The sequence below is a fragment of the Rhinoraja longicauda genome, chromosome 12 (genome assembly GCF_053455715.1).
Source record: "Rhinoraja longicauda isolate Sanriku21f chromosome 12, sRhiLon1.1, whole genome shotgun sequence".
Taxonomy (NCBI): Eukaryota; Metazoa; Chordata; class Chondrichthyes; order Rajiformes; family Arhynchobatidae; genus Rhinoraja; species Rhinoraja longicauda.
Genome location: NC_135964.1, coordinates 26,250,216 through 26,322,304, shown reverse-complemented (window position 1 = coordinate 26,322,304; position 72,089 = coordinate 26,250,216). Strand labels below are relative to the sequence as shown.

General features: G+C 43.6%; 1 protein-coding gene across 5 annotated transcripts; it reads right to left on the bottom strand.

Annotated features, from left to right (window-relative positions):
- Positions 1–31,489: 31,489 nt before the first annotated feature.
- Positions 31,490–68,387, bottom strand: mab21l3 (mab-21-like 3). Of its 5 annotated transcripts, XM_078408701.1 has the most exons (8): positions 68,294–68,387; positions 66,429–66,574; positions 60,592–60,732; positions 54,974–55,045; positions 52,084–52,375; positions 37,193–37,374; positions 35,142–35,336; positions 31,490–32,274 (listed from the first exon to the last, which is right to left on the bottom strand). In XM_078408701.1, the coding sequence occupies exons 2-8, from the start codon at positions 66,474–66,476 to the stop codon at positions 32,041–32,043; spliced, it is 1,164 nt and encodes a 387-aa protein (XP_078264827.1). In that variant the 5' UTR covers positions 66,477–66,574; positions 68,294–68,387; the 3' UTR covers positions 31,490–32,040. The 5 variants fall into 5 exon arrangements, with proteins under 5 accessions (XP_078264827.1, XP_078264829.1, XP_078264828.1 ...); XM_078408703.1 differs by lacking the exon at positions 54,974–55,045; XM_078408702.1 differs by lacking the exons at positions 66,429–66,574; positions 68,294–68,387 and adding an exon at positions 61,634–61,728.
- Between the last annotated feature and the right edge of the window lie 3,702 nt (positions 68,388–72,089).

Here is a 72,089-nt window from a genome sequence, read left to right as displayed (position 1 = left end):
CGAAGCAGTTAAATTGTACTACAATTGTCTCAAAAATATAAAACCATTTTTTAAAAGTTCACAGGACTGTGCATTGCATTGATTTGCAGTTCAGGTTATTGGTTAAATGCTCCTGGCATGCCTAATGAACTGCTGGTTGAATTAGACTTCGCCTTGGGTTAAGTTTAATATTCCTCTGCAGGAGTTAATGACTCTGTGATGAAAGCTCCACAAATGATAATCAGGGAGATCTCAAACTATAAAGTCTCTATGTCGGCCGGTGTTGTTTGATGCCTGTGACATTGGATCTTGGCAAATAGGAACACAGGGTTCAAGTAAGTCACCAGGATCTTATCAGTGTGATACATTATCAAAGTATTGCAAGATGTGCAATATATATATTTTCTCTACATGTTTATCTGGTAAGGTTGAGTGGGGTTTTGTTTTTGTTCCTCTTTGCAGCCACCGGTAAATTTGGCTCCCATAAAGCTCGACTGAGCCCTTTGTGGCCTTGCCGAACGTAGATAAGTTCAAGTGCCAGTTTGGTCCAGCCACTGAGCTTCTAAGAGCTGATCAAACATGATTTTAGAGTCATAGAGTCATATGGCACAGAAACAACTTGTCCACGCCGACCATGACTTCCCAACTAAGCTAATCCCAGTTGCCCACATTTAGCCCATATCCCTCCAAACCATTCCTATCCATGTACTTGTCCCAATGTAATGCAAGCAGGAAATTTCATTGTTCCGTTTCGGGACATATGACAATAAAATACTCTTGACTCTTGAAATGTCTTTTGAGTGTTGTTATCGTATCTGCCTCAATGACCTCCTCTGGCAACTCGTTCCATACACCCACCACTGGATGAAGAAATTACCCCTCAGTTTCCGAGTAAATCTTTCCCCTCTCACTTTAAACCTGTGGCCCATGGTTCTCAATTCCCCTACTCTGGGCAAAAGACTGTGCATTCAGTAAAAGATTATGCATTTTTCAAGGATTGCATCTTTCAATAAATTGTTTCTCTAACAAAGGGCATTCTTGGCCAAGTAATAAACCTGATGAAAATACATAAAATCTGACCATTCATTGAAATTTAAAGCAATGAGCACATTTCAAGAGTTAATAGCTATAAGACGATGAGTATTGTTTCAGCATTAATAAGGCTTCCAAATATATTTGAATATATTCAATCCTTTTCTGAAGAAATAGTTAAGCATCAGAAAGACAAAAGTGGAATCTAATACAGAAAAATGTGAGGTGTTGCATGGGCAGGATCTACACAGTGAATGAAAAGGCTCTGGAGAGTATTGTAGAGCAGAGGGATCTAGGAATGCAGGTATATAGTTTGTTGAAAGTGGCACCACAGTTAGATAGGGTGGTCAAGAAGGCTTTTGGCACATTGGCCTTCATCAGTCAGAGTATTGAGTATAGAAGTTGGGAGGTCATGTTACAGTTATATAAGACGTTGGTGAGGCTGCATTTAGAGTATTGTGTTCATTTCTGAGCACCATGTCATAGGAAAGATGTTGTCAAGCTGGAAACGATGCAAAGAAGATTTATGAGGATGTTGCCAGGGCTCGAGGGCCTGAGCAATAGGGAGAGTTTCAGCAGGCTGGGACTATTCCTTGGAGCACAGGAAGCCGAAAGGTAATCTTATAGAGGTGTACAAAATCAAGAGAGGAATAGATCGGGTAGATGCATAGAGTCTCTTGGCCAGTGTAGGGGAATCGAGAACCAGAGGACATGGGTTTAAGGTAAGGGCGGAAAGATTTAATAGGAACCTGAGAAGTAACTTTTTCACACAAAGGGTGGTGGGTGTATGGAATGAGCTGCCGAAGGAGATAGATGTGGCAGGTACTATCACAACGTTTAATAAACTGAGACAGGTACATGGATTGAACAGATTTAGAGGGATAAGGGCCAAACGCAATCAGGTAGGACTAGTGTAGATGGGACATATTGGTTGGTGTGGGCAAGTTAGACTGAAGGGCATGTTTTCACACTGTATGACTATTTGACTCCAAAAACCTGCTCACAAACAGAGGCCTGCTGGTAACATGCACGAGGCATTGCCTCCAGTATAACAACTGTCAATATGGACCTGTTGCTACTAGAGGTAGGGTAAGAGAGTGGTGAGTCTGTGGAATTCTCTGCCACAGAAGGTAGTTGAAGCCAGTTCATTGGCTATATTTAAGAGGAAGTTAGATGTGGCCCTTTTTGCTAAAGGGATCAGGGGGTATGGAGAGAAGGCAGGTACAGGCTACTGAGCTGGATGATCAGCCATGATCATCTTGAATGGCGGTGCAGGCTCGAAGGGCCGAATGGCCTACTCCTGCACCTATTTTCTATGTTTCTATGTTTCTAAGAGGAAGACACAGGAAACTGTAGAGGCTAGAATATTGAGCAAAGCACGAAGTTCCTTCTATGTTAAACCAAGATGAAGCAAAACAATATTGTCCCCCGACGTCACTTCTCCCCCGTATACAATCGGGCGATGTCGCAGCTCATTAGACCTTCTTCATACTCACAGCAAGGTCCTTCAGTAGAAGTCAAGTTTCATAAGTGCAAGTCCTGTAGTAAGTTGGATATGGACTTATTCAATGTTTTTACACAGAGATTAGTAAGTGGCTGGAACGTGCTGCCAGGGGTGGTGGTGGACGCAGATATGATAGTGTTCTGGCAGAGGAGATTACTTTAACTTGGTATCATGTTCAGCAAGGACATTTAACTCTAGTACAGCAGGCAGAAATTCAGTGCTATGGTATAATTAATATTGGTTGTAAACAGTAATGGCTGGTTCTTCGAAGATTGTGTCACGTGACTAAATACTATTTGGACAGCAGCAATGTTGATAGAAGTTTCCACAGGAGCAATGTATGGTTCTGGTTGTGTACTCATTGGAGTTTAGAAGGATAAGGGGGGATCTCAGTGAAACCTACCAAATAATGAAAGGCCTGTATAGAGTGGATGTGGAGAGGATGTTTCCACTAGTAGGAGAGTCTCGGACTAGGGAGCACAGCCTTAGAATAAAATAACGTTCCTTTAGAATGAGGAGGAATTCCTTTAGCCAGAGGGTGTGAGTGTGGAATTCATTGCCACAGACGATTGTGGGGGCCATGGTATTGGGTATTTTTAAAGCGGAGATTGATAGGTCCTTGATTAGTAAGGGTGTCAAAGGAGAAGGCAGGAGAAAGGGGTTGTGAGGGGAAAATAGATTAGCCAGAATCGAATAGCAGTGCAGGCTCGATGGGCCAAATTGCTTAATTCTGCTCCGACTAAAGAAATTCTGCCTCATCTTCTTTCTAAAGGTGCGTCCTTTTATTCTGAGGCTATGCCCTCTGGTCCTAGACTCGCCCACTAGTGGAAACATCTTCTCCACATCCATAACATGAAGAGTTCCTCCAGCACTTTGTGTTTTACTTAGGATTCAGGAGTCAGGATTGGGATTAAGGATATTGAATTTAAAGATACAGCATGGAAACAGGCCCACTGGACTGCCAAGTCCACATTGACCACCGATCACCAGTTCACACTAGTTCTATGTTATCCCACTTTCTCATCCACTCTCTACACACTGGGGGCAATTTTCACAGAGGCCAATTAACCTCCAAGATGGCACATCTTTGGGATGTTGGAGAAAACCGGGACACCCGGAGGAAACGAACAAGTTCACAGGGAGAACGTGCAAACTCCATACAGACAGGATCGAACCTGGGTCTCTGGCGTTGTGAGGCTGGAGTGCAGCTGAAAGCCAGGTGTGTAATTGATAGGAGTACTGGGTTGTACATTGAAGATCATTTTCTTCTGCCTGTCTGGAAATAAGGTACATAGGTGAGCAGAAGGTCACATAATCCATTACACTGGACCTCCCCAACCTGAATATTATCTTAGTATTGCTGAGGATAAACTGCCTAATCATCAGTAAGTAGGGAAGGAAAGTTCCTAGCTCTTTCATATCACTGTTCTTATACCCGCCCGCCCTCTCACCGCACCCAGATGTATTTCACTTCCTCCTTCCTTGCCTCCCTCACCCTCCTCCCAATCTAAAGTGAATCTATGTTTCTATCTATGCCCCAGCAGGATGAGTCAGGGCATGTGGCTAAATGTGTCTGAAGAAGGGTCTCGACCTGAAAAGTCACCTATTTCCTTTCTCCAGAGATGCTGCCTGACCCGCTGAGTTACTCCAGCATTTTGTGTCCATCATCTGTGTGGCTGCTCAAATGGACACATTAACTCAGCAGGTCTGGCAGCAGGTCTGGAGAACATGGATAGGTAATGTTTTGGGTCAGGACCCTCCTTCAGACTGATCAACCTTGTCATGCTGATGCCTGGTAACATTGGGACAACCCTCTCAAACTTGAAATCAGTCCATAATTGTTAGACAACAGGGTCTTTCATGTTTAACTGGACCGAGATTGTGTGTACCTACTTCTGTTTTTTTGCTGATCAGTCTGCATAACTCACTTTGGATGAACAGTGACATCTGCTGAAAGGAAATACTGACGGCAGCTTTATTAAACAAGGAAACAGTTCTTTAAAATAAAGAGGCCTTATTTTCAGCTATTACTTGAGTTAGTGACTGTATGACATGTACAACCCATTGGAAAAATAACCAGAGATCTAACATACACTCATTTGTTTGTCTAATAGCATTACATTTTCACTCGGGTTTGATATAGATGCCAACGGACTCCGGCAATTCCATATTAATATTTGGAATGGAAACTTCAGTTGGATATCTTTGCAATGTCCCACCATTTCCTTCCTGTTTGCTTTTTAAAACATATGCCTCACTATTCACACTGATCACAAACCTATTTGGAGTAACCTATTTAAAGAACATAACATAATACGGCTATTCCCTAGCCTATGATTTGTTTATGGTATTTTTATTTAGATGGTCAGGACAAGTTGCAGGAATATTTTTGGCACTACCCGTTTCCTGCTCCACCCTTCATACTTGGAAGTTGAGGTGGTGACGAGGCAGAATTTCCACACAAACCTGCCAGTTGAAGAGCGAAATCTAGTACTTTTTAAAAAATTATCTCAACTTTTTTTAATGCAATGTGCATACCAGTAACTATATTTAATAATCCAATGATCAAGAATTGATGGTTATTGCTTTTGGGCTTTATTGTGCAACAGAATTGGTGATGTTTCAGGTTGAGACCCTTCTTCTGGAATGTTAGGGAAGGGAAGAGAAGGGTCTCAACCCAAAGCATCACCTATTCCTTTTCTCCTGAGATGCTGCCTGACCCACTGAGTTACTCCAGCACTAAGCAAGAAGATTGATGAAGGCAGGGCAATAACCTTTTTATTTATTGAACTTTCTTTTAGCTTGTTTAATAAATGATCTATTGAGCACAGTGTTTGCAAACCTGTTGTGCTGCTGCAAGTAAGAATTCCATTGTTCTGTTTCGGTACATATGACAATAAAACACTCTTTTACTCTTGAAATGGTGCCCACACTTCCATCAGTATTTCCTGACAGTTTACAGAGGGTGGAATATTGACAGCTTCCTAGAGGGGCCTTAAGCAAAAATTTTGGGGTCAAGGTTTTCTTCATTAAGGTAGCTAATCTGGGCATGGTGTTCAAACTCATTGTCTGAACACAGTCAGATGCCTGTTAGACTCAACCTCATATTCTGAAATCACAATCTCGAATTTATATTCAGGCCTCAGCGTAATTCGCTTTTCTCTTTCTTGAACCAACCCTTTTATTTGCTCCACCTCTCCCTAAAGAATCAAAATATCATAGGACATAGGAGCAGAATTAAGCCATTCGGCCCATTGAGTCTGCTCCACCACATCCCTAAAGACCCAAAGAAACCATGGACTTTAAACAATAGACTTTATGTAGACACAAGGAATTGCAGATGCTTGTTTACATTTTATATCGTTTATGTAGATTTGGTGCAGTTTCTCTTGCCTGTGGACCATTGGAAGTAATTAATACACAGCTCACAAAGCAATTGTTCTCATGTTAAGGGCACAAAGTTGAAAATTCATTGTTTGGTCAGACATTTGGACAGGTACTTGGATGGGAAAGGTTTATAGGGATGTGAGCCAAACATGAGCAGGTGGGACTAATGTAAATGGGGTATCTTGGTCGGCATGGGCAAGTTGGCCAAAGAGCCTATTTCTGTGCTGTGTGGCTTTATAACTCTATTATCGATCATCAGTGAGGTATCCATAGGCTGTAAAGTACTTATTTATAGGCCATATTTCTCCTCTTGTTAAGACAATGCTTCTTCAGGGTTGTGAGTTATATAGGCAGAGGTTGTCATTCTCTGAGAGCTGTTTGCCTGTGGGAACTATGCTGTGAGTCAAGAGGGTTTAATTGTCATGACAACAAAACAATGAAGCAGCGTAACGAGTGTAGAAACAAGGAACTGCAGATGCTGGTTTACAAAAAAGGACACAAAGTGCTGGAGTAACTCAGCAGGTCAGGCAGCATCTCTGCGGATCATGGATAGGTGACTTTTCGGGTCGGGTCATATCACATCATATCATATATATACAGCCGGAAACAGGCCTTTTCGGCCCTCCAAGTCCGTGCCGCCCAGCGATCCCCGTACATTAACACTATCCTACACCCACTAGGGACAATTTTTACATTTACCCAGCCAATTAACCTACATACCTGTACGTCTTTGGAGTGTGGGAGGAAACCGAAGATCTCGGAGAAAACCCACGCAGGTCACGGGGAGAACGTACAAACTCTTTACAGTGCAGCACCCGTAGTCAGGATCGAACCTGAGTCTCCGGCGCTGCATTCGCTGTAAAGCAGCAACTCTACCGCTTCCTCAGACTCTAGCTGCCTGATTCATTGAGTTACTCCAGCACTTTGTGTCCATTTTCTAAGCAGCATAGCAGGCTTGTAACACAATACACACTGATAATATTTAATAAACAAAAATTCAATAGATTAATAACCACAATACGAGTACAAAAAACACACAAAGTCCTTAGTGTAAGCAAGAACTTTGTCCATAGAAGTTCATAGTTGAGGTTAGTGTAGTGTAAGTGTTCAAAAACATGATGGGTGTTGGGAAGAGGCTATTGTTGAATCTGGTGGGAAGGATTTTCAGACTCCTGTACCTATCCATGTACAGGAGCAAAACAAGAGGAGGTCAGGATGGTGTGAGTATTAGATGATATTGGCAGCCTTTTGAAGATTGTGCCTCCTGTGACAGGCCAAACCTGTGTTGGAGTGAGCAGGGAGCAGTTGTTGACAGCACAACGTTAATAGACCCATCCTGCACAGGCTCACATGCAAAAGTTACCAAATAATGACTCCATGATTCCCGTTTCTCTTCTAAGACTTGAGTGGAGAACATTGTAATATTGCACTCTGGTGTTGCTGTCATTTGGGTAAGTTTAGGATCCTGACCCAAACCATCGCCTGTCCATTCCTTCTGCAGATGTTGCTTGACCTGCTGAATTATTCCAGAAACGGACACAAAGTGCAGGAATAACTTATAGAAACATAGAAACATAGAAACATAGAAAAATAGGTGCAGGAGTAGGCCATTTGATCCTTCGAGCCAGCACTGCCATTCAATATGATCATGACTGATCATCTAAAATCAGTACCCCGTTCCTGCTTTTTCCCCATATCCCATGATTCCTTTAGTCCTAAGAGCTAAATCTAACTCTCTCTTGAAAACATCCAGGGAATTGGCCTCCACTGCCTTCTGTGGCAGAGAATTCCACAGATTCACAACTCTCTGGGTGAAGAGGTTTTTCCTCATCTCAGTCCTAAATGGCCTACCCCATATTCTTAAACTGTGACCCCTGGTTCTAGAGTCCCCCAACATCAGGAACATTTTTCTGCATCTAGCCGGTCCAATCTTTTAAGAATTTTGTATGTTTCTATAAGATCCCCCTCATCCTTCTAAATTCCAGTGAATACAAACCAGTCAATCCATTCTTTCATCATATGTCAGTCCTGCCATCCCGGGAATTAACCTGGTGAACCTACGCTGCACTCCCTCAATAGCAATAATGTTGTTCCTCAAATTAGGAGACCAAAATTATACACCATACTCCAGGTGCGGTCTCACCAGGGCCATGTACAACTGCAGTAGGACCTCCTTGCTCCTAAAACTAAAATCCGCTCGCAATGAAGGCCAACATGCCATTAGCTTTCTTCACTGCCTGCTGTACCTGCATGCTAACTTTCAGTGACTGATGTACAAGCACACCCAGGTCTCGTTGCACCTCCCCTTTTCCTAATCTGACACCATTCCGATAATAATCTGCCTTCCTGTTCTTGCCACCAAAGTGGATAACTTCACATTTATCCACATTATACTGCATCTGCCATGTATCTGCGTACTCACCCAACCTATCCAAGTCACCCTGCAGCCTCATAGCATCCTCCTTGCAGCTCACACTGCCACCCAGCTTTGTGTCTTCTGCAAACTTGGAGATGTCACATTTAATTCCCTTGTCTAAATCATTTAAGATATATTGTAAATAACTGGGCTCCCAGCACCGAGCCTTGTGGCACCCGACTAGTCACTGCCTGCCATTCTGAAAAGGACCCGTTAATTCCTACTCTTTGCTTCCTGTCTGCCAACCAGTTCTCTATCCATGTCAGTACCCTACCCCAAATACCATGTGCTCTAATGTGCTCGTGTGGGACCTTGTCAAAGGCTTTTTGAAAGTCTAGATACACCACATCCACTGGCTCTCCCTTATCCATTCTACTTGTTACATCCTCAAAAAATTCCAGAAGATTAGTCAAGCATGATTTCCCCTTCATACATCCATGCTGACTTTGACCGATTCTGTCTGCTTTCCAAGTGCGCTGCTATAACATGTTTAACAATTGATTCAAGCATCTTCCCCACTACCGATGTAAGGCTAACTGGTCTATAATTCCCCATTTTCACACTCTCCCTCCTTCCTTAAAAAGTGGGGTTACATTGGCTACACTCTAGTCCACAGGAACTGATCCAGAGTCGAGAGAACATTGGAAAATGATCACCAATGCATCCACAATTTCTAGGGCCACCTTGATACTCTGAGATGCAGACCATCAGGCCCTGGGGATTTATCTGCCTTCAGTCCCACCATTTTCCCTGACACCATTTCCTGACTAATGTGGATTCCCTTCAGTTCAACCCTCCCACTAGATCCTCGGTCTCTTAGTATTGCTGGGAGATTGTTTGTGTCTTCCTTAGTGAAGACAGAACCAAAGTCCTTGTTTAAACTGTTCTGCCATTTACTTGTTTCCCATTATAAATTCACCTGTCTCTGATTGTAAGTGACCTACATTTGTCCTCATTGATCTTTTTCTTTTTACATATCTAAAGAAGCTTTTCAAATCAGTCTTTATATTCCCCGCAAGCTTTCTTTCATGCTCTTTCTTCCCCCTCTTAATTAACCCCTTTGCCCTCCTCTGTTGAGTTCTAAATTTCTCCCTGTCCTCTGGTTTGCTGCTTCCTCTGGCCAATTTATACGCCTCTTGTTTGGATTTAACACTATCCTTGATTTCCCTCGTTAGCCACGGTTGAGCCACCTTCCCTGTTTTATTTTTTCGCCAGACAGGGATGAACAATTTTTGGAGTTCATCCATGCGGTCTTTAAATCTTTGCCATTGCATCTCCACCGCCAACCCTTTAAGTATAATTTGCCCATCTATCCTAGCCAATTCCCGTCTCATACCTTCAAAGTCTCCTTTCTTTAAGTTCAGGACCCGAGTCTCTGAATTAACATTGTCACTTTCCATCCTAATGCAGAATTCCATCATATTATGGTCACTGTTGCCCAAGGGGCTTAGCACAAGATCGCTAACTAATCCTTCCGCAATACACAATACCCAGTCCAGGACGGCCTGTTCTCTAGTCGGTTCTTCTCCATATTGGTTTAAAAAACCATCCCGTATACATTCCAGGAAACCCTCCTTTTCAGCGCTGCTACCAATTTGCTAGGCCCAATATAAATGTAGATTAAAGTCACCCACGATAATTGCTGTACCTTTGCTACACGCATCCCTAATTTCCTGCTTGATGCTATCCCCAATCTCCCTACTGCTGCTTGGTGGTCTGTCTACAACTCCAAAAAGTGTTTTCTGCCCTTGGCTATTTCGCAGTTCTACCTACATCGATTCTACAGCAACCAAGCTAATGTCTCTCCTTGCTATTGCATTAATCTGCTCTTTAACCAGCAATGTCACCCCACCTCCTCTTCCTTTCTGTCTATCCTTCCTGGATATCGAATACCCCTGCATGTTTAGCTCCCTGCCTTGGTCACCCTGGAGCCATGTCTCCGTAATTCCAACTATATCATATTCCTTAACTACTAACTGCACATTCAATTCATCCAGCTTATTATGAATGCTCCTCGCATTAAGGCACAAAGCTTTCAGGTTTTCTTATCTCCCTTCTACCTTTTGCTTCTGTCCTCCTTTTATGTCCCTCTGTCTCCTTGCATTGGTTCCCATCCCCCTGCCCTGTTAGTTTAAATGTGAGTTTTCCTACACTTTCTTTCCCGTTAACTGCACGCATACGCTTCCACGATGTTGACACCACCCCCCCTCCCCCCCTCCACTGTTTAGTTTAAACCCACCCGTGTAACACTAGCAAACCTGCCTGCCAGAATGTCGGTCCCCCTCCAATTAAGGTACAACCTGTCCCTTTTGTACAGGTCACCCCTGCCCCAGAAGAGATCACAGTGATCTAAAAATCTAAATCCGGGTCAGGCCGCATCTTGGGAGACGATGGGTAGGTGACGTTTCGAATTGTGCTTATTCCAGAACTTTGTGTTTTGCTCAAGATTTCAAAATCTGCAGTTCCTTCTGTTCCCTCTCTACCTTCTCCGGTGGAACTGCAAGATTCCTTGGCACAAGGTTAAAGAAAAGCAGGAAAGCCATCCCTAATTTTCTGACTGACATTTATCTCTCAATATTCATATAATTTTCGCCAGAACAGATTATCTAGTCATATAGTATGAAGAAGGGTCCTGACCCAAAACATTGTCTGTCCATTTGCCTCCACATATGCTACCTGACCCGCTGAGTTCCTGAAGCACTTCTGTTTTTTGTCTGTATGTACTTGCTGTGTCCATTGCAACAGTGAAGTTTCCTGTATTCCAACAGTGTGCATACTTCAAGAGTATTGTCATTGCCTAAGGTGGTGAAATTCTAAAGATAAACACAAAGTGTTTGCTCAAGATTTCAGCAGGTCAGACAACATTCCTGGAAGATAAGGATAGGTGGCATTTCCGGTCGGGACCCTTCCTATATATAGTTTAAAAATGATTATCATTATTATTTATTAATATTTTATTATAATATTTTATTATTAATATCTTTACTTTATTATGTTGTGAAATGCTATTTTATTTTTCCTTAAAAGGAAAGTTTGTCAAATATCCTTTTAAATCAAAATGTTCCTTTCAAAGAGAAGAGAGAACAGGATTTTATTTTAATTTAGTCCCCAGTGGATTTAGCACACAGCTCATGATCATCAAGCATTGCCCTTCAGCATACACTTCACTGCACTATTACAAATAACTCCCATGCAGGATGTGGAAACAAAGGGTGTTGGTCGGGCAAGATTACAACAGAGGCTGTTCAGACAGCTATAATTTTCTGTGACATATCTCAGCAACTTTTATACCCATTACATGAATGTAAAAAAACCAGAAAACTTTCCACTCTGAAACTGAAGGCATATTTGGCAGCCAAGGATAAAGGGGAAAAGTTCACAATGCTTCAACAATGCAACCTCAATCCTAGCTCAGAAAGTCACTCACTGTATCATTTTATTTTCCTACAACTAAAAAGGATGATTTGTAAAGGACACAAAGTGCTGGAGTAACTCAGCGGGTCAGGCAGCATCTCTGGAGAACATGGATAGTTGTCTGATCATGGACGTCAGTCTGAGGAAGGGTCCCGACCTACAACATCACATATCCATGGTCTCCAGGGACGCTGCCTGACCCACTGAATTACTCCAGAATTTTGCGTCCTTTTGTATAAACCAGTAAATGCAGTTCCTTGTTGCTACATTTGAAGGACGACTGTGTCAGCTTTCAACCTTTTGTTTCTATAGTCAGGGAATGTGTGAAAGTTATTGAGAAGGGGAAGTTTTATTGCCATCCCATGACTGCGTAAGAATGCACTGGTGACTTGCTTCTTGAAGCATTGGATTCCTCAATTTATGAATGCTTAATTTACTTTTTTTTTAACCATTATGCCATTGATTGTTTATTGTATTTGATTTATGAACCTATTTTTGCTATAAAAATAGTTCCCCAGTCTCCAACCATAGAACACATTGCCTGTCAACTAGGCTTTATTATTGCCTTAATAAATCATGTACCTCTTGATTTATCCCTTTGATAAATTATGTACACTACATGGCCACAGGCGCTGTCTGTATGGAGTTTGCATGTTCTCCCTGTGACCGCGTGGGATTCCTCAGGGTGCTCTAATTACCTCCCACATTGCAAAGACGTGTGCGTATGTAGGCTAACTGGCACCTGTAGATTGTCCCTAATGTGTAGGATGCGAAAGTGTGATAACAGAGAACTAGTGTGAACATGTGATTGATGGTTGGCCAAATGACCCGTTTCCATGCTGTATCTCGAAACTAAACTAAACTACTCTCCTATTATCCCAATTTCCTGTCCGGAAGGAGGAGCAACATTTTTTTGATGACTATTCATCATAGTGAATCCAACTAGTTGATTTTGGCACACAGTTCAACTGCAGAAAGCAGTCTAGCGAGGGGAAGATGTGTTTATATGCAGTACAAGGTTCAAGCATGTCATTAGAAAGATCGACAGTGTAGGTGCCCCAGGGATATTTCGTCTGGTTTAGAGGTCTGGAACTGGGTGATCACAGTCTCATTATAAGGGGGAAGACTATTTATGGTTGCAAAGAGGAGAAATGTTTTAAGTTTAGGTTTAATATTGTCATGTGTACCAAGGTACAGTGAAAGGTTTTGTTTTTCATGCTATCCAAACAGATCAGTTATATCGTACATAAATGCAATCAAGTCACACTCAAGTAAAGGGGAAGATATAGAGTGCAAAATGTAGTTCTCAGCATTTAGACTTTATTTTAGAGATATAGCGCGGAAACAGGCCAGAGGTTCAGGGAGACCTGATAGAAGAATATAAAATTACGAGAGGCAACGTAGGGTAGACAGGCAGAACCCCTTTTCCAGGATGGAAATGTCAAAGACTAGAGGGCATCATTTTAAGATGAGAGGGTCAAAATTTAAAGGAGATATGCGGGGTAATTTTTTTACGCAGAGTGGTTGATGTCTGGAACTCTCTGCCAGAGATGGTGGTGAAGGCAGATACATTGGTGGCGATTAAGAGGCTGCTTTTAAATAGGCATGTGGATATGCAGGGAATGGAAGGATATAGGTCTTGGCAGGCAGAGGAGATTAATTTATCTTGAAATCATGTTCGGCATAGGCATTCTGAGCCGAAGGGCCTGTTCCTGTGCTTTACTGTTCCATTCTATGTGTGTAGATGTGTAAACGATATCTGATGGGGATGTGCAGAAAATAAGAAAAAAAGCATTAGTTTAGAATTGGCATAATGCTGGATGCCTAATAATCAGCATGGTCCAAAGGGCCTGTTTCCATGCTGTGTTCCACAGCCTAGCATCATCCACGATCGCGTTGAATGCTGGACTGGGTTTGAAGGCTGAACGGTTGATTCCTTTCCTATCTCTTAAACTTTTAGCAATATTTTTATTTCAATAGGATAAACGCAATAATGGGTTAATTAACAAAATAAAATAATATGTTAACTATCCACCTTGGACATCCTGGTTTAGATCTGCAGATTCCAAGGTCAGAAAAGATTGGCAAGAGTGCTTACCTCGCTGTGCAGTTGACTTGCCTCAGCTCCACTGCCTTTTGCCATATTACATAAACATACTTTGATTTAAAACATCAGAATTGCAAATTTCTGCGTTTAAAAGAGAACTTAATAACTTAAGAGTATTTCATCCCCAGACCAATTAAAGTGCCTTGTAGTTATGCTCCACGTTGTGATTCAAGTATTAAGAGAAGTATTTTCCTGTTCAATGGTTTTATAATAGTTCTAATTTGATTTTGAAAAGATAAGCCATGCATGATTTGCTCTTGGTATTTGTGTTACTGTCATCGTTTAGCGTTAGAATTTACCCTGCAGTTTCAGCAGTGTAGTAGTACTGTTAGAAACAAAGAACTGGAGATGCTGGTTTATACCAAAGATAGACACAAAGTGCTGAAGTAACTCAGCAGGTCAGACAGCATCTCTGGAAAAAAAGGATGGGTGACGTTTTAGGGTCGGGACCCTTCTTAATACTCTGAAGAAAGATCCCCACCCGAAACATCACCCATTCTTTTTTCTCCAGAGTTGCTGCCTGACCCGCTGAGTTTCTCCAGCACTTTATGTCTATCTTTAGTAGTACTGGTATTGGATTTACAACTTTAAGGTTATTAACTCAAAGCCCATTATGGAAAAATGCATAAACCACTTCTGTAAATTTGAGAATTTAGAAGAGACTATCTGACTAGATGTTTATGAAAACTAACCCACACTTGTTGATAAAGGATTTCCAAGGAAATGATCTGGCACACCTACCTGTTCCATGACACTTAAGGTTTGCTGAAGTGACCTACCAACCACACAGTTGTGCAAACAAGTGCTATGTAGTCAACTGGGGACAAGCAATAAATATCACTAAGCAATAAATATTACTTTTCCAATGTCTTAAGAAGAATATCAAAACATTGATCAGTCCTGAGCTACTATCTACCTCATCCAAGACCCTCGTACTATCTTGGATCGGACCTTAATGTGCTAAACATTATGCCCTTCACCATGTATCTGTACACTGTGGGCGACTCAATTGTAATCATGTATTGTCTTTCCGCTGACTGGTTAGACAATAGACAATAGACAATAGGTGCAGGAGTAGGCCATTCAGCCCTTCGAGCCAGCACCGCCATTCAATGTGATCATGGCTGATCACTCTCAATCAGTACCCCGTTCCTGCCTTCTCCCCATACCCCCTCACTCCGCTATCCTTAAGAGCTCTATCCAGCTCTCTCTTGAAAGCATCCAACAAACTGGCCTCCACTGCCTTCTGAGGCAGAGAATTCCACACCTTCACCACTCTCTGACTGAAAAAGTTCTTCCTCATCTCCGTTCTAAATGGCCTACCCCTTATTCTTAAACTGTGGCCCCTTGTTCTGGACTCCCCCAACATTGGGAACATGTTTCCTGCCTCTAATGTGTCCAATCCCCTAATTATCTTATATGTTTCAATAAGATCCCCCCTCATCCTTCTAAATCCCAGTGTATACAAGCCTAATTGCTCCAGTCTTTCAACATATGACAGTCCCGCCATTCCGGGAATTAACCTAGTGAACCTACGCTGCACGCCCTCAATAGCAAGAATATCCTTCCTCAAATTTGGAGACCAAAACTGCACACAGTACTCCAGGTGCGGTCTCACCAGGGCCCGGTACAACTGTAGAAGGACCTCTTTGCTCCTATACTCAACTCCTCTTGTTATGAAGGCCAACATTCCATTGGCTTTCTTCACTGCCTGCTGAACCTGCATGCTTCCTTTCAGTGACTGATGCACTAGGACACCCAAATCTCGTTGAACATCCCCTCTTCCTAACTTGACACCATTCAGATAATAATCTGCCTTTCTATTCTTACTTCCAAAGTGAATAACCTCACACTTATCTACATTAAAGTGCATCTGCCATGTATCCGCCCACTCACACAACCTGTCCAAGTCACCCTGCAGCCTTATTGCATCTTCCTCACAATTCACACTACCCCCCAGCTTAGTATCATCTGCAAATTTGCTAATGGTACTTTTAATCCCTTCATCTAAGTCATTAATGTATTTTGTAAATAGCTGGGGTCCCAGCACCGAACCTTGCGGTACCCCACTGGTCACTGCCTGCCATTCCGAAAGGGACCCATTTATCCCCACTCTTTGCTTTCTGTCTGTCAACCAATTTTCTATCCATGTCAGTACCCTACCCCCAATACCATGTGCTCTAATTTTGCCCACTAATCTCCTATGTGGGACCTTGTCGAAGGCTTTCTGAAAGTCGAGGTACACCACATCCACTGACTCTACCCTGTCAATTTTCCTAGTTACATCCTCAAAAAATTCCAGTAGATTTGTCAAGCATGATTTCCCCTTCGTAAATCCATGCTGACTCGGAATTATCCTGTTTCTGCAATAAACTAAAGTAAGCTCAGATAACTCATTGTATTATAAAGCAGAAATAATTACATCAACGCGGCCCACTGTTATCAGCGAGTTCCAATTATTAATCCAGACAGCTCTTCCAATTATTAATCACTAGAAATTTAAGGTGCAGTCTTGTTTGATGACACTATATACACTGCATACATCTTCCTCTGCTAAGGTGCAGTCCTGACCCATGTACCTTATTGGAGACCTTTGAACCACCTTTAATCAGTCTTCAATGTCATATCTTTGTACTAAATGTTGTACCATTTTTCCTTTGTCTGTGTACTGTGGACAGCTTGATTGTATTTGTGTATAGTCTTTTCTTTGACTGGATAGCATGCAAACAGAAGATTTTCACTGTATCTTAGTACACGTGACAATAATAAACTAAATTAAACTATTTATCAAATGCAAAAGAAGTCGGCCTAAATGTCTAACATAATATATGAGGATTATGCTCTGGTGGAATTTGATTGACTGCTGTACAGAGAAAGGCAGAATAGGGTGTTGAGGGATCTCAGTCTAAAACAAACTGTGGGATATGTTTGTTCCATCAAAGATTTGAAAGTTTCTTTGCAATGTTGGGCTGTTCTGAATGGAGAAAATGAGTTTGTAAACCCAAATGCACATTCCTGGCAGTGTGTAGACAAAGACGGTTTCAATGTTGCTGCATGACTTAGCATAACTTCAATAACAATCAAAATGTCTGATACTGACTGGGACATTGCTGAATTTTTTCACTGGGAATCCTTCATCCTGACAGTTCCCACCCTCCACCACTACCAAAGTCACCATTTCATGAAGTGCAGCACCTTGCCAACAATGCCTTCCAAACGAACAATTTCTAGCATCAAGAAGGGCGTACTGAATATTCACATAAATACCACTGGCTACAGAAATCCGTGCAAAGCCCACCATGCCCTGATGTGGAAATGTATAGCAACATCACAGTTGGGTTACAACCATAGAGAAGCATTTCTACCAGCAACATCTTGTGCAATTAGAGATGGGCATTAAATGTTAACTTTGCACGCAATTATATACCACAGTGAGGGATTTGCTTTGAAATCTCTTCCTAGCCAGTCCCTTGAGATTCAGGATGACTTGTTTCTTCTTGGGTCAGGCACGGGGAAATGGGACTATTGCAGATCTTGGTTGACATGGGCAAGTTGGGCCAAAGGGCCCGTTTCCGTGCTACAAGACTCTATGACTCAACCCAAGTTCCATAGGTTCTGAAGTGGCTGCAGAGGTCACTGATAGAGCAAGTGGAGCCTGAGGGGATGAGTAAGTGGTTGGAGATTTGATGTGCAATCCCTGCTGTTTGCACTTAGCTTCTGTGTACTGCCATGATAAAAATCTGAGGTGCCCAATACCTTCTTTGGTTGTCATCCTCCATTTTGAGCAATTATGAACATGATGTAGTGAGTCCAAACAAGCGATATTATCCAAAGACTTTATTGTCGGTAAAACCCGTGACAAACGCAACGTACTTACTCTTGGACTAACACTAACTTCGCTCCCTAATCTAATCTCTAACTCTAGTTTGGCGTCAGGCACTCAAATACCTCACGCTCCCGCACCACGTGACCCGTAAACCAATCCGAGGGTTCTAGACTACCTGGCCAATCCGTATGTCCCTACATGACCCCCCCAGAACCCTCGAAACCATACCTCACGGGCGCCCGAACCTCCCGCCCGGAACGTGTACGGAGGGGGGAAACCGATACCCCCAGCGTGACAGGAGGCGGGGTGGACGCCGCCGCTGGAGGCGATGGGGGGTCCACTGGTGCGGAGGGTGCGGGTGACGGGGGGCACTTGATCGGCAACCATAGGCGGCGGAGAACCGAGAGGTGGCAAACAGGGCGCCGCTGGCGGGACCAGTGGAGCGGCCACCGGCCGGCCCCGGCGCGGAGGCTGAGCCACCGACACGGGGAGGTCCTGGTCCAAATGGGCAGGCTTGAGTCTGGATACCGAAACGAGCTCCTGGCAATTTCCCACCTGCAAGGTGAAGGTGACAGTCCCTCTTTTCAGCACCTGGAACGGGCCCTGGTAAACCGGCAGAAGAGGGGGGCGGTGGGAATCTTTCCGAAGAAACACAAAATCACAGCCCCGCAAGTCCGACGGAACGTGAACTGCTGTGCTTCCGTGACTGGAGGTCGGGACTGGAGCCAGAGAACCCACCCGTGCCCGGAGGGAGCCCAAAACTGACATGACGGATGGCGGCAAGGCGGGAGTGGAAGGGAGAATGTCACCCGGCACCCGCAGGGGCGAACCGTAGACGAGCTCGGCCGAGGATGTGCCCAGCTCAGCCTTCGGGGCCGTACGAATGCCGAGGAGGACCCAAGGCAGCTGGTCAGCCCAATCGTAGCCGGTCAGGCGAGCACAGAGGGACGCCGTCAGCTGCGGATGGAAGCGCTCAACCATCCCGTTGGCTTGGGGATGGTAGGCGGTGGTCTGCTGTAAGCGAGCACCATACAGCTGTGCCAGCGCGGCCCAGAGGGACGAGGTGAACTGGGCCCCCCGATCCGTGGTGATGATAGCCGGGACGCCGAAACGGGCCAACCAATGCAACGCCAGGGCCCGTGCACAGGAGGCCGCCGAGGTGTCCGACAACAGGAGCGCCTCCGGCCAACGCGTGAACCGATCAACCACCGTCAGGAGATGAATATAACCCCTAGAATAGGGCAATGGACCCCTAGAATAGGGCAATCTCTGGTATGGGGGCAGGACATGGCGATGAACTTTGGAGGTCTGGCACGGAATGCAGGCGCGTGCCCAGGCTGCCACCTGCTTCCGCAGGCCGTGCCAGACAAACCGGTCCTGTTGTTCGAGCCCGCTGCCAATGAACAGGTGCCGCAGCCCTCTCTTGGCGGGCCGACTGCGAAATAGCGGCCGATGTGTCGCTCTCCCGGCCGCTCCCCCGACTGCCGCTGGGCCTCGAGACCCGGTTAACCGAGCCGTCTCGGGTGTGCCGCTCCCTAACGAGCGTGTCGGCCTTCTCGGAGAACGCTACCGGATCTTCAAAAGAGACGTCCGCCAACACCAACCTGACGTCCCCAGGTAGCTTCTCCCGAAAGGCCGCTTCGAACACCATGCACGGCTGATGGTCGTCCATCAAAGTCAGCATCTCGGACATCAACTCCGACGGCAGCCGCTGCCCCAGCTCTGGCAAATGGAGGAGCTTCAGAGCCCGCTGGTTCTGGATCCAGCCGAAAGTCCTCAGCAGGAGCCTCTTGAGCCCCACGTACTGCCCCGTTTGGGGTGGACTGGTCAGGTACTGACCCACCCGCGCGGCCACCTCCGCCTGCACAGCTCACCAGGTGATGGTACTTCTCCTGGTCTTCCTCCACCCTTTTAAGATGGAACTGAGATTCCGCCTGCACAAACCACAGGTGCGGCTGATGGGCCCAGAACGGCGGTAGATGAATCTCGCCTGCGCTCGCTCCCGCCTGCGACATGCTGCTGCTTCGATTCTTACGTTCGAGGTCACCAATGTAGTGAGTCCAAACGAGCGATATTATCCGCGAGGGTTCTAGACTACCTGGCCAATTCGTATGTCCCTACAGTGATATGTTTTGTCAAGGAATTCTGATAGTGTCCTTGAAGCATTTTTTCTGTGCTCCTGGAAACCCCTTGCCTTCGTAGACCTCATTCTAAGGTGCATGTTTTGGTAGTCTAGCGTCAGGCGTGCAAATGATAGTTTGTACACTGGAGTTAGTTAAGAATGATTAGGCTTTGATGTTGGTCTGAGAGAAGATGCCGATTGGAAAGTTGCAAGCAGTTTTGCGTGCCCCATTTACAGGAAGGAGGTGGAGTCTTGTAGAAGGCGCAGGTTTACCAGAATGCTGCCTGGAGTAGAGGGTGTTGCCTATAAAGAGAGTTTAAACAAACGGATTGTTTTCTCCAGAATGCCAGTAGTTGTGGTGACACCTGATAGAAGTACAAGCATCTTGTGTTTCACATAAGCAGCGTGTCATTCAAAAACATGTAAATTAAACATATAAGTTTAAACAGGCATAAATTTGAGCACATTTAAACATTTAAGCAGGCATATACTTGAGACTGTTATTTCAAAAATACAATACGTAAATTAGGTTTTGGTATTAATTAAACAAGCTCGATTTCAAAAACGCATGCATCAAACACATGTAAATCACAAGATGTCTTTATAAAGTTATGAGGCATTGGTGTGTTGCCATTGAATAAGGATTGGGAAATATGTCATTGTAGGTATTTCCTCATTTACAAAATATGTTTCATTGTAATTGGAATAAATATGTGTTCTCAGTTAATTCGCAATTTTGGTTTTTACCAGATTTGCAATCTCGCCACCAGATCTCCCATGGGGTGAATCAGAAAATTCACATACTTTTTCAAGTTTTCTGGACAAATACCAATTTAACAATCTCATTGCACTCAATCAATTGTCCAATAATGAACCCCAAAGTCAAAACATGAGCTCAAAAAACCTTTAAACTGAAATGGATGTCTGTTGATTGATTTATATTCCATTGAGGTCATCACATGTTGCAACACTTACAAGATTAGTATTGGTCAAAACCAAGGACTGAATTTGAACTACATAGCTATTAAGCAACACTATTAACAGAAAATGTGGCATCTAAACAAGAAATTATGCAATCTTTGAAGGGTTAATTATATCAAAAGTAGTTCCTCTGCAGGTTAAATTGCATCTGTGAAGAAAGAAAGAGTTAAAACATTAGGCCATGAAGCTTTTTGATGAGAAGTCATTAACCTGGAATGAAACAAGAGATATAGACGATGATGCAGCGAGATATAGAACAATGAATGAAAGATATGCAAAAAAGTAATGATGATAAAGGAAACAACTGTTTGTCGGGTGAGAACGAGAAGCTGGTGTGACGGGTGGGGGAGGGATGGAGAGGGAGGGAATGTAGGGGTTACTTGAAGTTAGCGATATCAATATTCATATTCATATAGAGTTCCTCCAGCAGTTTGTTAATTATTCACACGAGTGCCCTATTCATCTGTAGTTCATCTGTATGGCATTTTTTCTGAGAGTCTAATTTCCTGCATATTTAATCCTAAAAACACTATATAAGGCACTGGTAAAGACTTAGAATAACATAGTGTAGGGAAGTTATGAGCTGAGAAGTATTTTCCACTTCTATTTCATTAATATGTCTCCTTGCATGTAATGGAGTAAAGATGTTTTCTTTATTGAAATAAGATTTTGTCTCTGTTAACAGAACTAAGTTGCGGCGTGTTCACTCTCATATATATAGTAATAGTATAGGAACTCTATATGAATATGAATATATATATAATTGGGAATATTCAAGAGAGAGGCAATGGGTTGACATTTTGAGTGAACGGTCTTTAATTGTGGGTAGCACAGTGGTGCAGCTGGTAGAGCTGCTGCCTCAAGGCGCTGGAGACCCAGGTTCGATCCTGACCTCGGGTGCTGTTTGTGTGGAGTTTGCATGTTCTCCCTGTGACTGTGTGGGTTTCATCCCAGTGCTCCGATTTCCTGCCACATCCCAAAGATGTGTGAGTGTGTGGGTTAATTGGACTCTGTAGATTGTCCCTCATGTATAGGGAGTGGATGAGAAGGTGGGATAACATAGAATTAGTGTGAACGCGTGATCGATAGTCGGCGTGGAGTTGGTGGGCTGAAGGGCCTGTTTCCATGCTGTTATCTCTGTCAAAAATTGGAAATAGTTCATTCGTTATTACTTCATACTCCAGGGCTAACATAATAGTATTTCAAGTGTCATCTCCTTGTGCCGGAGGCTTCACAATCTTATCATCCCTGTTCTGAATGGGGAAACCTTTCAAAATATACCTTGCCGCATAAAAACCAGAATAAGTAAAAGTTTCTCTTTGAAATGAAAGCATATCATCAGGCTCCAAATGCTCAACAAACGCAAAAGGTGAATGGGATACTTGATTAACATGGACCTATCCTTCACCTGAAAGTGTTAATTTTTTTCAAGGTAAATGTCAAGTTTGTAAATAAAACACCCGAATGTATTTACCCTTTGTATTTGTTTCTATAAACAAAATACAATTTACATTTGTGGGTGAAGAGCAATTTGCCACATCAACCAGTCCTGTCAGAATAAACCACTTAATTCAGATAACATAAATGAATGGTGAGTTCCTATCTATTGCAAAGAAACATTTAAGGTTTTGTTTTATTGTATTTTCACGGGGATTGAGGTTGTTGGACATGTCTTCCTTCTGCAGAAAATGCAAACTGACATGAATAGCAGCGAGCAACTCAACTGAAAATCTATCAGATTAACATATTTTGCAGTTCAGGTTAAGAAGGTGCCTATGATGGGAAGATTCGGTAATGCAGGGTTCTCAGTTCTTGATCAGTTGCTTACCAGAATAGGATTTTATGCCACCCACATGCGGCTTTTTGCTCTCAATAATTTTCTCCTTTCCTCGTAGCTTTAAAAAGCTGCTGATGTACTTTTCCTGTGTTATTAAAACTGCAAACTACCATGTGATGTCAGTTAATTGCGAATGATGACACTGCAATTGTGGTTCCAGTCTGCAAGAAATAAATCATGCATGTTTCTCAATGAAGTATCATTCAGTTAATATCTCTACCTGGGTCCATCAGATGTAATTTAATATTAGCATGGTCTGAACTCTAGGCAGAAGTCTAAAGAAAGGTCCTGACCCAAAACATCACCTATCCATGTTCTCCAGAGATGCTGCCTGACCCACTGAATTACTCAAGCACTTTGTGTCGTTTACGGAACTTTAGGCAGCACAGTGGTGCAACTGGGAGAGCCACTATCTCACTGTGCCAAAGACCCGGGTTCAATCCTGACCTCAGATGCTGCCTGTGTGGAGTTTGCACGTTCTCCCTGTGATCGCATGGGTTTCCTCCGAGTGCTCCGATTTCCTCCCACATCCCAAAGGCATGCGGGTTTGTAGGTTAATTGGTCCTCTGTAAATTGTCCCTAGTGCAGGCAGTGGATGAGAAAGTGAAATCACATAGAACTTGTGTGAACGGGTGATCGATGGTCGGTGTGGATTCAGTGGGCCGACGGGTCTGTTTCCACGTTGTATCTTTCAATCGAAACTCAGTTGTTGCAGGGTCATCTCTTCTGCCTTCTCCACAGCTGTACCATTTCCATTGATCTCGGATTAACGGTGCAGAAAATCTACATCCCACAATCCTGATAGATAAGTGCTATGTGCTGTCAATTACAATGGCATCTAAGCACATCCTGTTGTTGTAGTTCCTCCAGCAGTTTGTTTTTTGTTGTTACTGGAGTTGTAAATTTTTAACATCAGGCTGAAACAAAAGCAGAAAATATTGGAAACATTGCTGACCAGGCCGCATCCATGGAAACAAAAGAGTTAAAGTTTCTGGTGGATGTCCTTTTAGTCTGATGCAAGGATAACAATCTGGAATATTCACTCTGTTTCTGGGGTCAAGGAAAGGGCGTTCATGTCACGGCCCTGTTTCCACCAATCTTTCCACCACTACGCACAGGAAGCACAAGAAGCACAAGAAGCCCAAGACGCCATTAGTATAAGAAAATAACTGCAGATGCTGGTACAAATCGATTTATTCACCAAATGCTGGAGTAACTCAGCAGGTCAGGCAGCATCTCAGGAGAGAAGGAATGTTTGCTGATGCCGAGAAGTGTGTTTAGCTCTGGCTGAACAGCTGAACAGCTTCTAATCTTGTGATGTGGACTCGATAAGAAGACTCCGTTTCTCTCTGTAGAGATGCGTCCTGAGTACTTGCAGCATTTTCAGCTTTTACTTCACATTTCCATCACCCACAATATTTTGCTTTCTAATTTAAGTAAACTTTTGTGGTTTCACTTACAAGTTTGATTGATTGTAGTATGGCACTGTTTTATTGATTGTAGTATGGCATTGGTTGGACATCATTAGCAACTTGTATTGAAACTTGAAGGGAGCTTTCAATCTTAACCTAAATATCACCAAGTTGAGTCAAGTCAAGTACAGTGAAGTACAGGTGCAATGAAAACCAATCTGCTGACATGTTTTCTTTTCCATTTGCAGATCTTTTGCCCTTCTCCATTTTGTCTGCCCATATAGACATTTCTTTCTACCCATATTAGTAATTTCTTAGTTGTCTGCACCTATTTCCCTTGGCGGCTCAGTTGCACAGCTGTTGGAGCCACTGCCACACAGCACCAGAGACCAGAGTTCGATCCTAACCTCGCCTGTGTGCAGTTTGCACTTTCTCCGTGTGACCACGTCGGTTTTCTCCAGGGGCTCTGGTTTCCTCTCATGTCCCAAAGAAGTGTGGGTTTGTAGGTTAATTGGCCTCTTAAAATAATTTTCCCTCGTGTGCAGGGAGTGGATGAGAAACTGGGATAACGTGGAACTAGTGTACGGATGATCAACGGTTGGTGTGGGTTCGGACAATGGAAGGGCCTGTTTCCATGCTATATATCTAACTTAAACTAAAGTAATCTAAGCATTGTCTACCTCCCTTCCCGACCTTCCCCCTTCCCCTCCAAGTTATTGGAAGATGCAACCAATCCGTATTCTGGTTCTGAAGCAAGGCCATTGATAAAAATTAGGGGCAGTTGACAGTTGTGGCTCCACACAATGTTCTGAAGATTAAAATCAGTACCTTGCCACACTGACATAAAATATGCTATAAATAACTCATTTTGTGACTCTCTTGTCAATTTGCCATGTTTTTTACCAATGGCTTGGGGCCTTTTACGCATTCATTTATCAAAAGCATATTTAGAAGTCAAAGTAAAATATTTGATGGAGAGTTCCACAGTTCAGCTGAGTTATGGATTTCACACCAACATGTGCAAAAGCCCTGAGTAGGAAAGCCCCTTCCTAACATCCACACCACCACACCCCCAAATGACAAAACTAAAGAGCATGCAAAACACACTGCCATGGAAGAATACATGTTTTGCACACTTTCGCCATGATATTAAGTACAAGTTGTTTGCCTGTTTCAAAACTGGTCAAACTGAAATTCCCTGATGAGATCCCTGTTTTCTCCAAGTACCTAGGTCATACCAGTCTTTTTTAATCCATTTTACCTGTTGTTTTAGTTTAGTTAAGTTTAGAGACACATCATGGAAACAGGCCTTTTGGCCCACTAAGTCTGCGCCGACCAGTGATCATCCATACACTAGTTCAATCCTACACACTTGGGACAATTTACAGAAGCCAATTAACCTACATACTTGTATGTCTTTGGAATGTGGGAGTAAACCAGAGCACCTGGAGAAAACCCACGTGGTCACAGGGAGAACAAACAAACTCCATACAGACAGCACCTATAGACAGGATCGAACCTGGGTCTCTGGCGCTGCAAGGCAGCAAATCTACTGCTGCGCCACTGTGCCACCCATGTTGTAAGTTATCTATTTAAAAATCTTTCTGAAAACCATATTATCCAATACTGACATCATATCTCCTCATTCACCCCTCAAAGTGTGGAATGATTACCAGAAAACCTTTAAGCCGGTCTCAAATCTCCAACATATTCCACTGCATTTTGAAAACAAAAATGTAAATGCAGCCAGAATACTCATGTAATTCACAAACCTTCTTCCATCTAATCATTTCTTATTAAATGCTTAAAAATGGCTTGGTTTTAAGAGAGGTAGAGATTGTGGTTTGTGATTGCTATCAAAAGCATCTGTTGAGGACATTAGGTGTGCCTATTTGTGTCCAAAATATCCCTGCAGACTGCTGCCTCTGGAATGGGAATTGGTTGCACAGTGAAACAAACAGTGAAATCTGGTTCAATGGTTCTTTACTGTCACACAGGCATGGCACAGTGACATTCTTGCACCATTGCCATATTTTGATGCTATTTACAAAAGAAAAAGAAAAAGGAAAAGGAAAAAGTTCAAAGTCGCCGTCATGCCGAATGTCATGCATGTCAGTCCACATGCCGGTCATGAATATAACAACACTGGCAGAAATTTAATGTGACTCCTTTACACCTTATATATCTATGAGACATTCTCTAATCTGACAGTCTTTGCATTGTCATAAGTTTAGATAGATTCTCCAGTAAACCAGCCTCCAGTAAAGCATGCTTAAAGCACCACCTACTGGACAGATGGAGCAAAGCAGTTTGTTGTGAAGGAAAAGTGTTTCTTCCAGTTAAATAGCTCCACATTCCCTTCATCCCGCATCTGTACACTGTGGACGGCTTGATTGTAATCATGTATAGTCTTTCCGCTGACTGGATAGCACGCAACAGTACCTTCTTTGGCCAAGAAACTATGATCAGACATCTATCTCCATTGTTAAGTAAGGACATAATTGGAGTCAGGCAGACATTTTGCTACCTGCACAGATTAAATTTGAAAAAGAATAAGATTATAAATTGGGGTTTCACTTCTGTTTGGGTTTAGGTTTGGTCATAAGACATCCATTTATTTAATTTCTTTTTCATAATTATCTGACTCCCTTTTGTCTCCTTTGTTACTTACTCCATGCATTTGCCAATCCAACCCTCCTCACCTGTATCCAACCACCTATCATTTGCCAGGCTTTGGCCCGCGCCCCCCACCTCTCTTCCAGCTTTCTGCCCCCAATACAATCAATCTGAACAAGTGTCCAGACCCGAAATATCGCCTGTCCATTTCCTCCACAGATGCTGCCTGACCTGCTGAGTTCCTCCAACACTTTATTTCCTGCTCAAGGTTCCAGCATCTGCAGTTCCTTGGGTCTTTGTTTATTTAATACTGTACCTGTACCCTTAAGTGCATTTATTTCTTTTTTTTCCCTTTGGGTGTTGATACAAAAGTCATTGAAAGCTGTTCTAAATGCCAAATACTAAAAGTGTCCCTCTCCTTTGCATTAACACCTTGCACAGATACAAGCTGCTGTAAATTAAGAGTCAACTTTAGTTTCGTCATTTTCTGTATGGTCTTCACTCTGGTTCTGTGCTTTGTTCAACGAACTATAAAAGCTGCATTATTTCATTGGAAGTTATTTGGCACCTCCAGCGTTAAGCTTGTGATCTACATTGATCTTGATAGCTCATCTTCATTACTGGCAAAGGGAAAATAACCCATTAAAATGTGTCCTGCTGTGGATGTCAAACAGACCATGTCACAAGTTTAGTCATGTTTTCATGAATGACGCAGATTGCCAAAACCAATGTTACCATGCTGTTAAATTAGATTAGCTGGATTAATTTTAGATCGGGGATTGAACATGGACCTGCAGATACACAATGTCTACAATGTATACTTTATATAAAACTCTATGGATTAGGCTTGTCTTATTTTAATGGGACCACCGCAGTCACATCTTTGGATCTGTAAGTGTGGTGAGGTTTGAAAGAGTTCTGCTTTCTTGCCTTTATTACAGCTGGGAACATCTTTTGAAAGTGCATCCACTCATAATAGCACCAAGCAAAAGACAAGTTGCTTCTTGTTCCAGTGTTGTTTTCCAACTTTTGCAACTCTCACTAAATTTTCTCACGGTAACACATCAGCTGCAACAGAGAAGGAGATGGTGAAATCAAAGCTGGTTGCTTAATCAAATAACAGGTTTTATTATTATTTTTACGGGAAAATAATTTAATCTTACTAATCGTATAAAAGGAAGCTTGTTATGTTATACATAGAGGATGCTGTAATCTGAACAGGGAAGTATTTTATTTCTGCTCAACCAACAACACTCAGTAATTCAATTGTCAATTCTGGGAGAGTCATCAAATCTACTTCCAGTTAATTTTAACTGATTATTTGCCCAAAGTCCACAGGGTTAAAAATAGCCCTTTATATCATTATTTGAGATTAAATTAGAAGGTATGTTTAGATAGGGAATACAAGGAACACGGGAACAAATTGTGACAATGTGCTTATCAATACTTTGTCCTTTGGGCATTGAGCAGCGGCTCAGGCAGATCAGCTGCGCTAAAGGCACTACTGCAATAGTGTTGAAAGATTACAGAACCAATGAATGGTTATGACAGAGGAGGAGGCAGTCTTTCAGCCCATCACATCAATGCAAGCTCTCTGCCAGAGCAACTGACTAAATCCAACCGCCAGCTCCTTATATGTTGATTTGTGAACTTTTCCTTGCCATCTATTTATCCAATTCCCTCTTGAAGGAAGAGAATGGATAGAATGCAATAGAACCTGCTGCATCTTTGCAGACAATACATCCGGACGCCAATCACGGACTGCATTGAAAGATCTTTCCTTGTGTCACTCTTAATTCTCTATTTTGTACCTGTGATTCCTGGGACTTCTAGTCTGCAACCCCTCCGTCAATGGGGAAAGCATCTACTGTCCTGGCTTCTGTTCAATTTATAAACTGTTGTCAAGGTCCTTTCAGGCTCCTTTGAAGCAAAACAGCCCCAGTCTCACTATGTCACTGTAGACCCTTATACCATGAACTGTTGATATAACACTTTCACCATGCCCCTCCTGTTGTTGCATGTATCCGGGCAACTAAACTCTATGAAGAACCAGTGGAAATTTGCCTATGGTTAGCAGTATTAAACATTGGACACAATGGCACCAAAATGGAAAGGGAATAGAGCCGCTGCCTCACAGCGCCTGAGACCCGGGTTCGATCCTGGTCCTGGGTGTTGGCTTTGCACATTTCCCCTGTGACTGCATGGGATTCCTCTGGATGTTCTGGTTTCCACCCACACTCCAAAGGCATGGGGGTTTGTGGGTTAATTGGCCCTCTGTAAATTGTACCTAATGTGTAGGGAGTGGATGAGAAAGTGGGATAACGTAGAACTTTCGGTGGGGCCAAGTGCTAGTTTCCATGGTGTATCTTTAAACTCGAAGCTACAGAGATGCAGGGGAGCCATCTTATTGGCCTCCACCATCCTTGAGTCCTTTGGTGCAATCTCCATAATAGCACCCCGTCTGACTGCATCGTTAGATGGTCCTTGGCATTCCAATTAGAACCACTGGCAACACAAAGCAGCATTCAACCCAATGAGTTTCACCAGGAATTATCGTGCAGGCACAGAAACACGGTACTGCAGATGCTGGTAATATACAAAAGGACGCAGTGGGCTGGAGTAAGTCAGCAGGTCAGGCAGCATCTCTGGTGAACATGGATAGGGGATGTTTCGGGATGAGATCCTTTCTCATGCAACTGTAGTTTCCTGCTTTGGATCAGGCTATTTATTTCGATATGTTGTGGCACCAAAACTGTATTGATCGGCATAAAATAAAAATTCAAAGCTTTTATTGTCCATTAATGAGAAAGTTTATTACCATAAACAGGGCAGCAAATGTATGCATCGGCTGGTTTGGTCACATAAACCTATGGCGAGACAAGATGAATTAGATCGAACACAAAGTGTTGCTCAGCGGGTCAGGCAGCATCTCTGGAGGGCGTGGATAGGTGATGTTTCGGGACCATTCTTCGGACCAGTCGGACGGGTCATTTAATAAGTATATGTGAAGAACACTTAATGTGTTGAACATAGACACAATGTGACAATGGTTCTCACATTGCAGATGCGCTTTCTGAAGATATTAACAAGGCTGAATTACTTTGGCTTTTGTTTAATTGGGCACAGGACAAGGAAAAATTAATTGAAGCATTTAAAATTACGAAACACCAATACAGCATCAATAGGAAGTCTTTCAGTTTCCTGTAGCAGAGACAATTATTGAAAGGTGTAGATTAAACAAATTAGTTGATAGGAAGGGAGTGGAGGACTTTGTTTTACACTCAGGGTGGTGGGTGGGAATTCTGGAGGCAAGGCACAAACTTTCATCGCCATAACATGGATGACCGTTTGAGTCCCTTCGATCCTGGTTGAGTGCACATTGGGAGGTCTGGTGACAGGAGCTGGAAACCACACGGCATAAAATGGTGGCAAAGGCAAGTGACTGTGCCAGGTCATGGTTGAAAAGCAGGAATCGCGGAGGGAGGGCAGTGAGAGAGGGTCTCTCAGAACTCCCGTGACAGGGTCTGGTTGAGAGATCTCCATGATAAGTTCCTGGACAGGTTTAACTGCATTCCTTTGAATTAGTCAGCTGCCAAATTTGCCCGTAACATTCACAAACATTCAACTGTTCAAAGAACGAAAATACACCACAAATGTCAATATTTAAACATCATACTTTTTATTTTCAAGGGCGGTACGGTAGTGCCGGATGCTGTTGGTACAGTTTGTACGTTCTCCCCGTGACCGCGTGGGTTTTCTCAGAGATATTCGGTTACCTCCAACACTCCAAAGACCTACGGGTTTGTAGATTAATTGGCTTCATATAAGCGTAAACTGTCCTGAGTGTGTGTAGGATTGCGTCAATATGGGGATCGCTGGCTGGTATGGATCCAGTGGGCCGAAGGGCCTGTTTCCGCACTGTATCTCTAAACAAAACTAAACATAAAAGCATCTAAAATCTTTCGAAAAATCTAGAAACATTGAGATCTCCCCGACTCTCTTGGACCATTCTTCTCCACTGAAAAAACATTGAGTCCAACAGTGGAGCACAATAGCAGCAATACTGGACCTTCCAGAGTTGCAGTGCAGTCAACAGTTGCACAATTGGTTTATTAACTACTTTGTTAGTCAGTGGAATATACACTACCAGTTTAAGAAGCAGTGTCAATTGATTTTAGTTTTGTAAATTCAATTAATTATTTAATACTAATGCTCACTGATCTTCCAACTTACCTCATTGTGGACCTTGGACTTTTTCTTTGTAACTGTAACATACCAATGTTGTAATACTATACGCTGCACCCTGGTATTATTCTCTTTGTATTACCTGTTGTACTTGTGAATGGTTTGACTCTATGGTATGATTGGATTTGACTGGAGAGCACGCAAGCAAAACCTTTTCACTGTTTCACTGTACACGGGACAATAACAAACCAATACCAATGCCAGTGGTGACACAGAAACTGTAGTTGCTGGAATCGTGACTGTGAGGGTTTCCTCCCACGTCGCACAGACATGCAGGTTTGTAGGTTAATTGACCTCTTTAAATTAGTGGACCGAATGGCTTGTTTCCATGCTCTATCTCAAAGCTAAACTAAACCAAAGTACCAATTGCTGGAGGATCTCAGCAGGTCAGGCATCATCTGTGAGGGGAATGAAGAAGTGTAAGTCTGAAGAAGGGCCCTGTCCCAAATCGTTGTGTGTTCCTTCCCTCCACAAGAATCCGCTGACTTCCTTCAGCACTTTGTTTTTTGCCCAATACCACTGGCACAATTTTATAATCAAGGAAGAATCCAAGTCTTTGGGCTAAACGATAAGTTTTGCTGAATAGAAATATTTATTACGGAATGAATTGAATGAGTTAAATTAGAAGTGCAGAATGTGTCTTTAATTCGATTTACATTATATATTTCATGATCTCAATGGCAAATGGTGGCTCCTTGGAAAAGAACAATTCATTAAACACTAAACAATGGCTGCAAGTATACTTTTTTTTTTAAAGAGCATCACACAGTAAGAGCAAATATAAAAATCTTAATCTGAAATGACTGATTATTCTTCAAAGAACAATAGTTCAGAGCAAAGAATCATTTTAAGCAAAGACGTTTAAATCTTTTGGCACTTTACAGAACAAAGTGATGGCAATGTAAACAAATAAATGCACAGCATGAACCTTTAAGCTTCTCTCTCAAATCTTAATGCAGGTTTGGATCTTCATCAAAAATGGGAAAAGATTTTGCACAATAATTTGTGCAATAACTTTGTATTTGGCAAAAATCTACTGGTACGCTCGTCCCAGTATTCAAAATAACTCAATTATAAGATTGGTAAAACGTGGGGGTTTTAAAACATTTCAACAGTTAGTGCAGTGGAACCTGTCACTTGTTTGACAAAAACGCTATTGGATTCAATGGACGAATGCACTAGGGTTCATTAAGAAGTCATTAATTTTCTGAGATGTTATATCCAGTTCATTTGTGTTAGCGTATTTAAGTAGGTTGTAGCTCTTCACAAAGTAATGGCGGAGGTATCTTTGCAGCACACATTTCTGAAGTTTCTTCACCAAACGCAGAAAACTTTTCTGGAACCTTTTCCAATCTTTAGGGTGTGGATATTTCTCACAGGTCCAGAATAGTAATGTCTGCAAAGAGAAAAGTAGATGGTTGTCACTTCTTCATTCAGCCCAGGGAGTCTGCACCAATCAACGATCACCCGTTCACATTAGTTCTATGTTTTCCCAGTTTTGCATCCTACACACTAGGGACAATATGCAGCAGCCAATTAACCTACAAACCTGCATGTCTTTGGAAAGTGGGAGGAAACCGGAGCACTGGAGTAAACCCATATGGTCATTGGGAGAATGTACAAACTTTGTACAGATGGCACCTAAGGTCTGGATTGAAATCAGGTCTCCGGCGCTGTGAGGCAGCAGCTCTACCAGCTGTGCCACTCCTAAACAAAACTATCTATTGCACTTGCGTTTGACTTGATTGTATTATTGATTTTCACTTTACCTTGATGCACATGACAGTAATATATCTAAACCAATGGCCAAATGCTATATTCAGCCTTTCTAATCCAAATCTCTGAGCAATAATATTTGACTGAACATTGATTATCTTTGTGTAATAGACAGGCTACATTGGCAATAATTGTAGTTAATTAATACATAGGATGCACAGCGGCAATGGTCAAGTATATTTAATGCAATTTAATTAACTGGGGATCATCTCATCTCACACGAAAACAATCATGCTGGGGTAGAACAGCAGAATGCCAGAGGCAGCATCAAAGGGCAGAGAAACAATGTCAATGTTTTAGGTCAAGGAGAAATTTGTCTCTGGGCACCAATACTAAATGAGCATATGAGTATTGGGCACAGAGGCCTGACTGCCGCACATTCAATTTACTGGGTCGAATCATGCTGGCGTGCAGCTCCCGTTACAGCAACAAGCCTCAACTGAGATGAATCCATTGTAGTTCTGGACTGGGATATGCCAAGTGACAGATGCAAGTCAATCCACTCCAAATGGGGGAATGCACCTCCCCAATGCAGAGACCCCACTGGTTTCAAAGCCGATTTCTGGCCTAATAAGTGAGCTGGCGAGAGGCAAGCAGGGCAAATTCTGGTAATTACTTTTCAACATTTACCCCTGTTTTCAATTTGTATTTATTTCTCAGCTCCTCGGTGCATTTATATTTAATTTTGATTTTTGAAAAATAATTCAGAAACTTTACAACATTCTTAATTTATACAAAACTGAATCTCAAAAATACTTTAGAACTATTACAGATCCACAACAGTTTATACAGGTGATGAGGCTCCATCATTGCCCTCACAATTCACATAAATTCTCCATATCTTGCAGCCTTTTTGTCCTCTTTTCATCTTTGGCGCTTGTCCACCTATCTACTAATCAACCTGAAGATGGACACAAAATGCCGGAGTAACTCAGGCAGCATCTTTGGAGAGAAGGAATGGGTGACGATCGGGTTGAAACAATCAACCCCCTCACTTGTATCCACCTCTCACTTGAAAGGCTTTGGCCCGCCCACATCTCTCTTCCCTCCAACCTGAAGAAGAGTCCCAACCTGTTACTCCAGCACATTTTTGTTTTTTGCTCAAGAATCCAGCATCTGCAGTTCTTCCTGTCTACCCCTTGACCCAGCTTCCTATTAACTGCTTACAGCGGCAGAGCTCAAGACTACTTGAGAGTACAAGTCTTCCAGCGACTTACTTGAGAATGAGTGGGAAATGATGCTTGACTGGCAGCCAGTGTACAGGTTCGTGAGTACAGGGGTGGTGTGTAAAAGGGACTTGTTTGTCTCTTATTCGCTTGCCTCTTCTTCATGTATTACCACCACATGCTATCTCCTGCCCCTCCTCTTTTACAGCTTCCTTTCCCATTTCCCTGCAATCAGTCTGAAGAAAGGTCCAGACCCGAAACGTCACCTAGCCATGTTCTCCACAGATGCTGCCTGACTCCCTGAGTTAGTCCAGCACTTTGCGTCTTTCTTTAGTTTGTCTCTCATATTCTATTCTCCCAACGAGGTAGAACAACCTACAAGGATCTTAAAAGGCAGATTGAGGTTAAAACGTTGGTCACAAATGGATTATCAGCACAAAGGAAAGACAATGACTCAGAAACCAAATTTCACTGGCAAATACAAGCAGGTGATCCTGACCATAGACCAAAATATGAAGGAGATATTCAGTCTTCCACTTGAGGGCACCAAACGTCGTGTGGGAATATTGAATGGTAAAAGTTGAAATAATTCATGGCAGTGTTAAAACATAGAACAGTACAGCACAGGAACAGGCCCTTCAGCCTACAATGCCAGTGCTGAGCATGATGCTAAGTTAAACTAATCTCCTCTGGTTGCATGTGATCCATATCCCCCCATATGTCTATCTTAAACGCCACTATTGTGTCGGCCTCCACCACCACTCGTGATGGTGATATAAATTTACTGTCGTCAATAATTCTGATAAACATGACCCATCAATAGGGATCTACCATCTATTAGTAAAAAACAGATAAAGTGCTGGAGTAGCTAAGCAGGACCCATTGAATTACTCCAGCACTTTGTGCCTTTATTTTGTAAGCCAGCATCTGCAGCTCCTTGTGTCTCCAGTAGCTATTAGTATTATGGTTAAGCTACGTTACTAGTGTGTAGATGGGGCATCTTAGTCGGCATGGGTAGTTGGGCCAATTCAACGATACAATTATACTTTATTGTCACATCTACAGTAAAATGCTTTGTTTAGCACACAACCCGGTATAATCAGGCAGCAGACCTCACCCAGGCAGTAGACAAGTGTGTCGCCACGTTTCTGGCGCCGACCATGTTACAAAAGTTCACCAAACAGTCCTATGGACCTGTTTCCGTGCTGTGTGAAGCTATGAATCTACTGCTCCCCATTTTGCTCTAAATCCACGTGTGAGAATAAGACTGAGACGGTTGAAGACATGCACATTGAATAACTGGAATCTGCTTCCAGATTACCTGGAGATGATAGGAAGTGATGACTGGTTTATTTCCAGGACACCAGTGATCTTCCTTCAGCTTTCTTATGACTTGTAAACACTTTAGACGACAGCCACCATCTTCATCCATATCCTCCAATAGCTCCTGCTCTGCACGTGTGAACGAGAGCTGCCAATGGTAATTTGATCGTGCCAGTAAATTGAATCCAAAAGACTGCCAGAACAGAAAGTAATGGGTATTGAGTTTACACAGCTAATACAGTCCATGGAACTATATTCGGCATGCAGATATTAACAATTCCTTCCACTCTTTGGCAAATAATATGCAGTTGCATAACAAACAGAGGAGGCATGGAGGCGCAGCAGTAGAGTTGTTGCCTTACAGTGCCAGAGACCCAGGTTCGATCCTGACTAAGGGTGCTTGTCTGTACAGAGTTTGTACGTTCTCCCCGTGACCTGCGTGGGTTTTCTCCGGTGCTCTGGTTTCCTCCCACACTCCAAAGAAGTACAGGTTTGTAGATTAATTGGCTTCGTGAAAATTGTAAAAAAAAGTCCCTAGTACGTGGATGGGATAGTGTCAAAGTGTGGGGATCGCTGGTTGACGTGGACTCAGTGGCCGAACGGTCTGTTCCTATGTTGTATCTCTAAAACTAAATGTCTTATAGAGTCATACAGGACAAAAATAGGCCTTCGACTCAACTTATCCATGGTGGCCAACATGGGTCCCAGCGTGGGGAAACTGTTGGGGGGGGAGGACACAAGGGGGAGCTGGCGTACTTTGTAACTTTGTCAGCGCCGTAGGTGGCTGCTATTTGTATACGTTGTGTTTTCAAGCAAAGAATCTTGCTGCCTAGTCACATGTGACAATAAAGTATTCCTATTCTCCATCTAAGGTAGTCCCATTTAGCCAAGTTTGGCCCATCTCTCTAAACCTTCCCCAACCCGAAACGTCACCTGTCCATGTTCTCCAGAGATGCTGCTGATGTCTCTAACAGTTTTATTTGTGTTTCTCAGTCTCATAATGGCTTCTTTGACTTTCATTGGCACAACTTTGGTCCTCATGTTGATAAACAGCAATAAAAGTCTCCAAAGGTGATGGAAAGACTGGAGGAAAGACGAGGTGCTGGAAACTCTCTTATACCTGCATTAAGGAGGTATTTAAACACACCTGAGCAATTACAAACACCTGTGAAGCCATGTGTCCCAAACATTATGGTGCCCTGAAATGGGAGGACTATGTATAAACACAGCTGTAATTTCTACATGGTGAAACCAAAATGTATAAAAATACCCTTTAATAAAATCTGACAATGTGCACTTCAACCGCATGTGATTTTTTCTATTACAAATCTCAAATTGTGGAGTACAGAGGCAAATAAATAAATGATGGGTCTTTGTCCCAAACATTATGGAGGACACTGTATCTAGCCTTCTGATCTTTCCTGTGTTCTATGTACCCTTTAGCTCCGAGACATCTTTTGTACATAATACCTTACCTCCCAGAGGGCAGATGGTCAGGATCGATATGAATTGTAATGCAAGGTATGGGTGGAGCTTCATGGATTGGGGTGAGCTGGAGAAAGAGGAAGAGGTAACTGGGAGAAGGGACATGGAGAGGAGGAGTGGAAGGGACGGGATAAGTGGGAAGGGAAAAGGAGAGAAAATGGCCTCCACATCCACTCTAAGCCTTCTTAGTTTAGTTGAGAGAAACAAGGCCTTTGGTCCACCGAGTCCATGCCGACCAGCGATCACCCTTTACACTAGCACCATCCTACAAACTAGGGACAATTTACAATTTACAGAAGCGAAATAAACCTACAAACCCTGTAAGTCTTTGGGATATGGGAGGAAAAGGTGCACCCGGAGTAAACCCATGCAGTAACAGGGAGAACGTACAAACTCTGTATAGACAGCTCCCAAAGTCAGGATGGAACCCAGGCCTCTGGCGCTGTTAGGCAGCAACTTTACTGCTGTGCAACCGTGCTGCCCACTTGTGTAACTCGTACTCAATTTATCATTAAACTTATCATCGTCATATTATCATTGAATGTTGCTTTTGTTGTTTCATACCTTAACCGTGCAAGCCTTTTCTTTTGATGGCCATCGTTTCAGGAATCGCGGCCAGCGTGCCTTTTTCGGCCAGTGGTTGGCGATTTCGATGGCTGGTACCAGCTCTGCTTCCACATGTTGTTCTGTGGTTTCCACAGCAAGTCGAATGGTGGGGCCGACACTCTCCAGGACATTGACTTTCCCTGTGGGCCAGAACAGAAATTTTCTTGTGTAGGAAGGAACTGCAGATGTTGGTTCATACCGACGATAGACACAAAATGCTGGAGTAACTCTGCGGGTCAGGCAGCATCTCTGGAGAACATGGATAAGTGACGTTTCGGATCAGGACCCTTCTTCAGACTGAAAGATAGAGTTGGAGGAGGAAACTGGAGGCGAGAAAAGGCCAGAACAAATCAGGGCCGGCAACAGAGGACTTAGGAAGGGTGGAGTCCATAATGGCCCAATGTTGGCTGGGAAGGTGTACTGACGAGAGGGATACAAGGATGCGAACAGTGGAACTAATAGGGTGACTAGGGTGGGCGAGCAGGAAGTGAGTGGGGGAGGGTGGGAATACAGGAGTTCCTTGAAATTAGAGAAATCAACGTTCATACTGCTGGTTTGTAAGCTGTGCAAGCGAAATATGAGGTGCTGCTCCTCCAATTTTCTTAACAGTTAAGTACCCACCTCCAGTTTAAATTCCATTTGGAATATTTTGGAGGACCAAGAACCAAGAAGCTAACGTTTAGGTGAGAAGACGCAATGTGCTGGAGTAACAGACAGGCAGGCAGCATCTCTGGAGAACACTGATAAGGTGATGTTTCGGGTCGAGACCACCCACAGTCTGATTGTAGTGGAGGGGGGGGGGGGGTGATATGGGGGAAGATGGAAGAGAGGAAGGGTTAGGACAAAGCCTGGCAGGTAATAGGTTGAAGAAACAAAGAACTACAGGTGGTGTTTTTTTATACCAAAGATAGCCACAAAGCGCTGGCGTAACTCAGCAGTCTGAGGGAAGGTCCCGACCGGAAACATCCCCCATCCTATTTCTCCAGAGATGCTGCCCGTCCCACTGAGTTACTCCAGTACTTTGTGTCTATCTTAGGTAGAATAGGTTTATACAGGCGAGGAGGGATCTTTGATAGGCAGATGGTTGGACAATAGCCAGAGAAGAAAAGACAGAAGGTGTGAGACAAAAGGATTGAAGGTTGTGAATTGTGAAGCTAGAGGAAAGAAATATACAGAATCATCTTTTTGTTTGCACTCGGCACAAAAGGTAGGGATGCATACATGATTATTTCATGTTCAAAGCCTGGCAAGTGATAGGTGGATACAGGTGATAGGTGGATACAGGTGAGAGGGGTATTGAATGGCAGATGGGTGGACAAATGTTAGCGATGAAAAGAAGACAAAAATGTGTTTAGATGAGGAGAGGAGTGTAATATAAGCCAGAGGAAGGAATAGAGGTGGAAGGGCATGATAGGGGGAAAGAGGGTGGTGGGGGAGGGGGGGGGGGATAGAACCACAGAAAATATAGGGGAAGAGGGGTGGTACTTAAAACTGGAGAATTCATTATTCATACTGCTGGGCTGTAAGTTACCCAAGTGGAATATGAGGTGCTGTTCCTCCAGTTTGTGTGTGGTCAAACTCTGGTAATGAAGGTTGCCCAGGACAGAAAGGTCAGTGTGGGAATGGGAAGTGGAGTTAAAACAGTTAGCAGCCAGGAGATCCGACAGGCCTTGGCAGACGGAGTCTAAATGTTCAGCGAAACAGTGTACGCTTGGTCATGCTGATGTAAAAGAGGCCACATCGGGAACACCAAAGCAAAACATGATCAAACGCAGGCTCGGCGATCGCTTCGCTCAACACTTGCGCTCAGTCCGCCTTAACCAATCTGATCTCCCGGTGGCTGAGCACTTAAACTCCCCCTCCCATTCCCAGTCTGACCTTTCTGTCATGGGCCTCCTCCAGTGCCATAGTGAGGCCCACCGGAAATTGGAGGAAGAGCACCTCATATTTCGCCTGGGCAGCTTGCAGCCCAGCGGTATGAACGTTGACTTCTCCAACTTTAGATAGTTCCTCTGTCCCTCTCTTCCCCTCCCCCTTCCCAGATCTCCCACTGTCTTCCTGTCTCCACCTATATCCTTCCTTTGTCCCGCCCCCCTGACATCAGTCTGAAGAAGGGTCTCGACACGAAACGTCGCCCATTCCTTCTCTCCTGAGATGCTGCCTGACCTGCTGAGTTACTCCAGCATTTTGTGAATAAATCCCTGAGGTTAGATGAGGTGCATGGGAACCTCTGTTTCAGCTGGAAGGTGCCAGTCTTCATTACCACTAAAATATCAGGATTGCACGTACAAAATGCAGAGCAGCACAATGTGCCGCAATAGAGTTGCTGCCTGACAGCACCGAAGACCCGGTTTCGATCCTGACTACGGTGCTGTCTGAATGGAGTTTGTACTTTCTCCCTGTGACTGCTTGAGTTTTCTTCGGGTGTTCCGGTTTCCTCCCACATCCCAAAGACGTACAGGTTTGAATGAATAAGTTTATTGGCCAAGTATGCATATAGGTTTGTAGGTGAATTGGCTTCTGTAAATTGGCCCTAGTGTGTAGGATGGAACTAGTGTACGGGCGATAGCTGGTCGGCACGGACTTGGTGGGTCGAAGGGCCTGTTTCCATGCTGCATCTCTAAACTAAACTAAAAAAAAAATTCTAATGAAATTGAGTACAAGCTAAAAATGGTATCATTCATTTGTCTAACATTTAACGCATGTAAGTGACAAATTTTGAATGAAAAGAAACAATCAGTAAAAGCAAAGAGCAATTGCATGGCCATGCAATAAGAAATTGTGGTGTCTGTCCAACACACACTGCCCCAAGTACCCGATTCCAAAGGGATGTTGTCCCCTAAACATCAGAATCGCGTTGTACTTGCACTGTGAACTGGCACTGTGAACTGGCACTGTAAAAGCATTCACTACAGCAATCACCATGCACATCAGAACGCCACTCTCCCATGCTCTTGAATGAAACAAGCCACTCTAACACAGTGCCGCATCAAAAATTATTTTTACCTGCAGTTAGAGGGCCTACCTTTCCTTTCATCCCAGCCAAACGTTTTACAGCTGTAAATGTGCCAAAACAGTTGTGTCTGTACAAAAGATAGACACAAAATGGTGGTGTAACAATAGCCAATAGACAATAGGTGGAGTAGGCCATTCGGCCCTTCGCGCCAGCACCACCATTTAATGTGATCATGGCTGATCATTCTCAATCAGTACCCCATTCCTGCCTTCTCCCCATACCCCCTTATTCTGCCATCCTTAAGAGCTCTATCTAGCTCTCTCTTGAATGCATTCAGAGAATTGGCCTCCACTGCCTTCTGAGGCAGTGAATTCCACAGATTTACAACTCTCTGACTGAAAAAGTTTTTCGTCATCTCCGTTCTAAATGACCTACCCCTTATTCTTAAACTGTGGCCCCTGGTTCTGGACTCCCCCAACATTGGGAACATGTTTCCTGCCTCTAACGTGTCCAACCCCTTAATAATCTTATATGTTTCGATAAGATCCCCTCTCATCCTTCTAAATTCCAATGTATACAAGTCTAGCCGCTCCAGCCTTTCAACATATGACAGTCCCTCCATTCCGGGAAATAACCTAGAAAACCTACGCTGCACGCCCTCAATAGCAAGAATTCAGCATGTCATGCAGCAACTCTGAAGAAAATGGACAGGCGACATTTTGGGTCGGGACCCTTCTTCCGACTATGCAGCTAAGCAATTTGCCTCGTTATGCAAGCTGATAAAATTAAAAATAACTGGGCCATTGATCCAAATCGAAAGCAGCTCACATTTAGCAAAACTGGGATTTTTACAATGCGAAACAAGACAGCTTAATCTATCTTCAGCTTGGTTTACGAAGGAAGGAACTGCAGTTGCTGATTTATACCAAATATTAGACACAAAGTGCAAGAGTAACTCAGCGGGTCTGGCAGCATCTCTGGAGAAAAGGAACAGGCGATGTTTCAAGTGGGATCCCTTCTTCAGACGGCACATTTCCTTGTTCCTTTTCTGCAGAGATGCTGCCTGACCTGCTGAGTTGCTCCAGGACTTTGTGTGCATCTTCAGCATAATTTATATCAGTTACAATTTGCCTCTGATCTCTACTCGCTCAGTAGCAGTGATGATATTAAACATAAGAGTATGATGTTGACAAGAAACTAATCAAGCGCAACATTTATGTATTATCAAAGTTCTCACCACAGGTGACTAATAGAGACCTGTGAGTTGCCAAACAGTCTGGCCCCCCCATGCATAGGCGGAATGAATTTCCATCTGTCATTCTGTAATTGGCAGCATTTCCATTGGAAGTTCCTTCTGGAGATGCTCTCTGGTGTGCTCATGGCAACGTTGCCAGGCTATTACTCAAACAAAAAGGCTTGGAACTATTATTTCCTTTAATAAAACATAGGAGCAGAATTAGGCTATTCGGCCCATCAAGTCTGCTCCGCCATTCAATCATGGCCGATTTATTTTTCCCCTCTCAAACCCTGCCTCTCCTGCCTTCTGCCCGTAAACTTTGACACCCTCACTAATCAAGAACATCAATCTCTGCTTTAAAAATACCCAATAACTTGGCCTCCATAGCAGTCTGTGGCAATGAATACCACAGATTCATCCCCCTTGGCTAAAGAAACTCCTTCTCATTTCCATTCTAAAGATACGTCCTTTTATTCTGAGGCTGTCCTCAGGTCCTAGACCGACCAACTCCTGGAAACAACAATGAAAAACTGAAGTTGTATTTTGGTCCCATTAATGTATACCTAGTATCTGAAGAAGATTTCTTGTTTTGCATCCGTCCTTTCCAAACCTCAGCTTTACCTTTGCCTAGTTAACGCAGTTCTCATAGCAACTAAACGCACCAAAGTGGGCACAGGCTTTAACTCAGTCATTTCACTTTCAGTTGTTCTAATCAGAAACAATATATCAAGTAGACTGAATGAGGAATAGATTGGAACTAAACAGCCACAAGTAAGATTCAGTCTATTATCTAAAATGATATCAGGGTGTGGAGAAAGTTATTGGGAAACATAGGCACTGCCATACCAAAGTAAAACCCGGATTTACTTGCAGATTGTTGTTTAGCAGCATTTTCCCGACTACATTGAGGGTGGCACAGTGGCAGAGCTGCAGCCTTACAGTGCCAGAGACCCAGGCCTGACTATGGGTGTGGCCTGTACAGAGATTGTACCTTCTCCCTGTGACCACCGGTTTCCGCCCACATCACAAAGACGTGTAGGTTTATAGATCAATTAAACTCCTGTCTCACTCAGGCGATTTTTTAGGCGACTAGGACGTAGGTTGGCGTAGGTGCGGTCGTAGGTGGACGTCCTACTCGCGACGATTGGGTCGCCGGTAGCTTGCCGTAGCTTGACGTCGACTAGGTGGTAGGTTGTTGTAGCTTGTCGTAGACATTGGAGTAGGGGGGTCCAGTCGCCGGTTTTTCGGTGACCTGCTACGAATATGACAGTCGCCGGCAGTCGCCTAAATAATCGCCTAAGTGGGACAGGCCCTTTAGTTTCTGTACATTGCACCTAGTATGTAGGATGCGAAAGGGGGATAACATAGAACTAATGAATGGATAGTCGGAGCAGACTCGGTAGGCCGAAGGGCCTGTTTCCATGCTGTATCTCTAAACTAAACTAATCATTCAATGTTTTAGGTTGTAACCCTTCTTCAGACTGAAAGACCTGCAATATCAACCGTCCATTCCCTCAACAGATGCTGTCTGACCTGATGATTTATACCTGTTCAGAGATCATGTTTAAGACAGAACATATGTAAAAGTTTAATAAAAGACACAATTGCTGGAATAACTCAGAGGGCCAGGCAGCATCTCTGGAGAACATGGATAAGTGACGTTTCAGTTCAAGACCCTTCATCATAAATGTTCTCCAGAGATGCTGCCTGACCTGCTGAGTTACTTCAGCATTTTGTGTCCTTATTTTGTAAACCAGCATTTGCTGTTCCTTGTGTCACCATAAGTAAAAGTAAGTACTTTGTACATTGATTAATGGTAAACCATCTATGCTTACCATTGACCAATGTACAAAATACCTTACCAACCCGGATCGTCACCGATCCATGTTCTCCAGAGATGCTGCCAGACCCGCTGAGTTACTCCAGCACTTTGTGTCCTTTTGTTTCTACTTTACACACAGATTTTGCCCTGATGCTGTAATTGACAGCAGCCAAGACAATAAGTAGTCCAACGTCTTATGTAAGACGTTGCTGAGGCTGTATTGTGTTCAGTTCTGGGCACCATGTTATAGGGAAGATGTTGATAAGTTGGAAAGGGTGCAGAGACTATTTATAAGGATGTTGCCAGGACTTGAGGGTCTGACCAACAGGGAGAGGTTGAGCAGGCTGGGACTGTGTTCCCCGGAGCGCAGGAGCACGAGGGGGTGATCTGAAAGAGGTGTATAAAATCGTGAGAGGAATAGATCGGGCAGACGCACAGAGACTCTTGCCCAGACTTGGGGAATTGAGAACCAGAAGGCATAGGTTTGAGGTGAAGGTGGAAAGATTTTATAGGAATCTGAGGGGTAACAAAGGGTGGTGGGTGTTTGGAACGAGCTGCCGGAGGAGGTAGTTGAGGTAGGGACTATTGCAACGTTTAAGAAACCATTACATAGGATAGGTTTAGAGGGATATGGGCCAAATGCAGGCAAGTGGGACTAATATAGCTGGGACATATTGATCAGTGTGGGCAAGTTGAGCCGAAGGGCCGGTTTCCACGCTGTATCACTCTATGACTGAGATTTAGTTAACAGAGGACACTACTGCAATTTATACTTTGTCACAGTAATTTCAGTGTTACCACTGAATGTTACTTTAGTAAAAATTATACATTAATCTGTTCCACATACTGACTTCTGCTGCCATTTCCTTGTTAAGGTCATGGCACACCAAGGGCGGTAAAACACAAGCGACCACAAAGATCGATGGGAAGATTTCCCAAACAACCTACTACATTTGTAGAACATGGTGTAATTTACAATTAGTGGCAAGTATTGATGGAACCACATGTACAAATGGATGATTGAAGGTATATAAATAATTTTAAACCACTCAGGATTATGCAATCATGCCAGTAAAGTGGAGGTAATTGATCACCCATTATAGAACTATATATTGTAACGTGACAAGCATTATGTTGCAATGAAAAACAATTCTTAATTTGTTTCAATAAATTCATCCTATATAACTCTTTACTATCACATAAATTGTGTTGCAAGTATCAGGGTACACAAAATTTGAGAATACCAGCCTTTGCTCCTCTACAGCACATGCTGTCTCCACTTTTTCATATTATTTACTGTATTTTCATAAACTTTCCCATGTTGAACATGGCTACTTGAATGCTTCTGGCAAATTACAGTAACATTTAACATTTAAAAAATCCTCAGCTCACATTGCGATCACATATATTAATTTATTGCCCAGTTATCAGATGACATCTTTGATACTGAACATTCATGACCTGCAGAGCATTCCTTTAATTACAGCCTACCATTAAATCACATCATTAAAAGCTCAAAGTGGTACATAATTGACTTGTGCATGTACTGGCCACCACCTCATTGTTAAAGCATTTTACAAAACCTTTCACGACCTCTGGTAATCCTGTAGCATGCTACAGCCAATGCTCTGCTTAGAATCGTAGAGAAACACAGCACGGAAACAGGCCCCTCGGCCCAACTCGTCCATGCCAACCAGGATCCCTAATCGAGCAAATGCTACATGCCTATGCCTGACCCAATTCCTCCAAACCTTTGTAGACACAAGGAACTGTAGATGCTGGAATCTTGAGTGCTGGAGGAACTCAGCAGGTTAGGTAGCATCTGTGGAGGGAAATAACAAGTGACGTGTCAGGTTGGGACCTTTCTTCAGTCTGCTCCTTCTTCAGTCTGAAGAAGGGTCCCCGACATGTCTGCTGGACATTAGTCATTGAGGCAGGTCACTTGCTTTTCTCAGGCACTGGTACGATAGATGCCAACCAGGTGAGAAGGTTCAGACCGCAGAAGTGATAGGTTGAAGATGTCCTTGAATATTCCAGCTAGTTGGTCAGCACAGGTCTTTAGTACTCGGCTAGATAGCTGTAGCATGATGTCCCAACTCATGAACTCAATACCATGACCGATGAAAGTAAGTGTGCCAAATACCTTCTTCACCACTCTGCCTACCTGTGTCAGCACGTTCCTGGAACCATGTACCTGAATCTCTTGTTCTCTCTGTTCTACAATGCTCCCCAGGGCTCTACCATTTCCTGTGTGCTTCTAAAGAAATTATATGGGATCCAGAACACCTACTCAAGAGTGCTACTTGTGTCATTGAGAGATACAGCACAAAACTAGGCCATTCAGCCACGCCAACCATTAAACACATGGATTTGGTAGCCCATTAGGGGTCTTTGTACAATGGTTTATCCAAAAGTCAATACTTCCAGCTGGAGCAGACAATATTATATTGCAGAAATATGGTAGAGGTTTGTGTGTAGAGGAACACCAAGCCAGATGTAACAGATGTAAGGAACCGATAGACACAAAATGCTGGAGTAACTCAGTAGGACAGGTGACGTTTTGGGTCAAGACCCTTCTTCAGACTGTTTATACATGTTCAGGCCGTCATACACGTATGTGTCTCCAACACGAACAAGGAGCAGCACAGGCTCAATAGTGCAAAGGGTTTCCCGTCACTGGACATTGAGTGAAATCATGTTAATAATGAAAGCAGAGAAAGAAAATATAAGATTTGCCTATTACTCACTCCTGAATTCTGACTGTTTTAAATGTATCGCTAGCCTCAAACTGTGCACATTTATGTACTTTAGGCCATTTGGAAAAAAATACACAAATGTTGGGCAGTTTTTTGTTTAAAAAAAACTATTTGTTCACATGTCTCCTTCCTCTGAGAGGACAAGCATTTCATAGAAACATAGAAAATAGATGCAGGAGGAGGCCATTTGGCCCTTTGAGCCAGCACCGCCATTCATTGTGATCATGGCTGATTGTCCCCAATCAATACCCCGTGCCTGCCTTCTCCCCATATCCCTTGATTCCACTAGCCCCTAGAGCTCTATCTAACTCTCTCTTAAATCCATCCAGTGATTTGACTTCCACTGCCGTCTGTGGCAGAGAATTCCACAAATTCACAACTTTCTGGGTGAAAACATTTTTTCTCACCTCAGTTTTAAATGGCCTCCCCTTTATTCTAAGACTGTGGCCCCTGGTTCTGGACTCCCCCAACATTGGGAACATTTTTCCTGCATCTAGCTTGTCCAGTCCTTTTATAATTTTATATGTTTCTATAAGATCCCCTCTCATCCTTCTAAACTCCAGTGAATACAAGCCTAGTCTTTTCAATCTTTCCTCAAATGTCAGTCCCGCCATCCCAGGGATCAATCTCGTGAACCTACGATGCACTCCCTCAATTACAAGGATGTCCTTCCTCAAATTAGGAGACCAAAACTGTACACAAGACTCCAGATGTGGTCTCACCAGGGCCCGATACAACTGCAGAAGAACCACTTTACTCCTATACTGAAATCCTCTTGTTATGAAGGCCAACATTCCATTAGCTTTCTTCACTGCCTGCTGTACCTGCACGCCAACTTTCAGTGACTGGTGTACAAGGACACCCAGGTCTCGCTGCACCTCCCCCTTACCTAATCTAACTCCATTGAGATAATAATCTGCCTCCTTGTTTCTGCCGCCAAAGTGGATAACCTCACATTTATCTATATTATACTGCATCTGCCACGCATCTGCCACGCATCTGCCCACTCACTCAACCTGTCCAGGTCACCCTGCAACCTCCTAACATCCTCTTCACAGTTTACACTGCCACCCAGCTTTGTGTCATCCGCAAACTTGCTAGTGGTGCTTCTAATTCCCTCTTCCAAATCATTCATATATATGGTAAACTGTTGCGGCCCCAACACCGAGCCTTGCGGCACTCCACTCGCCACTGCCTGCCATTCTGAAAAGGACCCGTTTCCTCCTACTCTTTGCTTCCTGTCTGCCAACCAATTTTCTATCCATGTCAACACCCTACCCCCAATATCATGTGCTCTAATTTTAGTCACCAATCTCACGTGCGGGACCTTATCAAAGGCTTTCTGAAAGTCTAGATACACTACATCCACTGGCCCCCCTTCATCCATTTTACTTGTCACGTCCTCAAAAAATTCCAGAAGATTAGTCAAGCATGATTTCCCTTTCATAAATCCATGCTGACTTGGACTTATCCTTTTACTGCTATCCAAATGCACCGTTATTACCTCTTTAATAATTGACTCGAGCATCTTTCCCACCACCGAAGTCAGGCTAACTGGTCTGTAATTCCCCGTTTTCTCTCTCGCTCCTTTCTTGAAAAGTGGGATAACATTAGCTATCCTTCAATCCACAGGAACTGATCCTGAATCTATTGAACATTGGAGAATGTTCACCAATGAGTCCACTATTTCTTAAGCCACCTCCCTGAGGACCCTGGGATGCAGACCATCAGGCCCAGGGGATTTATCATCCTTCAGTCCCATTAGTCTACCCAATACTAATTCTCACCTAATGAAAATTTCTTTCAGTTCCTCTACCCCCCTAGATCCTCTGTCCTCCAGTACATTTGGGAGATTGTTTGTGTCTTCCTTAGTGAAGACAGATCCAAAGTACCTGTTCAACTCTTCTGCCATTTCTTTGTTACCCATAATAATTTCACCCGTGTCTGCCTTCAAGGGACCCACATTTGACTTTGCTACTCTTTTTCTCTTAACATATCTAAAGAAGCTTTTACTATCCTTCTTTATATTCTTGGCCAGCTTTCCCTCGTACTTCAACTTTTCAGCCCGTATTGCCTGTTTTGTTACCTTCTGTTGTCCTATGAAAGTTTCCCAATCCTCTGGTTTCCCGCTACTCTTTGCTGTGTTATACATCTTTTCTTTTAGTTTTATTCCATCCCTAACTTCCCTTGTCAGCCACGGTAGCCTCCTACTCCCCTTAGAATCTTTCTTCCTCTTTGGAATGAATTGATCCTGCATCTTCTGGATTATGCCCAGAAATTCCTGCCATTGCTGTTCCACCGTCAATCCTGCAAGGATCCCTTTCCAGTCGACCTTGGCCAGCTCCTCTCTCATGCCTTCATAGTCTCCTTTGTTCAACTGCAACACTGACACTTCCGATTTAATCTTCTCCTTTTCAAATTGCAGATTAAAACTAATCATATTATGATCACTACCTCCAAGCGGTTCCTTTACCTTGAGTTCTCTTATCAAATCTGGTTCATTGGACAACACTAAATCCAGAATTGCCTTTTCTCTGGTAGGCTCCATTACAAGCTGCTCTAAGAATCCATCTCGGAGGCACGCTACAAACTCTCTTTCTTGGGGTCCAGAACCAACCTGATTTTCCCAGTCTACCTACATATTGAAATCGCCCATCACCACAGTGGCATTACCTTTGTTACATGCCAGTTTTAACTCCTACTGCATCTTACAGCCCACATCCGGGCTACTATTTGGGGGTCTGTAGATAACACCAATTAGTGTCTTCTTGCCTTTACAATTCCTCGACCAAATCCACAGTGACTCTACCTCGTCAGTCCCTATGTCTTCCCTCGCAAGGGACTGAATTTCCCTATGTCTTCCCTCGCAAGGGACCGCCTCTGCCCACCTGCCTGTCCTTTCTATAGGATGTATAACCCTGAATATTAAGTTCCCAGGCCCGATTCTCCTGCAGCCACGTCTCTGTAATCCCCACAATGTCATATCTATCAACCTCTAATTGAGCCTCAAGCTCATCTACTTTACTTCTTATACTTTGCGCATTCATATACAATACTTTTAATTCCTTACTCATCTCACCCTTCACATCAATCCCTATTACACTTGGCCATACTCTCCTATCCCTTTGTGAGCTTTCTTTCCCGTTAATTCTGGGATCATTAACTATCCCTTTACTCTCTTTCCCTTTAACTCCATCCTTGACTATCCCATTTCACACCACTCCCCCCCCCCTTATTTAGTTTAAAACCACCCATGTAGCAGTGGCAAACCTGCCCGCCAGAATGCTGATCCCCCGCCTGTTAAGGTGCAATCTATCCCTTTTGTACAATTCCCCCTCACCCCAAAATAGATCCCAGTGATCTAAGAATCTAAATCCCTGCCCCCTGCACCATTTCCTCAGCCACACATTCAGGTCGTGTATCTCCCTGTTCCTGCTCTCGCCAGCACGAGGAACTGGAAGCAAACCGGAGATAACCACCCTGGAGGTCCTGCTTTTCAGCATTTTTCCGAGCTCTCTAAAGTCACGCTGCAGAATATCCATCCCTTTCTTTCTGACATAGTTTGTGCCAACATGCACTACCACCTCCGGCTGTTCACCTTCGCCCTTGAGGATTTTTTGCACTCTGTCCGTGACATCCTGGATCCTGGCACCAGGGAGGCAGCACACCATCCTCGAATCCTGTCTGTTGCTGCAGAAACCCCTGTCCGTACCTCTCACAATGGAGTCTCCTACTACCACGGCGTTGCCTGACGTCGGCCTCTTTGGTTTTGGCTCAACAGCACTTTCTGCTTCGCAAGCCAGTCTGCCGCTCAGTGTGGCAATGTCTTCTTCCCCGACAGCTTCCAAGTGGGTGAACCTGTTCTCCAGAGGCACAACACCCACGGACCTTTGCACTCCATGTTTCCTTCCCATTCTCAGCGTCACCCACCATCTCTCTTCCAGTACCTTCGGTGTAACAATCTCACTGTAGGACTTGTCGAGGAATGACTCCGTTTCTCGGACGAACCTGAGGTCATCCACTTGCTTCTCCAGTTCCCCAACACGGTCCTTCAGGAGCTGTACCTGGATACACCTCTCGCACTTGTAGCAGCCAGAGGCACCAAGTGTCCTTGACCTCCCACATCCTGCAAGCATCACACTGAATCAGCTTGAATCACACTGAATTTCCACTCCCTTCAATCAGGAAGGTGGGTATGTTTCCTTACCATCCAGTCTGGGTAATCGCTAACCTTCTGAGCAAGAGTTTTCTCAGGGAATCTCAAGGTCTACATACACGTACGTGTCTCTAACACGTGTAAAATCTGGGAAGGATGTCAGGGCAGGGTTGTCCAATATTTCTGTAAAACCTGTTTAAAATATCATTTTGAAATTGACACAAAGTGATGTTTCAAGTCGGGACCTATCTTCAGACTTCTGCCTAACGTTCAGACAGTGCTAATGTTAAATGACATCTGGTGGGCCCATGCAGTGACGTGCAGTTCCTCATCATAGAGTCATAGGCCCTTCGGCCCAGCTTGCCCATACCGACCAACATGTCCCATCTACACTAGTCCTTCCTGCCCATGTCCCTCTAAACCTGTGCTATCCATGTACCTGTCCAAATGTTTCTTAAACATTGTGATAGTACCGTCGGTATAAGAAGATAACTGCAGATGCTGGTACAAATCGAAGGTTTTTATTCACAAAATGCTGGAGTAACTCAGCAGGTCAGGCAGCATCTCGGGAGAGAAGGAATGGGTGACGTTTCGGGTTGAGACCCTTCTTCAGTCTGAAGAAGGGTCTCGACCCGAAACGTCACCCATTCCTTCTCTCCCGAGATGCTGCCTGACGTGCTGAGTTACTCCAGCATTTTGTGATAGTACCTTCCACATCTACCTCCTCCAGCAGCTCATTCCATACACCCAACACCCTTTGTGTAAAAACGTTACCCCTCAGTATCCTATTAAATCTTTCCTACCTTAAACATGTCCTCTGGTACTTGATTCCCATATTCTGGGCAAGAGACTGCGCATTTACTTGATCTATTCCTCTCATGATTTTGTACACCTCTACAAGATTCATGTTCATGTGATAGGAATAGAAGATCACCCCTCACTCTCCTGCGCTCCAAGGAATAGAGTCCTAGCCTGCTCTACCTCTCCCTATAGATCAGGCCCTCGAGTCATGGCAACATCCTCATAAATCTTCTCTGCACCTTTCCAGCTGGACAACACGTGTCCCCACTTTGAAATTGTGATTCGTGCCAGGGTTGGCACTGTGTACCATACTGAAAGATAAGATGAAGTTACCAACTAGGACACAAAATCCATGTGTTTCAAGGCACATTCAAATTGCAGCAGGTAAAAAAAGTGCACCTCATCCCGTTTCAAAAACTTTCCTAACTCATTTTGACTAAAGAAAAGTTGGCGATGAATAGCAAGGATCACACACATTGCAGGTCACCCGCACAAGGTCAGAGAAGAACAATGACTGTGTCTGAACATTCGATGATCCATTAGCATTTCAGTGAAGTCTGCCAACAAAACCATTGAAACTTCCTTTTGGCAACTTTCTTCATTGTGAAATGTGCTGGGGCTCAGTGTGGTCTGTGGCTGCAATAGCATCTCAGCTAAGTGAGCTTCATTTGCAAGTGGACCCAATGGAGATCATTTTAACAGGCACAAACAAACCATTGTTGAGTAGCATTCATCTTAAAAATGCCTGCATCACAGAGTTAATGTGTAAGGGGAATGATAATTGTAGGCGCAGTGGTAAACTAGCTGCCTTGCAGCGCCAGAGACCCAGGTTTGATTCTGACTACAGGTGCTGTCTGTACAGAGTTTGTATGTTTTCCCTGTGACCTGCTTGGGTTTTCTCCGGGAGTTCCGGTTTCAACCCACACTCCAAAGACGTACAGGTTTTGTAGGCTAATTTGCTTGTTAAGATTGTAAATTGTCCCTAGTGTGTAGGATAATTTAAGTGTGCGGCAATTGCTGTTCGGCACGGACTCAGTGGGCCAAAGGGCCTTTGTCCGTGCTGTATCTCTAAACTAAACTAAAAACTAAACTAAATTAAATAATATAGATAGATTGCCTACCTTGAAATTTAGAAGACTGGATTGTGTTCTCAAGCAAGGCTTTGAAGATGACAATGACTTTGGATGGGACAATGTCACCTTCAATAGTGACATCTGATTGATGCCATTCTTGAGAACTCTTCAGGAACTGATCCACCTCCAGCCACTGGTGCAGCTTCTCGGGCTCTCGGACCGGCGAGATGAGCTTGGAGCCGCTCAGCGTATAATAACGCCACTGCCGCACTCTCCGTTCCATGTAGGCTGCCAGACCTCTCACCGGGATCATGACGACGAGCTGAGATGGTGACTGAACCTAAGAAAGAGCAGGACACCACTTGGAAACTACGATATCCCTCCAACGTTTCAATCCACACGGACATTTGAAATACTAACAAAGGAATTTGTTGTTGGGGTACGACCAATGATTCAATCAATGATGCAATGATATTTTATTGCCACATATATTTAAGTACAGGGAAATGCTTTGTTTTGCATAGCAGACCTCACATAAGCAGCAGACAAGTGTCGCCACTTTTAGCACCGACAAAGTTACAAAAGTTCACCAAACAGTCCTATCTACTGCCTACCACCACACGTGGCAGTTGGCCAGTACTACAAACTACGCCTTAAATAATACTTTGATTTAAGCAGAAATGTTTTGTAAAGTGCGTGTCCAATTTGATCATCAATGACTAAAAGTCAACTGATCAATACAGTTCAAAGCTAATCTGGGTTTGCCCTTTATAGATGTAGAAACAAGGAACTGCAGATGCTAGTTAATACACAAAGTGCTGGAGTAACTGAGCAGGTCAGGCAGCATCCCTGAAAGATATGGACCGGTGACGTTCCATGTCGGGACCCTCCTTCGGAACAGCCCAACCCGAAATATCACCTCTCCATGTTCTCCAGTGATGCCGCCCCAGACCTGCTCAGTTACTCCAGCACTTTATGTCTGAAATAATACTTGGATTAAAACTGAAATGGTTTTCTAAAGACTATGTCCAATTTGATCATCAATGACTAGAAGTCATCTGACCTAAACAGTTTGAAGCCAGTCAGGGTTTGCTCTTTACATCACTGATATTGGGACAGCAGTGTCATTAATAATCAGTAGCTAGCTTGTTTGAGAGAGTAAGGCAGTGGTGTGTTAAGTGGGAGATCAGCACATGGAGATAGTTTTAAAATAAAAGGATTGGAGAATATTACTATCTGTAAATCAACATTATTCTCCCTGTGCATGTAAATAGAATTTCAATTTGCATTCACCCTTTCACCAATCACTGAGCCTTTACTGAGAGTCACTACCTCTAGATATCACACCCAAGCAGCCATTATTCATTGACTCAGCTGTGACAGACAGCTGACAGTCAATCATGTTGAACACCACTTGTGGTTAGGCCCTGATTGATGGGATTGACTTTAGACTAGAGATACAGTGCGGAAACAGGCCCTTTGGCCCACCGAGCCCGTGCCGACCAGCAATAGTACGCGAGCACTATCCTACATACAAGGGACAATTTTACAACTTACCAAAGCCAATTAGCCTACAAACCTGCACATCTTTGGAGTGTGGGAGGAAATCGGAGCACCTGGAGAAAACCCACATGGTCACCGGGAGAATGTACAAACTCCCTACAGACAGCACCCATAGTCAGGATCGAACCCGGTTCTCTGGCACTGTGAGGCAGCAATTCTACTGCTGCGCCAGTGTGGCGCCCTGAGGATTTGCTGAGAATAAGTCCTGTGTAGCATGCTTCTAAAACGTGTTTAAATCTAATGAGGGTTGGTAAAGTCAACTCTCAGTTGCAGATGCTTATCTATATTGATAGAACCCAGCTGATCGAATTAGGTCTGGTGAAAAGACAAATTTGTATTGGGAAAAATACCATTATTGTACATCAATCTATTTTGTACCCTACTTCCTTTGAATGTAGACCCTTCTCTACAATGAGCCCTGCACGGGATGGTTTCAGCGAGACTGAATACAAGGAACTATGTGTTGTGGAGTTTCCACAGTGCTGACAATGAAAGTTTGGTTTGATTCAACGTCTGTTCAGAAGTTATTCTTATCTTGCTTTGTCCTTGTTGCTAAGCATTTCTTTTTATGTACGTCAGATGTGTTCTATTTTGCTGACAAATTATTTTTGCTGTCACGCCCCTGTTCAAATCCCTCCATTGTTGGCATAGACTATTATCATCAAACATATTGAAAAGCTCTATAAAAATTTGCATTTTGGCTGGTAAGCTTGATGTGTACTGGGAAATGCTCACTTCAATCTCCGTGAATCTAATATCAAAGCATGCAGAAACACAATGGGGGAAAAGAAAAACCAGCAGAACATTGTGTATAAATATTTGCTTTCTATGCTCACTGTGTTCTTTGAAATAGGATTTGTTACCTGAAAATATCTAAAGGATTTTGGAAACAGCCAAAATAAAGCAAAGATCTTTAAACCAAAGTAAGTAATCTTGTCGCAAATGGTAGGATATGCATTGATAACAGACACAAGGAATTGCAGATGCTGGTTTTTCCAAACAAAAACACACAAAGTGCTGGAGTAACTCGGTTGGTCAGGCAACATTTCTGGAGGACGTGGATAGGTGACGTTTTGGGTCTCAAGAAGGGTCCCAACGCGAAATGTCACCTATCCACGTTCTTCAGAGGTGCTGCCTGAATCACTGAGTTACTCCAGCACACATTGTGCTTTTTTTAACATTGTTAACACAGTTGGATAATATGGACGTGGAAAAGGTCTTGAAATATGGATAAAACAAGGGAGAGATGGTATTATCTAGAGACAGCAGGAAGTGGAAATATTCCGGGGCGTCACAAAATGGATTGAAGTTGAGAGAATGGGAAAGCGTTGGGATGAGAGGGTAGAGCTGTGGGAAGCAATTGCCAGAGATATACCTGGATGGAAGCAGCCTTTACTCGTTTCCCTGACAGAATTGCTGACCATTTAGCAACTACAGCCAGCTGGTCCTAGCAAAACAAACAAATCATGATGTTTCGAGAAAGAAAAGTCGACATAAACCATTCATTCAAAAGAAAAGAAAATCAGAGAATTCAGAGCAGCATTAATTCAGAGAAAAATGATATGTGTTGGGAGAAAATCAGCGAGACTGAGAACATGGAATTTGTCTTCATATGTACGAAATAAAACAATACAACTTAATACAGGGAATAATGTATCTCTCAAAGTTCTGTAAAATAATTAAATGTGCATATAACCCATTCTTCACATCTTTGTACAATAGACCTTTAATTCAACATTGCCCAATTCATTGCCCAAATCTGCCCTAAGTCAGATTTAAAACTATTGTACTAGAATAATCACAAAACTGTACAAAATAACAAACATTTCAATTAATGAAAAATAATTACATAAAGAAACATTTTTGAAATACCAAGGTATTATTTACATATCAACTCAGATATCAAACAGACTTGAACTCTCAACAATATCAGATATTAGAGACATAAGCAACTGCAGAAGCGGAAATCATACATAAAGCACAAAGTGCTCAAGTAACTCAATAGGATCATGAATGGAATGGGTAGGCAACTTTTGGGGTCAGGACCCTTCTTCAGACAGATATCTTCTTCCGATAGATACTAGGTAGACATTAATGGGACCAAAAAAACAACGTCAGTTCTTCATTGTTGTTTCTAGGAGTAGGCCAGTCCAGGATCAGAGGACACAACCACAGAATAAAAGGACATGTCTTTAAAATGGAGATGAGAAGGAATTTAGGTGGCGATCTGCAGAATTCACTGTCACAGACTGCGGAGGCCGTGGATAGGTGACGTTTTGGGTCTCAAGAAGGGTCCCAACGCGAAAGGTAATTTGGGTATTTTTAAAGCAGAGATTGGTAGGTTTTTGATTAGTAAGGGTGTCAAAGGTTACAAGAAGAAGGCAGGAGAATTGGGGCTGAGTGGGAAAAAATAGATCAGCCATGATGAGCTGAATGGCCTAATTCTGCTCCTAAGTCTTATGGTCCTATTATGCTCCTAACAGCACAATGCTGGTCAAACCAAATTTCTGGACTCAAATTAAGTTGTAATGATTTTCATCACAGGTGATTTCAGCATCATTCTCATGGCTCTGGGAGTTCAAATGAATTCAGAAAAAAACCCGCAGAAAAAGGATGATTTGCCCCTGGTTGAGACCATAAATAACTGAACTATATCCAGTTATTATTTAGGACTTCAAAGTCTCCTTAAATAACAAACACCACTCCTTGACATTTACCTCTCCTCTTCAAAAACCGAGGAATGCCTTTGGCTCCATTGTGCCGAAATTCCTCCATTTCATGCTCCGTATCTTTCGCAAAAACTCACCGGAAAAAAATATGTTTTTGTATAAAGTAATTTCCGAGCTCTTACTTGAACTCTCTTGACTGTGTCCCTGCTGGTCTTACAAATAGCAGGAGATTGTGAGGAACTAGAGAGAGGTTTGCTACAATGATGGAATATCACCAACATCATGTCTCAACTCTTTACTCTACCATGGAAGGACCAGTAGTATGGAAGGGAGATAGTTTTACATCAGGTAGAAACAAGGAACTGCAGATGCTGGTTAATGCACAAAGTGCTGGAGTAACTCAGCAGGTCAGGCAGCATCACTGGAAAACATGGGTAGGTGATGTTTCGGGTTGAGACCATTCTTGCAGATGATACTAAGCTGGGGGGTAGTGTGAATTGTGAGGAAGATGCAATAAGGCTGCAGGGTGACTTGGACAGGTTGTGTGAGTGGGCGGATACATGGCAGATGCAGTTTAATGTAGATAAGTGTGAGGTTATTCACTTTGGAAGTAAGAATAGAAAGGCAGATTATTATCTGAATGGTGTCAAGTTAGGAGGAGGGGGAGTTCAACGAGATCTGGGTGTCCTAGTGCATCAGTCAATGAAAGGAAGCATGCAGGTACAGCAGGCAGTGAAGAAAGCCAATGGAATGTTGGCCTTCGTAACAAGAGGAGTTGAGTATAGGAGCAAAGAGGTCCTTCTACAGTTGTACCGGGCCCTGGTGAGACCGCACCTGGAGTACTGTGTGCAGTTTTGGTCTCCAAATTTGAGGAAGGATATTCTTGCTATGGAGGGTGTGTAGCGTAGGTTCACTAGGTTAATTCCCGGAATGGCGGGACTGTCGTATGTTGAAAGGCTGGAGCGATTGGGCTTGTATACACTGGAATTTAGAAGGATGAGGGGGGATCTTATTGAAACATACAAGATAATTATGGGATTGGACACATTAGAGGCAGGAAACATGTTCCCAATGTTGGGGGAGTCCAGAACAAGGGGCCACAGTTTAAGAATAAGGGGTAGGCCATTTAGAACGGAGATGAGGAAGAACTTTTTCAGTCAGAGAGTGGTGAAGGTGTGGAATTCTCTGCCTCAGAAGGCAGTGGAGGCCAGTTCGTTGGATGCTTTCAAGAGAGAGCTGGATAGAGCTCTTAAGGATAGCGGAGTGAGGGGGTATGGGGAGAAGGCAGGAACGGGGTACTGATTGAGAGTGATCAGCCATGATCGCATTGAATGGCGGTGCTGGCTCGAAGGGCTGAATGGCCTACTCCTGCACCTATTGTCTATTGTCTATTGTCTATTGGCAACATATAGAATGCAATCAGAAGGAATTCCTTAATGGGATAAGGAATCGGAAGCACATATAATCTTCCACTCTCTATGAATACTAGAACACTAGTGAGAGAATAAAATGTTAAGGTATTGCTGGAATCTTTTCCATGTGGTGAAGTAAAAGTTGCTTATTGCAGAACATAGCAACACAATCGAACCTATTGTTATGCAGCACAGAGACATGGTAGTGCAGCAGTAGAGTCGCTTCCTTACAGCACCAGAGACCTGAGTTCAATCCTGACTACAGGTGCTGTTTGTACGGAGTTTGTATGTTCTCCGTATCACTGCGTGGGTTTTTTTCGAGAGCTCTGGTTTCCTCCCTCACTCCAAAGACATACAGGTTCATAGGTAAATTGGCTTTGGTAAAATTGTAAATTGTTCCTTGTGTGTAGGATAGTGCTCTTGTATGGGGTGAGCTGGTCGGCATGGACTAAGCGGGCTGAAGGGCCTGTTTCTGCGCTGTAACTCTAAATGTAAAGTCTAAACAGCAACACAATATAACCTAATAGGTTATAAATAGGTTATATATATTTAACCTGTTTAATATATAAAAGGTTAATGTTATATAACCTTTAATATTAATTTTAAGTTTGTATATAAACCTTAGCCTATTAAGGTTATAAAATAATTTCTGGTTATCTTTTCAACAGGTTTAATGTAGAGGTTAAAATAGGCTTCTCAGCTAAAATGAAGTCCACTGCTAACAGAATTCATCGAATAAGCTGGCTCGCTTAGAAAAACAATTAGTGCTGAGAAAAATAATCTTGCTTACTTGGAAGAATAAGTAAATCCTGAGGCTTCAGATCATGCAGCCTCAAGGCCAAAGGGAAGCAGACGAGACAAACTCTCCTTCCCAGAGACATTGGGATTAGCTCAACTAAATAATTCCTGTTCCCATACCTAGTCTAAGAAACATTGTTGACTGTTGTGTGCACATTAGCGATGTAGTGCAGGCTTATTGAGTACATAGTGCAAATGAACTCATTGGATTTCACCTCAAACAGCGATCTGGAAAGGTGCCAGGACCCACGAGTTCTCCAGTCAAGGCTGCTGTCGAAGGAATGTTTTGACTAGTTCACTATTGCCAGACAGAAGTATAGTTTTGCTTTTTTAGTGGTAAATTAGCTAAGCAGAAAGATCCAAGCCACTGTACATAGAACGCCACAGCACAGGAACATGCCTATCAGCAATGTCGGTGCCAAACATAATGCCAAGTTAAACTAATCTCCTCTGATTAGTTTATGCACATGATCCATGTCCCTCCATTCTCTGTACATCCACGTGCCTATCTAAAAGCCTCAAATGCCACTACCACCCCTGACAGCGCATTCCAGGCACAATAGACAATAGGTGCAGGAGTAGGCCATTCAGCCCTTCGAGCCAGCACCGCCATTCAATGCGATCATGGCTGATCACTCTCAATCAGTACCCCGTTCCTGCCTTCTCCCCATACCCCCTCACTCCGCTATCCTTAAGAGCTCTATCCAGCTCTCTCTTGAAAGCATCCAACGAACTGGCCTCCACTGCCTTCTGAGGCAGAGAATTCCACACCTTCACCACTCTCTGACTGAAAAAGTTCTTCCTCATCTCCGTTCTAAATGGCCTACCCTTTATTCTTAAACTGTGGCCTCTGTGTAAAAACTAAAAACATCTCCTTTGAACTTTGCCCAACAATGTTTAACAAACAGGTTTTTGCGAAAAGTCTTGCAAATTCCTACACATTGATGGTACAGGGTGAAAAAATGGTGCAATAAACATATTGCCTGCCATTTTCAGATATGAAGTCTTACAAAACCACACCTTTAGGGCTGCAACTGGGACAGATATAGAAAGTTTATTTGCATTCGCAACACATGTCAGCAAGTTTGCACTGATAGCAGTGCAAAGAGATAATAAAAAACAGAGAGTTTTGCTTAGATCTCTCCCATTCTAACTCCCAAAGATCCATTCACCTTATTTCAGGCCCAACATGTGATGCAAAGGAAGAAGGTAATAGAAGTGGAGATGCCAACTGCACTCCGATAAAGGAGTTATGACCAGGTCATTGGAGAAGTCAATGATAATTTGCTGAAAACCTCTTGCTTCTAACAACATGCTTATACAGGCCCACTACCGATTTTCCACCAGCTTTAGTTTCAGAACCTTTCTGGTTTTATCTGTTCTGCTGGCTCTGGCCAGACCGGAGTTCCAGAGCCCCGGCCACAGGAGGGAAATTCGACCAGCCGATCGGCGCGGACATCCCGATGAAGGACAAAGGAAGCTAAAACATCCCTAACCACATTGTTATATACTGGCATCTGCATGCCTAGTTTTTTTTTGTTATCTCATAGTTAAACTGTGTAAAGGCATTTGATTTAAGGCAACAAAAAGATTTAGAATTGAATTTTAGAAGTTACTAGACCAAGTGGACCCGTTGGGCCCAAACCTCTCCTGCATTGGTGCAGCACCCTCTCCTCTTCCCCTCCCCTCCCCTCACTCCATCCCCCCTCCCTCCCCTCCCCCCCACTCCATTCCCCTCCCCTCTATCCCCCTCAACCCCCCTTATCCTCCCTCTCCCCCCCCCCCCCCCCCTCCCTCCATCACCCGTTCACACAAGTTCTAATTTATCCCACTTTCTTATCCTCTCCCTACACATTAGGTAGCAATTTACTGTCTTTGAGATGTGGGTGGAAATCAGAGGAAATCCACGCAGTCACAGGGAGAACGTGCAAACTCCACACACACAGACAACACCCGAGGTCAGCATCAAACCCGAGTCTCTGGCAGTGTGAGGCAGCTGCTCTACCAGCTGCGCCATTTTACTGGTATTCAACTTTCTTGTTCCAAATATAATACTCAATGAAGCTTTTAATTTCACAGATAGCAGAGCCAACCGTAAAACTAGCAGGATTTACCTTGATGTTATCATTGTTAATCCCTGAGTGGGAAATGGGCTGGAAACGACTATCCTCTCCACTGATCACCAAAGTCAATTCCTGAACGATGTTGTAAACTTCTTCCTCGGTCTTTGAAACCTTCCGGCGACGCAAGTCCACCTGTCATGGAAAGACGTGAGATGATTCTAACTCCCCCCCCTGGACTCATGAACACGTACTGAATCAAAATATAGAGAGCACGGGCCAAAAATCCGAGCTCGCGGATCGGAGATGGCCTTAAGCAGCATGGAACAACGGTGGAGGACATCGACAACTTCGCCAGGAACTCCGACCCAGTGCCGCCCTCAGGACAATAGGCCTTTAAGACCATGTCACAACTATACATTTTTAAGGATTTTTAAACTTGAAGTATACAAGGTAGCGTTAGAAATGTGGTGACATGTGTACTGCAGTGTAATCTACTATTTACTTTAGACTTCAGGGATACAGTGTGGAAACAGGCCCTTTCGGCCCACCAGGTCCGCGTCAACCACCGATCGCCCGTGCAGTAGCACCATCCTCAACACTAGGGACAATTTACACTATTTACTGAAGCCAATTAACATACAAACCTGTATGTTTTGGAGTGCGGGAGGAAATTGGAGCACATGGAGAAAACCCATGCGATCACATGGACAATGTACAAACTCCATACAGACAGCACCCATAGTCGGGATCAAACACGGGTCTCTGGCGCTGTGAGGCAGCAACTCTACCACTATGCCGCCCCAAGTCTCTAACTGCTGCAGTTCTTTGTGACTCTCTGAAAATGTTCCATGTTGCATATCACTAGCTGACTGGCACCTTTGAGTAATTGTGGGTGATCATGTGGCTGCTGCCTTCAAAGAAGCTTTGATATCCACATGCAACACACCGATCAAAATATTAAAAAAATCAAACTCCTTCGCATTTGAAAAGTACAATTATGTAAAATATAAAGTATGTTTTTTCAGTACAAATGATTTATAAAATTTATAAAAAATACATGGCACTATTGTAAGGCAGAGACAAACGTACTCACCATTTTGTATGTTTGTACCTGCATGTCTGAGGTTCAGTGGGTAGAGCAAGCTCACAATGTTGTCTCGGAGGGGTTTAAATGAGTAACATTTTACACTGTTAATAAGTTACTACGAACAGTTTCATTCTACGCAAAAATCTCACTCGTCTCACTCCACGAGTTAAAAGACCTGTGTCAAAAGTCACAGCTTGTTTATGCATTAACACCAAATTAGATATTGCAAGGCCCATCTGCGACACTTAGATTGACAATAAACGTCATAATTCAACCTTTTATTGTTTTTTCATATTAGTTTAGTTTAGAGATACAGCGTGGAAACAGGCCATTCGCCCCAACGAATCCACACCGAATAATGATCATCCGTACACTAGTTCTATCCTACACATTAGGGACAATTTACCCAAGCCAATTAACCTACAAACTGACACGTCTTTGGAATGTGGGGGGGGGGGGGGGGGGGACCCATGCTGTCATGGGGAGAACGTCCAAACTCCATACAGTCAACTCCCCTAGTCAGGATCAAACCCAGGTCTCCAGCTCTGTAGGGCAGCATCCCTACCGCTGCACCACTGTGCCGCCTCAATGGATTGTCATAAAATATCCCACAGTTTCACTAATACTCTGCAGGAAAGGAAATTTGACATCCTTACCCAGTTCAGCCTTAATGTGACAAAGGAACGTGTCAAGCTACACAGTTGAAAACTTGTTTGGGATGGATGTTAAATGCTGTCCTTATGAGAAACACCACAATAGGGGACGGGATTTCACTCCGGGGGGGGGGGGGGGCACATGAATGGCCAGGGTGTTTTGTTTAAAGACAGGTGTGAACACCACTGACTAGAACACTATTGAAGGCATAGACAATGTATGAAGTTTTCCCACAGTTTTTTCCCCAAAATCCAAGTTATCAGTAGTTACATTAAATAGTCAAGGTTTTCATGGAGATTCTTCTTGCACCTCACTAATCAATTCATCTCCAGAGATGCTGCCTGTCTCGCTGTGTTACTCCAGCACTTTGTGTCCCTCTCTACTTCGAGCTATCTCTGACTCAACCAAATACCCAACAAGGACAGTTACCTGCCTAACATGGACCATAACCTGCCAAAACCTGAAACATCCATGATTTACCTCTCCACAGATGTAAAGTTACTCAACCTCCATTATTATACCAGATTTCAAGGAACTGTAGATTTCTGCTTTTTAACAATTTTTGTCAACGGTGTCTTATAAGGGCTATATCAAATGTTCTCTGGAAGTCCATACAAGTTATTTTGTTGGGTATCAGATCATTACTTTGGCCACCTATACAAAAAGCCTTAGCTAGGTTATCCAGGTATGAATGAGTGATATACAGTACCTTATCAAAGCATCTTCCAAACCCAGGTCTTTCCCGTCTGGGAAGGGCAATAGTAACATGCTCCATCTGCAGACTTGGTTCCCTCGTCCCCTCATTACCCCAACCCATATTTTGGGACTCCACACTCAATGACACTGAGGAAGTCCCTTATAATCAAGTCCGCAGTTCAAGAGCAATTAGGGGTCGACAGGTAACACCACATCTTGTAAAATTATAAAAACATTCAACGCCTGGTTTGGGAACAGCTCCATCCAAGACCGGAAGGAATCGCAGAGTTGTGGACGCAGCCCAGTCCACACGCGAACCAACCTCCCTTCCTCTGATTCCATCTATACCTCATGTGCCTCAGCAAGGCCAACAACATAATCAAGGACCAGTCTCACCATGGACACTCCCTCTTCTCCTCTCTGCCATGGGGAAAGAGGTACAGAAGTTTGAAATAGCACACCTCCAGATTCAGGTACAGTTTCTTCCCAGCTGTTATCAGGCAACTGAACTGTCCACTCACCAGCTGTAGAGCAGTCCTGACCTCCCATCTCCCTCAGTGGAGACCCTCGCACTATCTATAATCGGTCTATACTGGACTTTATCTAGTTATTCCTTTATCCTGTATCTATACACTGTGGACGGCTTGATTGTAATCATGTATAGTCTTTCCGCTGACTAGATAGCACGCGACATAAAAGCTTTTTCACTGTACCTCAGTACACGCAACAATAATAAACTAAACGGTGGCATTCTCTTTCAAACATTAATTTACAAGACTCTAATAATTTTTCATTCACAGATTGAAAAGCAAAGAACTGCAGATGCTGGTAACTAGATCTACGCAGTGTTCTGATGAAGGGTGATTGACCTGAAATATTTACTTTTCTTTCCACAGATGCTGTCAGACCTGCTGGACATTCCAAGCGCTTTCTGTTCTTATGTTGACTACAGATGTTGTGCTAACTGGTTTCTTTCTCTCGCCCTTTTAAAAATAGTGAGGAGATAGGTGATATTTTCCAATCTAAATGAATGGTCGATGATTCACAAGACTTCTGGAATGGAATCTGAAGAAAGCTTCTGTTTATCTGTTTTTTTTCAAATAAATACTGAACTTCTTTGGTTGTTTATTATAGGTTTTTGTGGGGAATATTTGTGGCCACGTAAACTGGTGCTGAAATCTCGAGCAAGGAACTGCAGACGCTACAAACCACAAGGTGCACTTAAAAATTAATCGAAATGCTCAGCAGGTCAGGCAGCATCCGTGGAGGGAAATGGACAAACGAGGTGTTTATTACGGGTACTGATCTCCCCACCATCGAAGGGATCCACAGGAGGAGCTGCCTCAAAAAGACCCACACCACCCTGGCCACACTCTCCTTTCACTCCTTCCATCGGGAAGGTAGTTCAAGAGCCTGAAAACTGTAATGTCCAGGTTCCAGGTTCAGGAACAAGCTTCTTCCCCACAACTAACACTACAGCCTCCAAATAGGTTCTGAACTATATAGACTTGGGAACATTATTTTTGCACTATTGTTGTCTATCTATTTGTCTATTTACATGTTTACATATCTGTTATGCTGCTGCAAGTAAGAATTTCATTGTTCTGTTTCAGGACATATGACAAGAAAACACCCTTGAACTAAATGTATGACTCCTTATTTTCTCATTAACATCCACCACCACCTCCAGTAGATTGTGTAGAACAGAAAACAGTACAGCACGGAAACAGGCCCTTCGGCCCACAATGTATGATGGCAAGTTACACTCATTTCTGCGGGGGAGGGAGGGAGACGATGGCGGTCACTTGACAAATGGCCCGGTAACTGGGGGTCTTAGCTTCCATGCCCTCAAGGTCATCTGCGTGAGGCTCCCCCTGGGGAACAAGGGCTGAAGAGGGCCGTGCAAGGAGTGGGACAACAGTTTGCGGGACGACAGGGGTGTAGGTGACGGCTGCAACAGGCCTTTGTGGCCAGCTGCAGCTGGGACTGCAAAACGGTGCCAAAATGGAGACTCTTGTATACAGACTCAGGGGGCTGTTCTGTACATTCTGGTGTAACCGGGGGATTGTGCTAATGTATGGCGATAGTCTTGCTGAGTTGTATGCAAAAAAACTATTTCACTGTACTTTGTCACATGGTAATAAAGAAACCATTGAACCATTGATATCCACTTGCCTATCTAAAAGTCTCATAAACCCTATTATCATATATCTGCCTCCACCACCACCCCCGGCAGCATGTTCCCGGCACACACCGCCCTCTGTGTTAAAAAAATTGCTCCCTCGCCTGTCTCATTAGTCTGTGTCCTTGCACCAGCCCGCCACTTGGCTATTCCACAACTCTGCTAGCCAGCATCCTGTCTAAACCTCTCCATTAACAAATTATTTATAATGTCTGCTTCCCATGTCCTGACATACACCAGAGCTTTCTCAGCCAGAGCTTGCTGATCTATATTAGTCTCAGGCCATCAGCTTCCTCAGCACTTGTTCATGAGCGTCTGAAGAAAGGTCCTGACCTGAAACATCGCCCATTCTTTTTGTGTCTATCTTCATCATGCACTTGCTCAATCCTCCCATAGCTTCATCCTCTCTCCCCCTCCTCCTGCCCTAATGCCCTCCCAGTCAGAGGAAGGCCGCAGTTTCCCCTCTCTGATTCTGCATTTAAATCTATTCCCCTCACGATCATATACTCCTAAAACAAAAGGAATAGATAGAGTAAATGCTAGCATTTATTTCAAGAGGGCTAGACTATAAAAAACAGGGATGTAATGCCAAGGCTCTATAAGGTGCTAGTCAGGCCGCATTTGGCCCTATCGTGGGCAATTTTGGGCACCGTATCTGAGGAAGAATGTTCTGGCTCTGGAAGGGACCACAGGAGGTTTAAGAGAATGATCCTGGGGATGATTGGTTTAACATATGATGAGTGTTTAATGGCACTGTGCCTGTACCCGCTGGAGTTTAGAAGATTGAGGGGGGAACCTCATTGAAACGTACCGAATAGTGAAAGGCTTGGAAAGAGTGCATGTGGAGAGGATGTTTCCACTGGTGGGAAAGTCTAGGTCAGCCTCAGAATTAAAGGACATTCTTTTAGGAAGGAGATGAGGAGGAATTTCTTTAGTCAGAGGGTGGCGAATCTGTGGAACCTTTGTCCATCTGTGGAACTCAATATCCATTGACTTGGCCTCCACAAGGCTGTGGAGGCCAAGTCAATGGATATTTTTAAGGCAGATATTGACAGATTCTTGATTAGTACGGGTGTCAGGGGTTATGGGGAGAAGGCAGGAGAATGGGGTCAGGAGGGAGAGATAGATCAGGCATGATTGAATGCCGGAGTAGACTTGATGGGCCGAATGCCTAATTCTGCTCCTATCACTTAAAAATCTTTCCCTTTCAATCATGAATATCTGGTGGTGCTTTTTGTGTTGACTTCACTCACAGAATTCTCCACCAACCTGATTCTGGATGTAAAAGGCAAGATCCTCTTCTGTAAGCTCAACCATTTCTGTCAGAGCTCTTCACTCCTCCTCAATATCGTCGGCCTTTATACTTATATTCCATTGCCCATGCTCCCGGGTAGCTCCGCTCTCACTGACTGCTCCTTTAGAAATAAAAACCCAAGCATTATAGTTTCCTGGGCCCATTTTGTATACTCCCTTGTTCCAGTATAATTTTTTTCCTCTATCATTCAAGTTTATCTGCAAATTTATATTGTATGAAACACAATATAAATGGCAGCACGGTGGTGCAGTGGTAGAGTTGCTGCCTTACAATGCCCGAGACCTGGGTTCGATCCTGACTACAGGTGTTGTTTCTACGGAGTTCGTACATTCCCCCTGTAACCTGCGTGGTTTTTTTCCGGGTGCTCCGGTTTCTTCCCACATTACAAGACATACAGTATAAGAAAATAACTGCAGATGCTGGTACAAATCGATTTATTCAAGACATACAGGTTTGCAGGTTATTGGCTTGGTATAATTGTAAATTGTTCCTAGTATGTAGAGGATTGTGTAGGTATGCGGGGATTGCTGGTTGGCACAGACTCGGTGGGCTGAAGGGTCTGTTTCCGCACTGTATCTCTAAACTAAACTAATTAGTAAGGTATCAGGGGTTATGCGGGAAAGGCAGGAGAATGGGGCAAAGGGGGATCGATAGATCAGCCATGATTGAATGGCAGAGTAGACTTGATGGGCAGAATGACCTAATTCTGCTGAGAACTGACAGACTTCATTCAATTCTTCTCCTATTTACACCAGGGGAGATGTTGTAGAAATCCTCCTTAGTTTGGTGTAGTTTAGAGATACAGAGTGGACACAGGCCCTTCGGCCCACCTACACACCAGGGACAATTTACAGAAACTTATTAACCTACAAACGCGCATGTCTTTGGAATGTGGGAGGAAACCGGAGCTCCCGGAGAAAACCCACACAGGTCACAGGGAGAACATACAAACTCAGTACAGACAACACCCATAGTCAGGATTGAACTCTGGTCTCTGGTGCTGTAAGGCAGCAACTTAGTTTTTAGTTCAGATTCTTCACTTGACCTTCCGTTTTTATAACAGTTTCACTGTGGTTCTTGTTGTTTCTCCATTGTTATCCCTCCATTCCATTTCACCATACCATATAATACCCCTCTATTGCTTTCTACCTTTTTTAAACAGAACATAGAACAGTACATCACAAGAACAGGCCCTTCAGCCCACAATGCCTGTGTCGAACATGATGCCAAGACTAATTCTTATCTGCCTGCACATAATTCATATATTCTCCATTCCCTGCATATCCATGTGTCTATCTAAAGTCTCTTAAACACCACTATCATATCTGCCACCACCACTACCACAACACATTCCAGGCACCCACGTGTCCCGCACATCTGCATTAAACTTTGCTCCTCTCACCTTAAAGCTATGCCCTCTAGTTTATATTTCCAGGGGGAAAGGTTTTGTGTCTACCCTCTCTATGCCTCTCATAATTTTTCTCTACTTTCCTCAGTAATATAAAGGTCTCCCCTCAGCCGCCAGCATTCCAGAGACACCAATCCCCAAGTCTGTCCAACCTCTCCTTATAGCTAATACCCCCTAATTCAGCCAGCATTCTGGTAAACCTCCTCTGCACCCTCTCCCAAGCCTGTACACCCATCCTGCAAATGCATTATCACGTTAACTCTGATATTCATCATTCCGCTATCATTATAATCCAACTCTACCGTGTAAGGTTACGTTACTGTGATCCCCTGCCCTTCCCTCTCTATAAATGCAAAGAACTTCTCTCCTGGAGTTTAATCTCCCGTTCCGTTGGACAAGATGCAGGCTTACCGTGAATGCTGTGGGTGTTTGGAGTTACTCTCCCCTTCACCCGAGTATCTTTCACCACCAAAGACAACAACCCATAACGCCCCGACCGCTTTGACTGACAGAACTCTGGCCCTCGAGTTCCGCCGGGTCCTAGCGCCCGACCAACTCCGGCAAAAAAACCATAAAGGGTCGCTGCAAGCAAGAAACACTTTCCACCCCACGGTGCGATGGGATGGGGGGGGGGGGTGATGGGGGGGGAATGGGGGGGTGATGGGGGGAATGGGTGATGGGGGGGAATGGGGGGGGGGTGATGGGGGGAATGATGGGGGGGAATGGGGGGGGTGATGGGAGGGAATGGGGGGGGGGTGATGGGGGGGGGTGATGGGGGGGTGATGGGAGAATGGGGGGGTGATGGGGGGAATTGGGGGGGGTGATGGGGGGGGGAATGCTGGGGGGGGACAAGGCTGGGGGGGGACAAGGCAGGGGGGGGGACAAGGCAGGGGGGACGACAAGGCAGGGGGGGGGGGGGCAAGGCAGGGACGACGACAAGGCAGGGGGGGGGGGGGGGGGGCAGTTAACGGATTAACCCGACGTGCCGTCACTTCTGCAAATCCCCAGGTTCTCATACTGCCCTTTAAACTCTAAGCAGTGCGCACCCTAAATTCCTGCAGATGAATTTTAAAGTAAAGTGGGTTTTTTTTTGAAAGGACACAAAGTGCTGGAGTAACTCAGCGGGCCAGGCAGCATCTGTAGAGAGCATGAATATGTGATGTTTAGGTCGGGACCCTTCTTCAGACACTAATAAATAAACATGTTTTTGGGAGTGTGTTAAGTCAAAAGAGGAATTTGCTTGTCGACAAGGAATGTATCGAATGCCCTTTTTTTTAAATTGATCAGTGTTGTTGCGAAAATATGAAGTGTGTGCCTACTTCAACAATTTGTATTTTTTTAAAACTATTATTAACATTTCAGTCTTTGTGATTTCACTGTTGAGAGAGATAATGACCACCATATTAAATAGTGTGTGCTTTAACTTTAAATAGTGTGTCTCATCATTTTAAACTTCTACAGGAAGTAATTTCTGCACTGGCCTGTTCTGAACAGTGGAAATCGCCCAGCTCGTATTTTGATAAAGTACTACTTTATCTCGAATGCCGGGATACCAGTGTCAGGAACCGCCCTTCATTGAATTACATACCATCAGGTCAGTCAATAAGATTAATTTCACTCAAATACAGTCACCTGAAAACCTTTTTAAAATTTCATTTTCGAAGGTTTGATCAAGAGTTTCAAAAATAAAGCAAAATTATTTCATCTATGGTAAGGTTTAAGTTCTTACATTTTCTAGGCCATGTTATGATTTTACAAACTTTGGTTTGGCTTTTCTATTCACTATAAAATGGTAATTTTAATTTTCTGTATTTATTCAACAAAAAATATTTATTAGTCAGCAACCTATTAAAATAATCCTCACTGTATAATAATTTTGAGTAAATGATTAACAATTGCAAAAAAAAAGTGCTGGAGTAACACAGCGGTCAGGCAGCATCTCTGGAGAACGTGGATCGATGACATTTTGGGCCAGGGTCCTTCTTCAGTAATTTCTTACTTGGAAGTTATTTAAAGCTAATTATATAGAACAGTAGAGCACAAGAATAGGTCCATCGGCCCACAATCTGTGCCAAACCTGATACCAAAACCATCACTTATCTACCTGCACAGAACCCATAACCCTCCATTCCCTGTATATCCATGTCCCTATCCAAAAGTCTTTTAAATGCCACTGTTGCATCTGCCTCCACCACCACCCCCGGCAGCGCGTTCCAGGCACCCACCACCCTCTGTGTAAACAAAACTCACCCACACATAAAAACATAGAAAATAGGTGCAGGAGGAGGCCATTCGGCCCTTCGAGCCAGCATGGCTGATCGTCCCCAATCAATACCCCGTGCCTGCCTTCTCCCGATATCCCTTGATTCCACTAGCCCCTAGAGCTCTATCTAACTCCCTAGAGCTCTATCTAACTCTCCTTTAAACTTTGCCACCTCAAGCTGTGTTTGCTTAGAAATTAATGCATCACCGACAAATCTGACTGAAAGAACAAAACAAACATTTGAAAGGTAAATCTCTACTCAGTGTGCAGACCAGAGGGTAAGCAAACAGAATTCTCCAGCATTCTCCTATCTTCTCCACATATACCGACACCCTCACTAATCAAATGTCCTGTCCTGTTTGCAAACTTACCCATGCACATCAGATACGCCACAAACATAACATGTTATACTCTAGACCATGCAATTTTAGATTTTTGTACATTTGAAGAAGCATATAATGAGTATCCCTGATTATAACTTCTATATTTCTCTATATACACAGATATGATGGTCGTATGATTTATTCTCTAATAATCATCAGATCCACAATTAACCTCAGTGTAAAATCTTGGTCAATATTTGAAAGGAAGTTTGAAAAATTATTAATTGAGCTGAATTTCACATTGCTAAATGTGGACAAAATTAAGTTTAGTTTAGAGACGCAGAGTGGAAACAGGCCCTACAGTCCACCGAGGCCACGCCGACCATCGGTCTCCCGTTCACACCAGTTCTATGTTATCCCATTTTCTCATCCATTCCCTACACACTTGGGGCAATATACAGATGTCAATTAACCTACACACCCGCACATCTTTGGGATGTGGGAGGAAACCAGACCACCTAGAGGAAACCCATGCAGTCACAGGGAGAACGTGCAAACTCCACACACACAGACAGCACCCGAAATCAGGATCGAACCCGGGTCTCTGGTGTTGTGAGACAGCGGCTCTATCCACTGCGCCACTGTGCTGTCCTACTCTGATGGAACTGGTAGCAAGTGACATTTTGAGGATCAGCTTTTCTTCTCTGACCTTAATTTCCTTTCCTTGGCTGCTAATTTTCCACCTGCCACATATAGATTAGTGCCAGGGGATTAGGCAGTGGGTAACAGGCAGAAATTGGTCAGGATCGAACCCAGGTGTCTGGCACTGTGAGGCAGCAGCTCTATCAATTATGCCACTGTGCCATCCTCTACAGTTCCTTCCTTTTAAAATGAAGATAGACACGGTACGGTAGCGCAGCGGTAGAGTTTCTGCTTTACAGCGAATGCAGCGCCGGAGACTCAGGTTCGATCCTGACTACGGGTGCTGCACTGTAAGGAGTTTGTACGTTCTCCCCGTGACCTGCGTGGGTTTTCTCCGAGATCTTCGGTTTCCTCCCACACTCCAAAGACGTGCAGGTATGTAGGTTAATTGGCTGGGTAAATGTAAAAATTGTCCCTAGTGGGTGTAGGATAGTGTTAATGTACGGGGATCGTTGGGCGGCGCGGACTTGGTGGACCGAAAAGGCCTGTTTCCGCGCTGTATATATATGATATGATATGACACAAAATGCTGGAGTAACTCAGGGGTCAGGCAGCATCTCTGGGGGAAAGAAATAGTTGACATTTCGGGTCAAGACCCTTTTTCAGACCCTTTTCTTGGGGCTGAAGAAGGGTCTTGACCCAGAAACGTCACCTATTTCTTTTCTCCAGAGGTGCTGCCTGACCCCCTGAGTTACTCCAGCATTTTGTATCTATCTTCGGTGTAAACCAGCATCTGCAGTTCCTTCCGACACAGTTCTTTTTTAAATCCTTAGTATTTAACCATTGACTCCATCCAACAAGTCTCATTCGGGCAGCTTCCTGTCTAACCCACTCTGTAATCAGAATTCTCCCACCATTTTTCAGTATTCCTAACTAAACTGTTAATTATTACCTTGCCTGTACTTTAGGAAGGGTTCGC

Bases quoted from the DNA above. Each gene is read 5' to 3' on its own strand.
- mab21l3 (XM_078408701.1), bottom strand. From the start codon at position 66,476: ATGGTTGAGCTTACAGAAGAGGATCTTGCCTTTTACATCCAGAATCAG. The intron at 60,733-66,428 runs GTTGGTGGAGAA...TTTCCATGACAG, and splicing joins CCTTTTACATCCAGAATCAG to GTGGACTTGCGTCGCCGGAA. The intron at 55,046-60,591 runs GTAAATCCTGCT...TTGTTTTGCTAG, and splicing joins TTAACAATGATAACATCAAG to GACCAGCTGGCTGTAGTTGC.